The sequence below is a fragment of the Aythya marila genome (assembly GCF_965140915.1).
Source record: "Aythya marila genome assembly, contig: HAP1_HAP1_SCAFFOLD_179, whole genome shotgun sequence".
Lineage (NCBI taxonomy): Eukaryota > Metazoa > Chordata > Aves > Anseriformes > Anatidae > Aythya > Aythya marila.
Genome location: NW_028137479.1, coordinates 9,249 through 79,447, shown reverse-complemented (window position 1 = coordinate 79,447; position 70,199 = coordinate 9,249). Strand labels below are relative to the sequence as shown.

Here is a 70,199-nt window from a genome sequence, read left to right as displayed (position 1 = left end):
ACTTGGACTGCTTTCATACATCCCTACAAACTAATTTAAACGAAAACAAAGAACTGACGCCTCTTGGTTGAGTGCTGAAGCTCTTCTGACAGCCACTATCAGAACTCTGGCTCTAGGTGTGTGTTTATTTTCTACTTGTGCCTTGTCGAGGTTTTTAGCTGCTTCTGTGAACCGTTACGTACAATTAGAATAGAACCACTGCCAGGAGCAGGAATTTGAAATGCAGTCTGAAAAAGTAATAAAGTAAAGCAGCATTTCTGTGTAGCAGTTCTCTCTGGATAGGGCTGGTCTTCAAAATACAAGTGGCTCAGAGGAGGAGGAGAATGTTGTTCTAAGGATATTGTTCTAAGATGCATTATTGGGAACGCTCAAGATGAGTTTTCCTTAGTGCTCTGACAAATTTTGGAGACTTAAAATATTGCTGGACTCTCTTTAAATGTTGGTGCTTCTCCTCATTTCTTGATGATGACAGGGAAGGCTGCTAAGCCGATGGGAGAGATCCATGTGAAAACACTGGAGGAAATCCGTCGTGAGAAAGCTCTTCAGAGACGCGAAACTCAAGCCAAAGCCGAGGCTGAAGGGCACGGTAAAACTGAAGATTCCAGCGCAGGGGCAAGAGCTGCTCGTGCAGGTCGCATGCAAACTTTCTCTGAAGCCTTGTCTGAAAAAAAGAATAATCGCTTGGTAGAAGAGAAGAAAAAAGCAGGAGAATGCCATAGCAAGAGCAAAATTCAGGGTGAGTCCAAGAAGCAGCTCGCTCTGTCCGGGCCCAGCAAAGGGCAGGCGAAGGAGCCGGCAGGAAAAGTCAAGCCAGAAGGAGAAGTGCGTGTTAAAACCTTGGAAGAAATAAAGCGTGAGAAAGCTCTGCGGATGCAGCAGAGTGAAGGAGATGTGCCAGCTCCCTCAGCACAACCCGGACCTGCCCCAGCAGAGCAGAAATGTTTATGGAGCACAAAACTAACAGGTAATAAGATGCTTTAATGCCTGCCCCAGTGAGGTGCTTCCCATATTGAGCAAGTTCAGTTTGCTCAGGATCTGCTTCATGGATAAATGCTGAATGGCTTGCACATTGTAGCCTTTCTCTCTCTCTCTCATGGGACACAAGGAAATAAATGCACAAAGGAAACAAGTACCCAGCTTTCTTTATTTCTGCCGTTGACAACACTTTTTTTTTTGTCTTTTTTTAAAGCACCTGAAAAAGAAGAAAAGAAGGCAGTGGAATTGAACCGGCCTTTTCCTAAACTTTCCTCTGGACCTGATGTACAGGTGAGTCCTCTGTGAAGACACACATACATTCGTACAATTTCTGATAATTCTGACAAGTTTTGTTACTCACCGTGTGCCACCCTCTTGAGTGTGTTCTTACCCTTCAGCAGCTGGTAGGAGCTGCAGTGCAGTCTAAATCCTATCGCCAGCAGCATTTCCAGACAACTCTGTAATCCTCAAACTTGGAATCAGTCTGTTTATACCACAGCAAGAAAGAAACCCTGTTAGCACCAGCTGAAATCTACACAGTTAACGTGGAGGGAATTCTTTTTGTTCTTACTGACTTGATCTGTCAGACATGAAGGATTTAATACAGAAGGCCAGAGTTCTGTGTTCAAGGAAATCAATCTGTCAGTGGATACTGTATAGGGGAACTTGTATGACTTTCTGCTGCTTAAAAAGAATGTGATAAATAGATGTACAGCAGAACACCCTAGCTGTTTAAAGAAGCTTGCCATAGTGGATATTGCAGATATGTGAGACTGCGTCCATAGTAAAGCATGGCTCTTGTTACAGGCAGAATTTTATGGGAAAACAAACAAACAAACAAACAAACAAAAAAACCAACAGTAACCTGAACGAGATTAATATGCTGTTCCACATCAAGACCATTTTGGAGGGATTGCTGATCAGATTTTCTTAACGAAATCTCCACGGATTTTATTTATTTTTTTTGTCCTACTCATGCACTACTTTTCTTTCCTTCTAGCCCACTCAGCAGAGTGGAACTCGTAAATGTCCAGAGAAGAGCTTTGAAGAGAGACGGTGGGAGAAGTGGCAACAGAGAGAACAACAAGAGAAGCTTCGGCAGGAGGAAGCTGCTGTCAAATCTACTGCTGGCTTCTTTAATACTGAACCAGCAGGGAAAGTGGCAGCTCAATTTCAGGGCCAGGAAGCTAAAAGTAAGTGTTGAAGGTTAAGAGTTACTTAGGTTGTCTTCTGAAATACAGACAGAAGATGACAATTCTCATGCTGTAACTCTGGCTGGGTGCATTTTGCCACGCAGTGCTACGAAGCGAAGGGTGTACTTTCTTTTTCTTAGTTTGTTTCTTTTCCTGCCAGCCAGATGTTAGGTAAGGAACGGGAGACTAGAAAATGACACTACAAATGTGGACTTTGTAGAACAACTTAACTGTGGGACATCACTGCAAGGGAGAGGAAGCTGGTACAAGAGTTGCACACACTCTTGTCCTACTATAACTGCTGCTTTTTCCTTTCCTAGCGGGAGCGGGACTTTAAATATAAAAGCTGTCTATATTTGTGAACCTAGCTTGCACTTAGGATTGCTATGTGTCTGAGGTTTCCCTTGTCCTGGATTATTATTTACTGTAGCTCTTCGGTTTCTTTGTTCCTTTGTATGGCTTGTTGGTAGACAGAGTTTACTATGTGGAAAAGATTCCTGAGAATCCAGGCAATGGCGGTGTAATTGTGCTGGCCAAATGCATTTAAGTGTGTAGAAGGACTGTGGAAATGATTAAGAGAACCTGGATTTTTCCTGAGGCAGAGCAAGACTGTATCAGTTCTCTCTTCCTTTTACTCTAGCCAACTTTATGACATCTGCGAAGCCTTCGCGTGGGAAAGTCACTTTCCCCAAGAAGAAGGCACTGAAACGTAAGGCACCTGGGAGTTACCCGTCTGCCATAGCAGCTGTGGAACTACAGACTGCCTTTGATGCTGACATGATGGGACCTCCAGCCAGAAAAGCAGCCATGGTAAGGCCAGGGGCTAATGCAGCGATGGATCCCTTGTTAAATTTCTACCCTCCTCTATTTGAAAAGGTGGAAAACTCAAACGTTCTGCAGGCCTTCTGTTTCCTTTGAAATCCAGTAGCTGTCTCCAGGATGCTTGTAGAACCCTTCTGTATTTATGAGATGAATGGCACTCTTTAACCGGTACTCTGATGCTGTGATTTCTCTGGTGTGGGGGATTTTGTCCATTAATGCCATGTTCTTAAAAGACACCAGATCGTGAGTAACCTCCAGGTGAATGTGAACTTTCTTCAGGAGCACCTTGGTTTTGTATTTTGGCCACGGCTCCGCAATGCCAGAGGAGAAGCAGTGTGGAGGAAAAAGCTATTAAGGAATCTTTTACCCATGTGTCATAAATACTGTTTTGCTGCTTTCTAGGGTGTTTCAGACGTGCCGGAGCACGTCCCAGCCATCAGACTTGAAGAAAATCCCCAAAACAGGTGACAACCCCAACTTGTTCTTTTTCTTAATCAGTGTATATCCCCAGGGAAACATAAGTTCTGTCACATGTGGGAAAAAATGAGGGTTCTGAGATAATTGAAGCCAAAATCCATCAAAGGAATAAGTCACCTGAAACCACTTTCTAGCAGCTAGCAGGATTGCTTAATTAGGCTTTCTTGAAATGCTGCAAGTCAGCACAGCTTTCCGGTGACTTCTTGGGTTGTCTGAATACCTGAACGAGGATGAGGCGAAGTTCTACTTCCTCGTGAGGTGATAGATGATGAGTAGTGTCCTCTGCCTTTTGGTCCTCAAGAATGCCACCTCAACTCCAGGTGCCCTGGCTTCACAGATAAACCCCCAGACTGAAAAATGTACCTGGTAACACATCGGGCTCTAAATGTAGCCCTGGGTTGATTGATAACAATCCCTGTGTAGGATTGAAGCATAGGAGGGCTTGCCTACAGTTTTAAGAGCCGGTTTGCAGGAAAAGGATTTCCCGTTAAGAAATGGCATATCCTGATTGTTCTTTCTTGCTCTCCCAAGACCTGAAGTGCGTCTTGGAAGCCCGGAAAGATTTGAGGAGCAGATGGAGATGGATCTCGAGACCTCGACCTCAGCTTCTTCCCAGCCAGAAGAGGCACGGACACGCTGGCTGAGTTCCACAGGGAACGTGCCCTTATCTGCGGATGAAGATTTTGAGAAGCTACTTTGGGAAATCTCAGGAGGCAGACTGGAAGCCGAAATCGACTTAGACCCAGGGAAGGACGAGGATGACCTCCTCCTTGAACTCTCCGAGATGATTGACAGTTGAACTGCGTAGTCCTAGGGTATAATTAAAAAAAAAAAAAAAATTAAAACTGTTCTTCTTGTTGGATACCCCGAGGTGATCCTTTTTCTAACTGAGGCTTTGCAATGAGACGTAAAGCACAGTCCGAAGTGGTAGAAATTGGCAGGATCTGCGCTCAGTTGTCCTAAATTTCCCTGCTGGTCAGAGTTAAGGTCTTGTGCATCCATTCTGTAACTATAGGTGGTTACCTTCGATATCGAGAGGACAAAGCACTTCTTTTGGCACAGAAAGATCTCCATTGGCACGCCATGGTGGCTGCAAATCGATCTTCTGATGGAGCGATGCTCTGAAGGCTTAAATGTAAAGCTTCTTCCTTCCTCCGCCCTTGGCACAACTCGATGTTGGGCACATTGTGAAGCTTCGGTGTTCTGATTTCTCGGACAGTTGATAGCCAAATCCTGGAGTTACTATGTCAACTCTTGACTTTTACTCGTGTATGCCATTGTTTTGACTGTACCCGTGTCAGATGATGAAGCTGTAGGGGTGGGAGGGAGCAGAATCGTTGTTCCAGTGTGTTGTGGACCAAACTTGCTGCCAGGAATGGGGGTGGGGGTCAGCCCACCCAGCCTTCCTTTCAATTATCAGGGAGGATCAAATGGTGAAAAGCAGCAGCTCTGCCATGCGGCTCCACTACCCCCACTCCCTTCTCTTGTGCTATACCAAAGTTCCCCCAGGCTTTGGTTGGTGCTTTTTGCCTGTGTGAGGACTCCGGGGCGAGCAGTCGGGACTCTGCCGCAGTCACAGGGTCGATGAAGGGTTGTTTAAGTGCCTCTTGGTTTTAAAACTTGCTCCCCTGAGCTGCTGGCTCTGCTGCCTGCTACAGCAAATGTTCGGGTGCCATCAGCATCGCACTTGGGCGTGGGCACTGACCCTGCGGAGGACAGAGCTGAGATTCGGGTGTATTGTGTACCCTGCCACCAGCCATCGTTTTTTTTCCCCTAGCAGATCAATTTTGAATTATTTTCCGAACTTTTCGCGGCACGGTAGGCACTTCCCGCTATGATTTGTGAAGCTGTGGGGGCCCTCAGGCATTTGCTGCTGGCAGAGGAAAAGCGCTTGTCGAATTTGTTGTAAATACTTAATGTTTGGACAAAACCACGCGTCTCTGTGTGTGTGTGTGTGTGTGTGTGCTGTGACGCCCCGGCCCCACCAGGGAAAACCTCCGCCGACGAAACTGCTGCTGGAGCTCACGCAGGCCTTCATCGTGCCGAAGGACTTCACGGGGACTTCTGGCGGCTCAGAAATGGGGGAGAAAAAGCCAAATCAGGAGGAGGAGAGCTCAGAGACTGCGCCCACCTGCCCTCGCTTTCCCTTCACCCCAAGAAGCCCTGTTCTACCATCAGCCTTCGCCTCTTCTGCCTGCGGTGCTGGGAGCGGGAGCGGCGAGGCGGCAGCAGCCATGGCGTACCGCGGGCAGGGCCAGAAGGTGCAGAAGGTGATGGTGCAGCCCATCGTATCCTTCCTGCGGCTGGGGGGTGCCGGGGAGGTGGGTGGGGGGCGGCTCGGACCTCAGGGGGCTCGGCCCGGGCCTTGAGGCCTTGTCGCGGGGCCCTGAGGCCTCGCTGTGGGGTTTGGGGCCTTGTCCCGAGCCCGGAACTGTCGTCCCCGTGCTGAGCCCTTAACGCAGCGCCCCAGAACCTCATCTTCCGCTACCTGCAGAACGTGAGTACCGCGGGGAGGGGGCGGGGATGGGGATTTGGGGAGTGTGGGGGGAGTGGGGAGGGTCTGGGGATTCCCCTCGGTGAGTTTTCGGCTCCTGGCTGTGTCCCGGGACGGGTTTGTGGGGGATGGAGAGCTGTGCGGTGTGCTGGTGGGCACAAGGAGCCCGGCATTTCCCCCTCGTGTAGCCGGGCGTGCAGGGGTGTTCCCTTGTGACTGGAAACGTGTTCTTCACCAAACGTGTAGTATTCACCCGATGGTATAACGCTCAAATGTCAGATTGCACATTGGAACTGCCCCTGAGAGTTGCTCCTCGGAGCGTTTGGGAGCTGTCGTGGCTGTGGCTAGCAGGTATTTCTGAACACATGAGAGAACAAAAGTGCTCAGTGTTTGTGGCCCGACTTACTCTCCTCCTTCGTTCTGCAGAGGTCGAGGATCCAGGTGTGGCTCTATGAGCAGGTGAACATGCGGATAGAAGGCTGCATCATCGTGAGTATCCGCACGTCCCCATGTTACATCTTTCATTTTGCCTCATTCACAATCGTGTTTTTTGGTCAAGAAAAGTTATCACAAGGAAAAAGAGATTTGTACTTCTCTGCCTTTCCCCTCGCCCTGCCCTTCCCTCCCGCTCCTGAGCCCTTCGTCAGGCCTTGCTGGGCCCTCTGTCCGGCTGTCTGTCCGTCCATCCGAACCTCTGGCCATCTGTCCCACCACCCTGCCCCGTCCCTGCCCTCTCCCTAAGGAAGCAAAGAGTCCCCGGTCTGCCTTCATGGGGGGGTTGGGGGGGGGGGGGAGGGAGAGGGGAGGTTCTGCTGAGAAAAAAATGAAAGATTTCCCCCTTAACGGGCGCCTTGCGAGTTCTTTCGAGTTCCAACCTTCTGCCTTCCTTCCGTAGCAGTGCCTCTAAGGGGTGCGCTGTAAGGCAGCCCTCATCTGGCGCGTTGCTCCTCCGTTCCCCCAAGGAACTGCCTTCAGGATCTGACTAACTCTGGATGCACCCGGTTGTCGCCTTAATTTCTCCTTTAGCTTGCTGAAAACAAGCCGGTTGGGTGACCTTTTGCGTTTCTCGCTTAAAATTTGGATCGAGGAGGTCTGTGTTTCCTTACGCTGATGTCCACGCTGAAGGTGCAGAAGGGTTCCGTGCTGTTGCTTGGGTCAGCCTTGTTGCCAGGTTTGGAATGTTTAGCCTACCGGTGCTTCGGTGCTGTTGGGCTGCACTCAGAGTGTGAGCTCTGGGCGTTATTTCTCAAATACTGCGTTATTTGAGCGTACAGACCCGAGATATTCTGCGGAGAGGTGATTTAAGGCACGTCAGAACCACCGCTGCGGCGTGTGCCAGCGTCGGACGCCCGTTCGAGTGATCGGGCGGAGCAGGTGAGTTGAATTTGGTGCTGGGTGGCGAGGTGGTGTTGGGGGAAGAGCTAGGCTAAGGAGAGCTTCCTCTTGCTCTGCCCCTTCCCATCTCAAATGGCCGCTTCCTGGGGAGATGGGTTCGTTGGGAGGTTAACTACAACGTTACAGTGAGGATGAGGAATCACCTTTAGTCCCGTAGGTATTTGCTGCCAGGCCGCAGCGTTGATTTCAGAAATTGTATTTAAAAAAGGGAAAAGAAAGGAAAGATGTATTCTTTAACATACTCTCTTTTCTCAGAGAGTAGATGGAGGAGCTTCAGCCGTGCCCTTCCTCCGGAAACGATTCCCAGTGTCTGCTCAGACACTGAGGAGGAAAATGGAGGAGAGCCACCTGATAGAAATAAAGGAAAGAAGGGGTCATGGATTCAGGGAAAAGCACTACTTAAAAAATTGGTGCTCTCTAAAAACGGGTTAAGGGTTTGGGACCTGCAGGTGCTGCCTACACCTGTGTGCGTTGCAGTCGTGCCTGTTGCCACTGAGCAAAACGGGGAGAGCTGCTTTGTCGAACGCAGCGTGTTAAAGCACGTGCCACTGCCTGGAAGAAAAGCACGGACTTCCCTCGTGTGGGCCTTCTTCCCTAGCGATCTGTGGTTTACCTGATGGTTTCCCATAAGCTGAGAATGTTTAAAAGAAAAAAAGAAAAACAAAAATCAAAAACCAACACCAACGTTGAGAGTGGTGAAGCAGATCCTCACGTGGGGACTCAGAATCAGCGGTGACATCACCATGCGAAGCATTGTGTGTGCTTCGGGTTGGGGCTGCTGCGAGCCTCGCAGCGGGGAGGGAGAGCGGATCCGGGGTGCCTCTGTGTCAGCCCTCTGCCCTGGTGGCTTTGTGAGCACTGAGAGTTTGACTCCTGTGTTCCCAGCTTTCGCTTCCGCACCTGCGGTGTGGCAGAGCCAGCGAGCTGCTTGCTCAGCTGGAGGAGGAAGAGGAGTGACCTCAACATTGCCGAGGTAAAGCACAATTATTGAAAAGATTTGGCAAAGATGTGGGTTGTACCAGCGCGGCTGCTGCAGCTGCAGCAGATCCTGGAGCATTGGAGAAGATAGAGAGGGTTTTCTTCATGAAAAGAATGCTGTTAAAAGTGTTTTCATGCCAGAAATTAGGATAAACGCCTCTGTTGTTTGACATCCTCTATTGAGCTGGCACATTGGCATTACAGCGTACCTGGCACGCTGTTTGTATTAAAAAAAAAAGGTATTTTATTCAGGGCAGGCCAGAAACCTGCCTTGGCACTTGCACATCGCAGCAATGCTTACAGACCCTGCATCCTGGCTGCCAGGCCAGGATCTAAATCCGATGGTGCTGTTGGTAAACTGAAGCTCAGGAAGCGCTTCTGGGTTTTTTTGTCCTTCCATGTGAATTTTTACCCTGTGAAGATGGTGTATTAAGCTATTTTCGTAACAACAAATAGGTTTAAAAGCAGTTTCAGTTTAACATCTACACGCTTGGGTGTTATTAACAGAGCTTTGTATACTGAGCTGGTGCTTGGTAGGAGAAAAAACATCAATCTTACCTGGGAAACCTGGACCCCCTCAGCTACATACTGCTATGAGGAAACTCAGATGTAAGAACACACTTAAATAACACCTCACCAGAGCTGTTGTGCTCCTGACCACCAAAGGCACCTTTTTCCAACACCGTCGTACTGGAAGTTGATGCAGCTGGTTCCATCCGTAACGTGTGACTGTACAGTGCTGTAAAAGAACTATTTTTTCACAGCTTTGGAGAAAGTGAAGCAGAGAAAACCACGCATAACCACTGATACCTGGACCCCAAACTGCCACAGGCTGACGGTGATGCCCACTGGATATCTCCTGATACCCTGCTGCCTTCTGACTGCTCCAGCAGAAGTCCTGTTTTAATTAGCCAGCAGGTCCCTCTGAGGGAGGGACTTTGCTAAAACGCCTGCCGTAGGAAGTATCCTACGGGAGCCAAGTTGCTAAACGGATGTGTGGTTTTCCCTTAACCCCCTCACCCCTGACTTTCCAGCTCCTGACAGCACTGCCCACGTGTGCAGTGTCACCGTGTGCCATCTAGGTGCCAGCTGCCATGGTTTATATATTGTAAAATTAGTGATTTGGGACTCGTGAGCACTGAGGAGAGGCTAGCAATTGCTTAAGAGCTTTCCTTGTGTCGCTCTGGGGCAGGGAGATGGGTGAAACATCTTAGGCTTGAAAGTGATTCCCTGCAGAGTGACGTGCTCAGATCTGCACAACAGATCTGTCGTTTTGGTCACCTTATTAGATCCCTGCTTGAGAGGTTGCTTGCAAGAATCGATTCGTCTTCACCTTGATGTGTCAAGCTAAAGACAAATCTGTGCCGAAGCACTGTTTGATCAGACGAGTGCCTCAGTTCAGGATTGTTCTTTGACAGCTACAGAAACAGCAGGACGATCAGCGCCTTCAGGAACAGATGAATTTGATCTTGAGGCTGTCGTAAAACAGGTCCCTGAAGTCTGAAGACTCTTCAAATAGTTTGGGCCAGCAAGGAGCAGCTGTACGTGGCGGCTGCGGTAACTCGGGGCTCCGAGTCTCAGAGAGCGTGGTGAAAGGTGACCCCCAGCTGGCTGCTGGAGGAAGCTGAGGCAGCGTTCAGCTCTAACCTTTGCCTTCTTGGCTGGCATCTTTGCACTCCTGCTGTCAGTGGGTGTTGAGTGTCCTTCCCGGCAGCCTCAGAACGTGCCCTCAGATGTAGGCAGCATTTAGCAGCTAGAATTCCCTCAAATAGAAAGAGTACAAATGATGCGTTTTCTGCTTTTGCTTTGGAACTCTTAGCTTGAGGTTTTCCTGCAGGCCATGAGGTTTCTTGCAGCAGCAGGGATGAGTTGTGTTAGCAAGAGGCTGTTCTGTGCTTCGACTGTGGGAAGATGAATGGTTACGTGTGCACCGTTAAATATAACTTGACACCTAGCACACCGCACTTGCAGCCTGTGGGGTGCTTTAACAAGCAGGTAAATCAGCAGAGGCTGTTTTGCAGCCGGGGTGATGCTGGGTGATTAAAAAGCAGGGGCAGAACAAGGAGTTTCTAGTGTTTGTTCTTGCTTGTCATCCGACTCTCCACTTCCACCGTTCTTTAAAAAAAACAAAAACAAACAAACAAACAAATAAAAAAAAAAAACAAGCAAGGGGTAAGCATCTTAATATCTTTATTATAAATGGAAGGCACAAAAGAGGCCAGCAACAGAGACTGTCCAAGAGAAATGCTTTGTGCTTTATAAACAAACAAGGAAGTACCCTTAGGTGGGTGTGATAATCCTCCTCTAATGCGTTTTTGGGGTGCAAAAATAGATTTGTTCCTTTCTCGCTCTTCTCTGCAGGACAAAGGCAGAATAGGCACTGCAAAGTTAGACCAGGGAGGTCAGTTTGTTCCGTACTGAGAAAGACAAGCCTGTAAAACAAACTAGACAGATTTTCTTTGTAGTATTCATCTTCCTTCAGCAAAGGCAAAGCTTATGACACTTGTTGGTGTGTATTTCCAGACCCCCAGCTACTGGCACTGTAGCGCATCTCTAATTCTTTGGTACAAAAGGTTCAAAATCTCTTAATGCAAAAATTTTACCAGCACCCTGGAGCAAAAAAAAAGAAATCTAAAACCCTTACCAACTTCTATTACAGACCTGCTGAGTGCACCAGAGTTACTCATTTTTATTCAGGCTTTCAGGGGCAACTTCAGTTGGTTTAGCGCTTGGATTGCTATGTTGGCAGATGTCAGTTTAAAAAAAAAAAAAAGCTTTTGAGGTCCTTTTTAAAATGAGACTGCTTTTTTGGAATTTGGAATACTGCAAGGTATCGTTGGTTTTGCTTTCTTCCTATTCCTTAGACCAGATCCATTCAGATTCTGAACAGCGTTCCCGGTGTGTTCAGGAAAATGGAAGGCAACAAGCAAAATGATGAGCTCCTTGGGCAGTCAAAAGAGCTAAATCTGGAGAGTGTTTTGAGTCAAACTTCCATGCTAAGGAGCACCAGTAATTGTTAGAAGTAGCTGCAGAGGAACCTGCATGGCACTGGGTGTGTTTCTGAAGGTGCTAAAGGTCCGAAGTGACGATTCCTATCCATACTAAAGAAGAGAAGGAAACGTTGCACTTAACTACTGTTTTTATTCCCTTTGTCCAGCAGTCAAAAGCAGTAACTAATATGAGAACCCAACTTTTCCTCTCTTTATTTTAGATTTGGGAAAATTCCCTGCCAAAACAATATTTCCTGGAAAATTCACTAGTGTTTGTGTGAGTAAAAGCTTCCAACCTTTTATTATTAATTTGTAAGAACTATTTCATCCACTTTTGTCCAGAAGAGTCAGAAATAATTTGCACAGAAATGTGCAGCGTTTTAATGAAAGGATTCAGAATCACTCTAATTTGAACTGGTTGCAGGTTTTGTGACATTTAGTGTCTTAAAAAAAAAAAAAAATCAAAATTTCTGACTTCATATCAGAAAAAAAGAAAAAAAAATGCTTGTGGCGAAATAAAATCTGTTGCAGCTCTGCTCATCGAAAACTCATTGGCTGTTAAATTGGACCTAAGTCGTCTTCTCTAACCTTTCATGATCCTGCAGCAATGGCTGATGATGGATATATGGATTAGGGAACAGCACGTGATGGCAAACCTGTGGTATTTGCTACTGTACTGGGTCTGGCTGGAATGTTTACTTTCCCTGCAGCAGCCCATACAGTGCCGTACTCTGTACTTGTAGCTGGAACAGCAGTGTTATCACCCCAGTGTTGTGTGTACTGCTGAGCAGCAGTGGCACAGCATTGGGCCTTTCTCTAACCCTCCTAGGGGGTGGGCAAAAAGGTGAGGAGAGAAACATCACTAGGGCAGCTGACCTAAACCAATCAAAGGGATATTCCATACCATGTGATGTCCCACTCAGCAATAAAAGGTGGAAACAGGAAGAAGAGGGGAGGGGTGGGCTCTCGTTGGGAAAACGTCGGTCCTCCTCTCGAACACCGGCTGCGTGCGTTGAGGCCTTGCTTCAAGGACGTGGTCAATCATGGCTCATTTGTGGGAAGTAGAGAGTAATTTCTTTCCTCTGCACTTCCATATAGCCTTCATTTATTTTGTTTGTTTGTTTTCCTCCCTTCTTTTTATTTTTCCTTTTCCCCTTTCCCTTTTTATTTCCCCTTAGTTAAATTGTTTAGTTCATGGTAGTCTTTATTTAATTATTGTAATTTTTTCCCTTTAATTAAATTATCCTTATCTCAACCCGTGAGTTGTTCTTTGCTTTACTTCTCCCCCTCCTCATCTAAAGGAGGGGGAGTGAGAGAGCGGTTGTGGGGTTTAGCTGCCCAGCACGGTAAAACCACCACAGCTACAGCGCAGAAAGAAAAACCAAATTGCTTCCAAAAAATCAAAGTAATTCAAAATCCTTGGTATCATGCAGCCGTGCCACTGGCAAAGTGAGCATTCCCCTGCCTCTCAAAGCTTGCTGTACCCTTGATCTGCTGTCTTGCTGCTGTTAATTGATTGCAACTCTACATGTCTGATCAGGGCTACGAGTTGTTCTCGATATGGAGATCATACAACATCTACTGTGCACGCTTGGGTGTATAGATATGTTTATCCTGTATGCATGTACATCCGTATGCATATTTGTGTGCTGGCCCCCAGATCCCTCATGTTACAAAGCATCGGCCTCGAAGGCATACTCATCAAAATCTTTTGCAGAGCCTCCATTTTTTTCTAGTTCCCTCAAAATGAGAGAATTTTTACGCGCTCTCTGTGTCGAAAAGGCAAAAATTCTGATTTTCAGTGTCGCTCTCGCTAACTTTCTCTCACTCCCTCCTCGTGTGTGTATAAACACAGATGTGTGTATGCGTATGCACATCAGTGGATTTAGATGCACTGGTATGTTTTTTGCTGTACAGGTAATAAAGACGGGGAAAGGTTTTTGTGTTTTCTTAATAGGTGAAGAAATCTTGAAGACCAGAGATTGGAACATGCTGAATTTTAAATTAAAAAAAAAAAAAAGAAAAAAAAGTTAAATTGTCCGGCTGTGGAAGATGGAGCCTCATTTTTGCAGCCACTTTGAATCACGAGTTCATCTCTAAATGCGCTGGGTTTTTTTTGTTTTTGTTTTGTTTTGGTTTTTGTTTTTTATTTTTTTGAAGAGCTAACTAACCGTGGCTGCATCCAGTCTGAGAGAGCATTCAAATGGACTTGCTTCCTCTCTTAGTTATAAGCTGTTTAAAAGCGCATCCTATGTTTGAATTGTGGATGAGAGGTTCCCTTGGCAAAGTGAGGAGGAAAATTCTTCCTACCCCTTTATTATTAATTCACGGATTCAGTCTTGGTTCGGCCTACAGGAGCAGTTAACTGGAAGCCTTTGAAGATCGATAACTTTGCTGAGGTTGTCCAGGTAGGTGAAATCGAAGACCCACAGGGCCTGGAACGTGCTGTTTAATGCGTCCTAACTGTGTTCTAGAGAAGTTATTTGTAGCCATAGTTGATTATTGACTTGCATGTATCATCAGGTGGTTTTTTAAGGAGTGACTCCGTTTTCAGGCTTCCAGATGTGCTCCAGGTCATATTATTGAGGATGTGGAAGAGAACGCTTGCTGACAAAGCTCCTGGCAGCTTTACAGAACTTTAATATTTAGTTAGTTCATGTAACAGCTGATTTCAAGGCTTTGCTCTCTTTGAGAGACTGATAACTTGATTTGATTAACTGAAGAAAGCTGGAAAAATGTTTGTTCCTCATTATTTTTCACTTGTTACTTTCTTTCGGGTTACTTTTAAAAAGAAGATTTCACTGATCACAAGCCAGTAGAAGACTTTCAGCCCAAGCAAGGGTGAAGACAGCTCTCTCCAAGAGCAGAGGAAGTCCCTGTGGAGAGAACCCGAGCTTGTTAGCAGAACTCGTCGGCATGTCTAAACAAGGAGACGATTGCTACTTCTATTTCTATTCTACCTGTAGCAAGGTATGGCTGGCTTTCCTTTGCTTTGCTTTTTTTCCCCCTTTTTTTCAGGAAGGAGTAGATTAGGAGGAGGAAGCACACTGGTCTTTGGTTAACTTGAGAACCAGATAGATTGTGAATTCAGTTGTAGCACCATTAGGCAGCAGCATGGCCATTTTTGAGGCTGTACTCTATTTTCCTTGTTGGTTTCCTTTTGGTTCCAGGGAGACAAATGTGCCTACCGCCACTGCGAAGCTGCTCTGGGCAATGAGACGGTCTGCAAGCTGTGGCAGGAGGGTCGTTGTTTCAGGAATGTCTGCCGATTCAGACACATGGAAATTGACGTGAGTGCCTAACAATGTGTTCTCAAAATAAATCCACAAAAGCATTTTTCAGTGCCGTAGGTGTACTGATTGTGCTTTTGCAGGATAGATTTGTTTGCTTCAAAATCATACTGGTTTCTGTTACCAAGAGAGGGGGTGGGAGGAAGCAGAGGGAAATAAAATCAATGCCTTAGGTATGTCTTAGCAAGATATTTGTTTATTTTTTTTTATTAGATGCTGACAGTTTTCTCAAGAGATGCAGAATAGCTGTTAAATAGACTGCTAAAACGTGCTGGAGCAGGGGGGTAATAAACAGGCTGTTCTATCCTCATGGGAGCAGGCTTGATAATGAACTATCAGGTGTCTTCTGACCCACAGTCCTTCAGATAACGCTGTTGTAGCTGCCTGGGGTAGGAAGTGGGGAAAGTTAAAGGTGCAGCAGAACTAAGTCTCCAAGAAGTAGTTCTAGACAGGGTTAACCTAGGCAATTTCAGATGTTCTTTTTCCCTCTGAATAATCCTAGTATAATCCTAGGTGTATTAGTTTAAGCCACCCTCAAGTGATGTCTGAGAGTGCCTGTCTTCTCAAACTGAGTGATGACCAAACTAAATGTGCATAGTGGTTACAGCTTATGCAAACTTTGTGAATATGCCCAGAAATACTACACTTAACTGAGAAACTGACCTTTGGAATGCTGTTTCAGCACTGTGTTGTGACAGCTGTCACGATCTGGAGCTGTGCATCTCTTTGCAAGCCTCAGGTGCATGTTATCACGAGCTTTTCTTTCTTTCTGTCTTCAGAAAAAGCGCAGTGAGATTCCTTGCTACTGGGAGAACCAGCCGGGAGGCTGTCAGAAAGCCAACTGTGCTTTTCATCATGCAAAGGGACGTTACATCGATGGACAATTCTTACCACCAAGCAAGAGTGAGTTTAGGTCCTTTTTCTTTAAGCGCTGAAGAATTAATTTTGAGTATTACTTAGTGGGTGCCAATCCTGTAGGGGGCGTCAGGTAACTGTTCATTTGTGAGGGCAGGAAAAGGTCTGCAGTCATAGGTGTACTGCACCGAGTGTACTGCTGGTGTTTGTTTTCTGCTTTCGTGCTCAGCTTCTCTTTGCTTTGTGTGATGTTTGCCTTGCAGTTTGCTTCCTGTTGTTTCCTCTTTTGCTGGGTGGTAGGGAGATGTGTTGTTGTTGGAAGGGAAATCATTGTTCACGGTGTAAGCAGTGATGGGATGGGCAAAAGGAGATGCTGAATTCGTTGTCTGTGCGGGTTATCTGCCTTTGCTACCATCTCTTTGCATTGTGGTCAAAGTTTTAAACTGCCATATTACCGATGATCCTCCTCTTCCTCTAGCTACACTGCCAAGTCCGCCTGAGTGCGCGGACGATGATCTGAAAGTGGCTCAGATGTCACTGCAGCAAAACAAACTTTCTGTCCAGTCAAATCCCTCTCCACAGCTAAGGGGGTGACGAAAGTGGAAAACTCTGAAAATGTCCCAAGCCCTACACACCCTCCAGTTGTAATCAATGCTGCAGATGATGATGAAGATGATGATGGTGAGCATGTTTTGGTTCTTGGAAGGAATTTGTGCTGTAAATGATTGTGTAAATCTTTGTTTCTTGAAGGAATTTGTGCTGTAAATGAATGTGTTAAATCTTTGGTTCTTGAAGGAATTTGTGCTGTAAATGAATGTGTTAAATCTTTGGTTCTTGAAGGAATTTGTGCTGTAAATGAATGTGTTAAATCTTTGGTTCTTGAAGGAATTTGTGCTGTAAATGAATGTGTTAAATCTTTGGTTCTTGGAAGGAATCTGTGCTGTAAATGAGTGTATAAATCACAGATGACCTGAGGTCTGACTAGCGATAGGGCAGGCAGTCTGGCCAGGTCACTGGTGGCTTTGTCTGGCAGTCAGTGGACAGAAGCTGAAACGTTGGAGGAAAGCTTAGAACCACTCCTGGCTTTAGCTGGTCTTTTCTGTAAAATTCTATGTGAAACTAGGAAGGAAATTTCTTTTTTCTGTCTGAAGAGCAATGTGTTGTGTAGTAGTTAAAGCTGCAAAGAGAATCTAGAGTCCTAGATGTTTTGTCCTAGTGTATTCTACTTAGGAGTTCATCAGGTCAGTGTAGCTGTTTAAAAACAAACAAACAAACAAACAAACAAACAAACAAAACAAAACAGCAACAAAGTTTTTTATATGAACCATGGGCTGAAGTGTCACTGCATGAGCTACGTAATCATGACCAACCTGGTCTATGCATAACTGAATCGATTTTTCCCCTTCAGACCAACTTTCTGAGGAAGGAGAAGAAACTAAAACTCCCGTCCAGCATCCAGCTGCGGAAGGCAAAAATGGATTACGGGTGATTTCCACTCGGAAAGGCAGTTCTATTACTACTAAACAAGGTATGCCAGCACCTTAGTAGGATAAATCAGAAGAACTTGACAGTTAAGTCAAAAGCAGCGTGGTGTAAAAACACAACAAAATGTAGGGGTGCTGAATGGAGTCGGTTATTTCCATGATCTCATTTCTGCCATTAATACCATCATGTGCCCATTGGGTCAGAAAGGTGAACTCCTTTTCTTTACTTTTGGAGAACAAAACAGGGCCACAGCATGGAGTTTAAATGGCTGCACGTGCAGCCTTGCAACCACTGCTGATAAGCCATATCTAACGATAGAGGGATCTAATATTGTGTAAATGGATTAAAATTAAAACTACATTTTGAACCCTGAAGGATGAAAGGAGGGGCAAAATGCCATTGGTTCTATGGCTCTTTCACTTGTGAGGAGTGTTGACAGGCTTTATTCGAAATACTTCAGAAAGTTCCTGAGCGCTAAGAAGCCTGAGGACCTGTGGTCCTCAGTGAGTGCCTCTAAGCCTGTCTCATGAACTGTTTCCTGTTTTCAGAGGGCAATCTGAATTTTGGAATAAAAACACTTGAGGAAATCAAATGGCAGAAGATGAAGGAAAAAAAGAAGAGACACGGTGGTGAGTTAATATTGCCTACTTTCTTATCCTGTTCACGGCAGGTGATGGTGACTGGGAGCTGCTTGAGGGACAGACTTCCATTTTTAGCTGGGGGCATAAAGCAACCTGATTCTCAGCCAGCTGGTATTCTAAATGGGAGTCCAAAGGGCAACCAGAGGCAAATTAGTCACCTCTCTTCTTTACATGCTCTGCTTGCTGTATTTTTGACAGTAACAAATCATTTAAAGTTTTTTGTTCTTTGTGATAGTTTTTTATGTTGGGTAAACTTCCTTATGTTTTGGTTGCTCTGAACAGAAGGTTCTTCAAGATCTTCTCTTCGTCCCGTTGATTCTATGATTTTTCCTGCTCCAGAAGAGGAAAATGTCCGGACAGTGGTGAGAACTGTGACAGTGTCTTCCAAGAAAGGTAATAATGAATGCTTTTGTTTTGATTTCATTACTCCTAAACTGGAGGGTTAAGCAATAATTAAAACAATTCACCCATGTTAGCCTTCTGGTGCTGCCTTCTGTTCAAAACGTGCTTTTATGCTTAAAGTCCCTGGTTGTACTGGAAAGATTTGGTGCTCAGGTTAAGTGCAGTGGCAGGAGAAAAAAAAAAGTGTCAGTATGCCAATAGGGGGGTAACTGAAAAACAGAAGAGTAACGAGAAGAGCGAGCTGTAGAAGCCAGTGCTATATAAGAAGCAATTTCTGAAGCATTAAAGAGGCGTACAGTGGCAGGTGTGGACACAGTATGACAGGAGTTTGTGTATAAATTGTTTAGAGCTGTGCAAATGCCTTTTAAAGGGAAAAAAGTGTGGAAGTACTTTTACTTGTAGACATTCACCTTAGAAAGGAATATTTCTCAGCATTTGCACCTAAGAATATTCTGCTTGCTTATGCAGCTTTGTTCTGCACAAAGTATAGGTGTCAAGCAGACTCAGATTCACTCTCTACTATCTCAGCTGGAATTTGAAGCAAGCACTGAGACTATTAATATTTTTTTTCCATGTTAATTATAGTTAAAATATGAGTTTGTGTGGTCTAGCTGTCAAAACAGTGTCTGACTAGGGTTTTTTGGACATGGGCTAACAGGATAATATTTCTGTTGGCTACTGGTTTCTGTGAAATAGAAAAAAAAATTCCCTTTTGTTTTAGGGGAGGAACCTGTGGTTCGAGTAGATCTTGCTGATAGACAAGGAAAACGGAAAGCCTCCGCGGGTGAGAACTTTTTACGAGCTGTTACGTAGGTGCTGCCTTCTATATATGACTGCATTAAAGAGTATTTGTGATGTATGAAGGGAAAATACATTGCAGTGGAGATCTGTGTTGACGGCAGAAATGGAAAAAAAAAAAAAAAATCATTTAGCAGCTGAAAGGCAATTCTATGAAAATATTCTTGAAAAAGAGAAGCTTATTGTTGACTGTTCTCAAACCTTCCTGCAAAGAAAAGTTCTTACAATATTCCTTGTTTTCTCTGAAGATGATGTAGGCAGCCTTCCAGTGAAGCGCAGCCTTGCTGAAAGGCTGGGGAAGAAGGTAGAGGCTCCGGGAAATGCTGACAAAGCACCCAAGAGAGAGACAGGTACTAAACGGGCATCTGGATTGGATTCCTGGGTTTCGTATTTAGTCTTTCTGTTTGTCCTTTTCCAGTGATGTTTCTTTTTGCATGTTGGCTGAGGTCGTAATCACTGGGATTCAAAGTTACCTTTCCTGTCTTGTTTTGAAATGTGAACCTGAAGTTGACATTATGCAGCCTCCCTAATTCGTTCTTTTTCTGTTTTGCAGTTCGAGTTCCCAAGTCTCTGAAGGACAGGCTGGGATTACCTCCTAAACAGACCAGTACTGAGAGAGGTAACAGCTAGATCTTAAATATGCTTTCTCCTCCTTCCTTTCCACGAACTTGGACTGCTTTCATACATCCCTACAAACTAATTTAAACGAAAACAAAGAACTGACGCCTCTTGGTTGAGTGCTGAAGCTCTTCTGACAGCCACTATCAGAACTCTGGCTCTAGGTGTGTGTTTATTTTCTACTTGTGCCTTGTCGAGGTTTTTAGCTGCTTCTGTGAACCGTTACGTACAATTAGAATAGAACCACTGCCAGGAGCAGGAATTTGAAATGCAGTCTGAAAAAGTAATAAAGTAAAGCAGCATTTCTGTGTAGCAGTTCTCTCTGGATAGGGCTGGTCTTCAAAATACAAGTGGCTCAGAGGAGGAGGAGAATGTTGTTCTAAGGATATTGTTCTAAGATGCATTATTGGGAACGCTCAAGATGAGTTTTCCTTAGTGCTCTGACAAATTTTGGAGACTTAAAATATTGCTGGACTCTCTTTAAATGTTGGTGCTTCTCCTCATTTCTTGATGATGACAGGGAAGGCTGCTAAGCCGATGGGAGAGATCCATGTGAAAACACTGGAGGAAATCCGTCGTGAGAAAGCTCTTCAGAGACGCGAAACTCAAGCCAAAGCCGAGGCTGAAGGGCACGGTAAAACTGAAGATTCCAGCGCAGGGGCAAGAGCTGCTCGTGCAGGTCGCATGCAAACTTTCTCTGAAGCCTTGTCTGAAAAAAAGAATAATCGCTTGGTAGAAGAGAAGAAAAAAGCAGGAGAATGCCATAGCAAGAGCAAAATTCAGGGTGAGTCCAAGAAGCAGCTCGCTCTGTCCGGGCCCAGCAAAGGGCAGGCGAAGGAGCCGGCAGGAAAAGTCAAGCCAGAAGGAGAAGTGCGTGTTAAAACCTTGGAAGAAATAAAGCGTGAGAAAGCTCTGCGGATGCAGCAGAGTGAAGGAGATGTGCCAGCTCCCTCAGCACAACCCGGACCTGCCCCAGCAGAGCAGAAATGTTTATGGAGCACAAAACTAACAGGTAATAAGATGCTTTAATGCCTGCCCCAGTGAGGTGCTTCCCATATTGAGCAAGTTCAGTTTGCTCAGGATCTGCTTCATGGATAAATGCTGAATGGCTTGCACATTGTAGCCTTTCTCTCTCTCTCTCATGGGACACAAGGAAATAAATGCACAAAGGAAACAAGTACCCAGCTTTCTTTATTTCTGCCGTTGACAACACTTTTTTTTTTGTCTTTTTTTAAAGCACCTGAAAAAGAAGAAAAGAAGGCAGTGGAATTGAACCGGCCTTTTCCTAAACTTTCCTCTGGACCTGATGTACAGGTGAGTCCTCTGTGAAGACACACATACATTCGTACAATTTCTGATAATTCTGACAAGTTTTGTTACTCACCGTGTGCCACCCTCTTGAGTGTGTTCTTACCCTTCAGCAGCTGGTAGGAGCTGCAGTGCAGTCTAAATCCTATCGCCAGCAGCATTTCCAGACAACTCTGTAATCCTCAAACTTGGAATCAGTCTGTTTATACCACAGCAAGAAAGAAACCCTGTTAGCACCAGCTGAAATCTACACAGTTAACGTGGAGGGAATTCTTTTTGTTCTTACTGACTTGATCTGTCAGACATGAAGGATTTAATACAGAAGGCCAGAGTTCTGTGTTCAAGGAAATCAATCTGTCAGTGGATACTGTATAGGGGAACTTGTATGACTTTCTGCTGCTTAAAAAGAATGTGATAAATAGATGTACAGCAGAACACCCTAGCTGTTTAAAGAAGCTTGCCATAGTGGATATTGCAGATATGTGAGACTGCGTCCATAGTAAAGCATGGCTCTTGTTACAGGCAGAATTTTATGGGAAAACAAACAAACAAACAAACAAACAAAAAAACCAACAGTAACCTGAACGAGATTAATATGCTGTTCCACATCAAGACCATTTTGGAGGGATTGCTGATCAGATTTTCTTAACGAAATCTCCACGGATTTTATTTATTTTTTTTGTCCTACTCATGCACTACTTTTCTTTCCTTCTAGCCCACTCAGCAGAGTGGAACTCGTAAATGTCCAGAGAAGAGCTTTGAAGAGAGACGGTGGGAGAAGTGGCAACAGAGAGAACAACAAGAGAAGCTTCGGCAGGAGGAAGCTGCTGTCAAATCTACTGCTGGCTTCTTTAATACTGAACCAGCAGGGAAAGTGGCAGCTCAATTTCAGGGCCAGGAAGCTAAAAGTAAGTGTTGAAGGTTAAGAGTTACTTAGGTTGTCTTCTGAAATACAGACAGAAGATGACAATTCTCATGCTGTAACTCTGGCTGGGTGCATTTTGCCACGCAGTGCTACGAAGCGAAGGGTGTACTTTCTTTTTCTTAGTTTGTTTCTTTTCCTGCCAGCCAGATGTTAGGTAAGGAACGGGAGACTAGAAAATGACACTACAAATGTGGACTTTGTAGAACAACTTAACTGTGGGACATCACTGCAAGGGAGAGGAAGCTGGTACAAGAGTTGCATACACTCTTGTCCTACTATAACTGCTGCTTTTTCCTTTCCTAGCGGGAGCGGGACTTTAAATATAAAAGCTGTCTATATTTGTGAACCTAGCTTGCACTTAGGATTGCTATGTGTCTGAGGTTTCCCTTGTCCTGGATTATTATTTACTGTAGCTCTTCGGTTTCTTTGTTCCTTTGTATGGCTTGTTGGTAGACAGAGTTTACTATGTGGAAAAGATTCCTGAGAATCCAGGCAATGGCGGTGTAATTGTGCTGGCCAAATGCATTTAAGTGTGTAGAAGGACTGTGGAAATGATTAAGAGAACCTGGATTTTTCCTGAGGCAGAGCAAGACTGTATCAGTTCTCTCTTCCTTTTACTCTAGCCAACTTTATGACATCTGCGAAGCCTTCGCGTGGGAAAGTCACTTTCCCCAAGAAGAAGGCACTGAAACGTAAGGCACCTGGGAGTTACCCGTCTGCCATAGCAGCTGTGGAACTACAGACTGCCTTTGATGCTGACATGATGGGACCTCCAGCCAGAAAAGCAGCCATGGTAAGGCCAGGGGCTAATGCAGCGATGGATCCCTTGTTAAATTTCTACCCTCCTCTATTTGAAAAGGTGGAAAACTCAAACGTTCTGCAGGCCTTCTGTTTCCTTAGAAATCCAGTAGCTGTCTCCAGGATGCTTGTAGAACCCTTCTGTATTTATGAGATGAATGGCACTCTTTAACCGGTACTCTGATGCTGTGATTTCTCTGGTGTGGGGGATTTTGTCCATTAATGCCATGTTCTTAAAAGACACCAGATCGTGAGTAACCTCCAGGTGAATGTGAACTTTCTTCAGGAGCACCTTGGTTTTGTATTTTGGCCACGGCTCCGCAATGCCAGAGGAGAAGCAGTGTGGAGGAAAAAGCTATTAAGGAATCTTTTACCCATGTGTCATAAATACTGTTTTGCTGCTTTCTAGGGTGTTTCAGACGTGCCGGAGCACGTCCCAGCCATCAGACTTGAAGAAAATCCCCAAAACAGGTGACAACCCCAACTTGTTCTTTTTCTTAATCAGTGTATATCCCCAGGGAAACATAAGTTCTGTCACATGTGGGAAAAAATGAGGGTTCTGAGATAATTGAAGCCAAAATCCATCAAAGGAATAAGTCACCTGAAACCACTTTCTAGCAGCTAGCAGGATTGCTTAATTAGGCTTTCTTGAAATGCTGCAAGTCAGCACAGCTTTCCGGTGACTTCTTGGGTTGTCTGAATACCTGAACGAGGATGAGGCGAAGTTCTACTTCCTCGTGAGGTGATAGATGATGAGTAGTGTCCTCTGCCTTTTGGTCCTCAAGAATGCCACCTCAACTCCAGGTGCCCTGGCTTCACAGATAAACCCCCAGACTGAAAAATGTACCTGGTAACACATCGGGCTCTAAATGTAGCCCTGGGTTGATTGATAACAATCCCTGTGTAGGATTGAAGCATAGGAGGGCTTGCCTACAGTTTTAAGAGCCGGTTTGCAGGAAAAGGATTTCCCGTTAAGAAATGGCATATCCTGATTGTTCTTTCTTGCTCTCCCAAGACCTGAAGTGCGTCTTGGAAGCCCGGAAAGATTTGAGGAGCAGATGGAGATGGATCTCGAGACCTCGACCTCAGCTTCTTCCCAGCCAGAAGAGGCACGGACACGCTGGCTGAGTTCCACAGGGAACGTGCCCTTATCTGCGGATGAAGATTTTGAGAAGCTACTTTGGGAAATCTCAGGAGGCAGACTGGAAGCCGAAATCGACTTAGACCCAGGGAAGGACGAGGATGACCTCCTCCTTGAACTCTCCGAGATGATTGACAGTTGAACTGCGTAGTCCTAGGGTATAATTAAAAAAAAAAAAAAAATTAAAACTGTTCTTCTTGTTGGATACCCCGAGGTGATCCTTTTTCTAACTGAGGCTTTGCAATGAGACTTAAAGCACAGTCCGAAGTGGTAGAAATTGGCAGGATCTGCGCTCAGTTGTCCTAAATTTCCCTGCTGGTCAGAGTTAAGGTCTTGTGCATCCATTCTGTAACTATAGGTGGTTACCTTCGATATCGAGAGGACAAAGCACTTCTTTTGGCACAGAAAGATCTCCATTGGCACGCCATGGTGGCTGCAAATCGATCTTCTGATGGAGCGATGCTCTGAAGGCTTAAATGTAAAGCTTCTTCCTTCCTCCGCCCTTGGCACAACTCGATGTTGGGCACATTGTGAAGCTTCGGTGTTCTGATTTCTCGGACAGTTGATAGCCAAATCCTGGAGTTACTATGTCAACTCTTGACTTTTACTCGTGTATGCCATTGTTTTGACTGTACCCGTGTCAGATGATGAAGCTGTAGGGGTGGGAGGGAGCAGAATCGTTGTTCCAGTGTGTTGTGGACCAAACTTGCTGCCAGGAATGGGGGTGGGGGTCAGCCCACCCAGCCTTCCTTTCAATTATCAGGGAGGATCAAATGGTGAAAAGCAGCAGCTCTGCCATGCGGCTCCACTACCCCCACTCCCTTCTCTTGTGCTATACCAAAGTTCCCCCAGGCTTTGGTTGGTGCTTTTTGCCTGTGTGAGGACTCCGGGGCGAGCAGTCGGGACTCTGCCGCAGTCACAGGGTCGATGAAGGGTTGTTTAAGTGCCTCTTGGTTTTAAAACTTGCTCCCCTGAGCTGCTGGCTCTGCTGCCTGCTACAGCAAATGTTCGGGTGCCATCAGCATCGCACTTGGGCGTGGGCACTGACCCTGCGGAGGACAGAGCTGAGATTCGGGTGTATTGTGTACCCTGCCACCAGCCATCGTTTTTTTTCCCCTAGCAGATCAATTTTGAATTATTTTCCGAACTTTTCGCGGCACGGTAGGCACTTCCCGCTATGATTTGTGAAGCTGTGGGGGCCCTCAGGCATTTGCTGCTGGCAGAGGAAAAGCGCTTGTCGAATTTGTTGTAAATACTTAATGTTTGGACAAAACCACGCGTCTGTGTGTGTGTGTGTGTGTGTGTGCTGTGACGCCCCGGCCCCACCAGGGAAAACCTCCGCCGACGAAACTGCTGCTGGAGCTCACGCAGGCCTTCATCGTGCCGAAGGACTTCACGGGGACTTCTGCCGGCTCAGAAATGGGGGAGAAAAAGCCAAATCAGGAGGAGGAGAGCTCAGAGACTGCACCCACCTGCCCTCGCTTTCCCTTCACCCCAAGAAGCCCTGTTCTACCATCAGCCTTCGCCTCTTCTGCCTGCGGTGCTGGGAGCGGGAGCGGCGAGGCGGCAGCAGCCATGGCGTACCGCGGGCAGGGCCAGAAGGTGCAGAAGGTGATGGTGCAGCCCATCGTATCCTTCCTGCGGCTGGGGGGTGCCGGGGAGGTGGGTGGGGGGCGGCTCGGACCTCAGGGGGCTCGGCCCGGGCCTTGAGGCCTTGTCGCGGGGCCCTGAGGCCTCGCTGTGGGGTTTGGGGCCTTGTCCCGAGCCCGGAACTGTCGTCCCCGTGCTGAGCCCTTAACGCAGCGCCCCAGAACCTCATCTTCCGCTACCTGCAGAACGTGAGTACCGCGGGGAGGGGGCGGGGATGGGGATTTGGGGAGTGTGGGGGGAGTGGGGAGGGTCTGGGGATTCCCCTCGGTGAGTTTTCGGCTCCTGGCTGTGTCCCGGGACGGGTTTGTGGGGGATGGAGAGCTGTGCGGTGTGCTGGTGGGCACAAGGAGCCCGGCATTTCCCCCTCGTGTAGCCGGGCGTGCAGGGGTGTTCCCTTGTGACTGGAAACGTGTTCTTCACCAAACGTGTAGTATTCACCCGATGGTATAACGCTCAAATGTCAGATTGCACATTGGAACTGCCCCTGAGAGTTGCTCCTCGGAGCGTTTGGGAGCTGTCGTGGCTGTGGCTAGCAGGTATTTCTGAACACATGAGAGAACAAAAGTGCTCAGTGTTTGTGGCCCGACTTACTCTCCTCCTTCGTTCTGCAGAGGTCGAGGATCCAGGTGTGGCTCTATGAGCAGGTGAACATGCGGATAGAAGGCTGCATCATCGTGAGTATCCGCACGTCCCCATGTTACATCTTTCATTTTGCCTCATTCACAATCGTGTTTTTTGGTCAAGAAAAGTTATCACAAGGAAAAAGAGATTTGTACTTCTCTGCCTTTCCCCTCGCCCTGCCCTTCCCTCCCGCTCCTGAGCCCTTCGTCAGGCCTTGCTGGGCCCTCTGTCCGGCTGTCTGTCCGTCCATCCGAACCTCTGGCCATCTGTCCCACCACCCTGCCCCGTCCCTGCCCTCTCCCTAAGGAAGCAAAGAGTCCCCGGTCTGCCTTCATGGGGGGGTTGGGGGGGGGGGGGAGGGAGAGGGGAGGTTCTGCTGAGAAAAAAATGAAAGATTTCCCCCTTAACGGGCGCCTTGCGAGTTCTTTCGAGTTCCAACCTTCTGCCTTCCTTCCGTAGCAGTGCCTCTAAGGGGTGCGCTGTAAGGCAGCCCTCATCTGGCGCGTTGCTCCTCCGTTCCCCCAAGGAACTGCCTTCAGGATCTGACTAACTCTGGATGCACCCGGTTGTCGCCTTAATTTCTCCTTTAGCTTGCTGAAAACAAGCCGGTTGGGTGACCTTTTGCGTTTCTCGCTTAAAATTTGGATCGAGGAGGTCTGTGTTTCCTTACGCTGATGTCCACGCTGAAGGTGCAGAAGGGTTCCGTGCTGTTGCTTGGGTCAGCCTTGTTGCCAGGTTTGGAATGTTTAGCCTACCGGTGCTTCGGTGCTGTTGGGCTGCACTCAGAGTGTGAGCTCTGGGCGTTATTTCTCAAATACTGCGTTATTTGAGCGTACAGACCCGAGATATTCTGCGGAGAGGTGATTTAAGGCACGTCAGAACCACCGCTGCGGCGTGTGCCAGCGTCGGACGCCCGTTCGAGTGATCGGGCGGAGCAGGTGAGTTGAATTTGGTGCTGGGTGGCGAGGTGGTGTTGGGGGAAGAGCTAGGCTAAGGAGAGCTTCCTCTTGCTCTGCCCCTTCCCATCTCAAATGGCCGCTTCCTGGGGAGATGGGTTCGTTGGGAGGTTAACTACAACGTTACAGTGAGGATGAGGAATCACCTTTAGTCCCGTAGGTATTTGCTGCCAGGCCGCAGCGTTGATTTCAGAAATTGTATTTAAAAAAGGGAAAAGAAAGGAAAGATGTATTCTTTAACATACTCTCTTTTCTCAGAGAGTAGATGGAGGAGCTTCAGCCGTGCCCTTCCTCCGGAAACGATTCCCAGTGTCTGCTCAGACACTGAGGAGGAAAATGGAGGAGAGCCACCCGATAGAAATAAAGGAAAGAAGGGGTCATGGATTCAGGGAAAAGCACTACTTAAAAAATTGGTGCTCTCTAAAAACGGGTTAAGGGTTTGGGACCTGCAGGTGCTGCCTACACCTGTGTGCGTTGCAGTCGTGCCTGTTGCCACTGAGCAAAACGGGGAGAGCTGCTTTGTCGAACGCAGCGTGTTAAAGCACGTGCCACTGCCTGGAAGAAAAGCACGGACTTCCCTCGTGTGGGCCTTCTTCCCTAGCGATCTGTGGTTTACCTGATGGTTTCCCATAAGCTGAGAATGTTTAAAAGAAAAAAAGAAAAACAAAAATCAAAAACCAACACCAACGTTGAGAGTGGTGAAGCAGATCCTCACGTGGGGACTCAGAATCAGCGGTGACATCACCATGCGAAGCATTGTGTGTGCTTCGGGTTGGGGCTGCTGCGAGCCTCGCAGCGGGGAGGGAGAGCGGATCCGGGGTGCCTCTGTGTCAGCCCTCTGCCCTGGTGGCTTTGTGAGCACTGAGAGTTTGACTCCTGTGTTCCCAGCTTTCGCTTCCGCACCTGCGGTGTGGCAGAGCCAGCGAGCTGCTTGCTCAGCTGGAGGAGGAAGAGGAGTGACCTCAACATTGCCGAGGTAAAGCACAATTATTGAAAAGATTTGGCAAAGATGTGGGTTGTACCAGCGCGGCTGCTGCAGCTGCAGCAGATCCTGGAGCATTGGAGAAGATAGAGAGGGTTTTCTTCATGAAAAGAATGCTGTTAAAAGTGTTTTCATGCCAGAAATTAGGATAAACGCCTCTGTTGTTTGACATCCTCTATTGAGCTGGCACATTGGCATTACAGCGTACCTGGCACGCTGTTTGTATTAAAAAAAAAAGGTATTTTATTCAGGGCAGGCCAGAAACCTGCCTTGGCACTTGCACATCGCAGCAATGCTTACAGACCCTGCATCCTGGCTGCCAGGCCAGGATCTAAATCCGATGGTGCTGTTGGTAAACTGAAGCTCAGGAAGCGCTTCTGGGTTTTTTTGTCCTTCCATGTGAATTTTTACCCTGTGAAGATGGTGTATTAAGCTATTTTCGTAACAACAAATAGGTTTAAAAGCAGTTTCAGTTTAACATCTACACGCTTGGGTGTTATTAACAGAGCTTTGTATACTGAGCTGGTGCTTGGTAGGAGAAAAAACATCAATCTTACCTGGGAAACCTGGACCCCCTCAGCTACATACTGCTATGAGGAAACTCAGATGTAAGAACACACTTAAATAACACCTCACCAGAGCTGTTGTGCTCCTGACCACCAAAGGCACCTTTTTCCAACACCGTCGTACTGGAAGTTGATGCAGCTGGTTCCATCCGTAACGTGTGACTGTACAGTGCTGTAAAAGAACTATTTTTTCACAGCTTTGGAGAAAGTGAAGCAGAGAAAACCACGCATAACCACTGATACCTGGACCCCAAACTGCCACAGGCTGACGGTGATGCCCACTGGATATCTCCTGATACCCTGCTGCCTTCTGACTGCTCCAGCAGAAGTCCTGTTTTAATTAGCCAGCAGGTCCCTCTGAGGGAGGGACTTTGCTAAAACTCCTGCCGTAGGAAGTATCCTACGGGAGCCAAGTTGCTAAACGGATGTGTGGTTTTCCCTTAACCCCCTCACCCCTGACTTTCCAGCTCCTGACAGCACTGCCCACGTGTGCAGTGTCACCGTGTGCCATCTAGGTGCCAGCTGCCATGGTTTATATATTGTAAAATTAGTGATTTGGGACTCGTGAGCACTGAGGAGAGGCTAGCAATTGCTTAAGAGCTTTCCTTGTGTCGCTCTGGGGCAGGGAGATGGGTGAAACATCTTAGGCTTGAAAGTGATTCCCTGCAGAGTGACGTGCTCAGATCTGCACAACAGATCTGTCGTTTTGGTCACCTTATTAGATCCCTGCTTGAGAGGTTGCTTGCAAGAATCGATTCGTCTTCACCTTGATGTGTCAAGCTAAAGAGAAATCTGTGCCGAAGCACTGTTTGATCAGACGAGTGCCTCAGTTCAGGATTGTTCTTTGACAGCTACAGAAACAGCAGGACGATCAGCGCCTTCAGGAACAGATGAATTTGATCTTGAGGCTGTCGTAAAACAGGTCCCTGAAGTCTGAAGACTCTTCAAATAGTTTGGGCCAGCAAGGAGCAGCTGTACGTGGCGGCTGCGGTAACTCGGGGCTCCGAGTCTCAGAGAGCGTGGTGAAAGGTGACCCCCAGCTGGCTGCTGGAGGAAGCTGAGGCAGCGTTCAGCTCTAACCTTTGCCTTCTTGGCTGGCATCTTTGCACTCCTGCTGTCAGTGGGTGTTGAGTGTCCTTCCCGGCAGCCTCAGAACGTGCCCTCAGATGTAGGCAGCATTTAGCAGCTAGAATTCCCTCAAATAGAAAGAGTACAAATGATGCGTTTTCTGCTTTTGCTTTGGAACTCTTAGCTTGAGGTTTTCCTGCAGGCCATGAGGTTTCTTGCAGCAGCAGGGATGAGTTGTGTTAGCAAGAGGCTGTTCTGTGCTTCGACTGTGGGAAGATGAATGGTTACGTGTGCACCGTTAAATATAACTTGACACCTAGCACACCGCACTTGCAGCCTGTGGGGTGCTTTAACAAGCAGGTAAATCAGCAGAGGCTGTTTTGCAGCCGGGGTGATGCTGGGTGATTAAAAAGCAGGGGCAGAACAAGGAGTTTCTAGTGTTTGTTCTTGCTTGTCATCCGACTCTCCACTTCCACCGTTCTTTAAAAAAAACAAAAACAAACAAACAAACAAATAAAAAAAAAAACAAGCAAGGGGTAAGCATCTTAATATCTTTATTATAAATGGAAGGCACAAAAGAGGCCAGCAACAGAGACTGTCCAAGAGAAATGCTTTGTGCTTTATAAACAAACAAGGAAGTACCCTTAGGTGGGTGTGATAATCCTCCTCTAATGCGTTTTTGGGGTGCAAAAATAGATTTGTTCCTTTCTCGCTCTTCTCTGCAGGACAAAGGCAGAATAGGCACTGCAAAGTTAGACCAGGGAGGTCAGTTTGTTCCGTACTGAGAAAGACAAGCCTGTAAAACAAACTAGACAGATTTTCTTTGTAGTATTCATCTTCCTTCAGCAAAGGCAAAGCTTATGACACTTGTTGGTGTGTATTTCCAGACCCCCAGCTACTGGCACTGTAGCGCATCTCTAATTCTTTGGTACAAAAGGTTCAAAATCTCTTAATGCAAAAATTTTACCAGCACCCTGGAGCAAAAAAAAAGAAATCTAAAACCCTTACCAACTTCTATTACAGACCTGCTGAGTGCACCAGAGTTACTCATTTTTATTCAGGCTTTCAGGGGCAACTTCAGTTGGTTTAGCGCTTGGATTGCTATGTTGGCAGATATCAGTTTAAAAAAAAAAAAAAAGCTTTTGAGGTCCTTTTTAAAATGAGACTGCTTTTTTGGAATTTGGAATACTGCAAGGTATCGTTGGTTTTGCTTTCTTCCTATTCCTTAGACCAGATCCATTCAGATTCTGAACAGCGTTCCCGGTGTGTTCAGGAAAATGGAAGGCAACAAGCAAAATGATGAGCTCCTTGGGCAGTCAAAAGAGCTAAATCTGGAGAGTGTTTTGAGTCAAACTTCCATGCTAAGGAGCACCAGTAATTGTTAGAAGTAGCTGCAGAGGAACCTGCATGGCACTGGGTGTGTTTCTGAAGGTGCTAAAGGTCCGAAGTGACGATTCCTATCCATACTAAAGAAGAGAAGGAAACGTTGCACTTAACTACTGTTTTTATTCCCTTTGTCCAGCAGTCAAAAGCAGTAACTAATATGAGAACCCAACTTTTCCTCTCTTTATTTTAGATTTGGGAAAATTCCCTGCCAAAACAATATTTCCTGGAAAATTCACTAGTGTTTGTGTGAGTAAAAGCTTCCAACCTTTTATTATTAATTTGTAAGAACTATTTCATCCACTTTTGTCCAGAAGAGTCAGAAATAATTTGCACAGAAATGTGCAGCGTTTTAATGAAAGGATTCAGAATCACTCTAATTTGAACTGGTTGCAGGTTTTGTGACATTTAGTGTCTTAAAAAAAAAAATAAATCAAAATTTCTGACTTCATATCAGAAAAAAAGAAAAAAAAATGCTTGTGGCGAAATAAAATCTGTTGCAGCTCTGCTCATCGAAAACTCATTGGCTGTTAAATTGGACCTAAGTCGTCTTCTCTAACCTTTCATGATCCTGCAGCAATGGCTGATGATGGATATATGGATTAGGGAACAGCACGTGATGGCAAACCTGTGGTATTTGCTACTGTACTGGGTCTGGCTGGAATGTTTACTTTCCCTGCAGCAGCCCATACAGTGCCGTACTCTGTACTTGTAGCTGGAACAGCAGTGTTATCACCCCAGTGTTGTGTGTACTGCTGAGCAGCAGTGGCACAGCATTGGGCCTTTCTCTAACCCTCCTAGGGGGTGGGCAAAAAGGTGAGGAGAGAAACATCACTAGGGCAGCTGACCTAAACCAATCAAAGGGATATTCCATACCATGTGATGTCCCACTCAGCAATAAAAGGTGGAAACAGGAAGAAGAGGGGAGGGGTGGGCTCTCGTTGGGAAAACGTCGGTCCTCCTCTCGAACACCGGCTGCGTGCGTTGAGGCCTTGCTTCAAGGACGTGGTCAATCATGGCTCATTTGTGGGAAGTAGAGAGTAATTTCTTTCCTCTGCACTTCCATATAGCCTTCATTTATTTTGTTTGTTTGTTTTCCTCCCTTCTTTTTATTTTTCCTTTTCCCCTCCCTTTTCCCCTTTCCCTTTTTATTTCCCCTTAGTTAAATTGTTTAGTTCATGGTAGTCTTTATTTAATTATTATATTTTTTTCCCTTTAATTAAATTATCCTTATCTCAACCCGTGAGTTGTTCTTTGCTTTACTTCTCCCCCTCCTCATCTAAAGGAGGGGGAGTGAGAGAGCGGTTGTGGGGTTTAGCTGCCCAGCACGGTAAAACCACCACAGCTACAGCGCAGAAAGAAAAACCAAATTGCTTCCAAAAAATCAAAGTAATTCAAAATCCTTGGTATCATGCAGCCGTGCCACTGGCAAAGTGAGCATTCCCCTGCCTCTCAAAGCTTGCTGTACCCTTGATCTGCTGTCTTGCTGCTGTTAATTGATTGCAACTCTACATGTCTGATCAGGGCTACGAGTTGTTCTCGATATGGAGATCATACAACATCTACTGTGCACGCTTGGGTGTATAGATATGTTTATCCTGTATGCATGTACATCCGTATGCATATTTGTGTGCTGGCCCCCAGATCCCTCATGTTACAAAGCATCGGCCTCGAAGGCATACTCATCAAAATCTTTTGCAGAGCCTCCATTTTTTTCTAGTTCCCTCAAAATGAGAGAATTTTTACGCGCTCTCTGTGTCGAAAAGGCAAAAATTCTGATTTTCACTGTCGCTCTCGCTAACTTTCTCTCACTCCCTCCTCGTGTGTGTATAAACACAGATGTGTGTATGCGTATGCACATCAGTGGATTTAGATGCACTGGTATGTTTTTTGCTGTACAGGTAATAAAGACGGGGAAAGGTTTTTGTGTTTTCTTAATAGGTGAAGAAATCTTGAAGACCAGAGATTGGAACATGCTGAATTTTAAATTAAAAAAAAAAAAAAGAAAAAAAAGTTAAATTGTCCGGCTGTGGAAGATGGAGCCTCATTTTTGCAGCCACTTTGAATCACGAGTTCATCTCTAAATGCGCTGGGTTTTTTTTGTTTTTGTTTTGTTTTGGTTTTTGTTTTTTATTTTTTTGAAGAGCTAACTAACCGTGGCTGCATCCAGTCTGAGAGAGCATTCAAATGGACTTGCTTCCTCTCTTAGTTATAAGCTGTTTAAAAGCGCATCCTATGTTTGAATTGTGGATGAGAGGTTCCCTTGGCAAAGTGAGGAGGAAAATTCTTCCTACCCCTTTATTATTAATTCACGGATTCAGTCTTGGTTCGGCCTACAGGAGCAGTTAACTGGAAGCCTTTGAAGATCGATAACTTTGCTGAGGTTGTCCAGGTAGGTGAAATCGAAGACCCACAGGGCCTGGAACGTGCTGTTTAATGCGTCCTAACTGTGTTCTAGAGAAGTTATTTGTAGCCATAGTTGATTATTGACTTGCATGTATCATCAGGTGGTTTTTTAAGGAGTGACTCCGTTTTCAGGCTTCCAGATGTGCTCCAGGTCATATTATTGAGGATGTGGAAGAGAACGCTTGCTGACAAAGCTCCTGGCAGCTTTACAGAACTTTAATATTTAGTTAGTTCATGTAACAGCTGATTTCAAGGCTTTGCTCTCTTTGAGAGACTGATAACTTGATTTGATTAACTGAAGAAAGCTGGAAAAATGTTTGTTCCTCATTATTTTTCACTTGTTACTTTCTTTCGGGTTACTTTTAAAAAGAAGATTTCACTGATCACAAGCCAGTAGAAGACTTTCAGCCCAAGCAAGGGTGAAGACAGCTCTCTCCAAGAGCAGAGGAAGTCCCTGTGGAGAGAACCCGAGCTTGTTAGCAGAACTCGTCGGCATGTCTAAACAAGGAGACGATTGCTACTTCTATTTCTATTCTACCTGTAGCAAGGTATGGCTGGCTTTCCTTTGCTTTGCTTTTTTTCCCCCTTTTTTTCAGGAAGGAGTAGATTAGGAGGAGGAAGCACACTGGTCTTTGGTTAACTTGAGAACCAGATAGATTGTGAATTCAGTTGTAGCACCATTAGGCAGCAGCATGGCCATTTTTGAGGCTGTACTCTATTTTCCTTGTTGGTTTCCTTTTGGTTCCAGGGAGACAAATGTGCCTACCGCCACTGCGAAGCTGCTCTGGGCAATGAGACGGTCTGCAAGCTGTGGCAGGAGGGTCGTTGTTTCAGGAATGTCTGCCGATTCAGACACATGGAAATTGACGTGAGTGCCTAACAATGTGTTCTCAAAATAAATCCACAAAAGCATTTTTCAGTGCCGTAGGTGTACTGATTGTGCTTTTGGAGGATAGATTTGTTTGCTTCAAAATCATACTGGTTTCTGTTACCAAGAGAGGGGGTGGGAGGAAGCAGAGGGAAATAAAATCAATGCCTTAGGTATGTCTTAGCAAGATATTTGTTTATTTTTTTTTATTAGATGCTGACAGTTTTCTCAAGAGATGCAGAATAGCTGTTAAATAGACTGCTAAAACGTGCTGGAGCAGGGGGGTAATAAACAGGCTGTTCTATCCTCATGGGAGCAGGCTTGATAATGAACTATCAGGTGTCTTCTGACCCACAGTCCTTCAGATAACGCTGTTGTAGCTGCCTGGGGTAGGAAGTGGGGAAAGTTAAAGGTGCAGCAGAACTAAGTCTCCAAGAAGTAGTTCTAGACAGGGTTAACCTAGGCAATTTCAGATGTTCTTTTTCCCTCTGAATAATCCTAGTATAATCCTAGGTGTATTAGTTTAAGCCACCCTCAAGTGATGTCTGAGAGTGCCTGTCTTCTCAAACTGAGTGATGACCAAACTAAATGTGCATAGTGGTTACAGCTTATGCAAACTTTGTGAATATGCCCAGAAATACTACACTTAACTGAGAAACTGACCTTTGGAATGCTGTTTCAGCACTGTGTTGTGACAGCTGTCACGATCTGGAGCTGTGCATCTCTTTGCAAGCCTCAGGTGCATGTTATCACGAGCTTTTCTTTCTTTCTGTCTTCAGAAAAAGCGCAGTGAGATTCCTTGCTACTGGGAGAACCAGCCGGGAGGCTGTCAGAAAGCCAACTGTGCTTTTCATCATGCAAAGGGACGTTACATCGATGGACAATTCTTACCACCAAGCAAGAGTGAGTTTAGGTCCTTTTTCTTTAAGCGCTGAAGAATTAATTTTGAGTATTACTTAGTGGGTGCCAATCCTGTAGGGGGCGTCAGGTAACTGTTCATTTGTGAGGGCAGGAAAAGGTCTGCAGTCATAGGTGTACTGCACCGAGTGTACTGCTGGTGTTTGTTTTCTGCTTTCGTGCTCAGCTTCTCTTTGCTTTGTGTGATGTTTGCCTTGCAGTTTGCTTCCTGTTGTTTCCTCTTTTGCTGGGTGGTAGGGAGATGTGTTGTTGTTGGAAGGGAAATCATTGTTCACGGTGTAAGCAGTGATGGGATGGGCAAAAGGAGATGCTGAATTCGTTGTCTGTGCGGGTTATCTGCCTTTGCTACCATCTCTTTGCATTGTGGTCAAAGTTTTAAACTGCCATATTACCGATGATCCTCCTCTTCCTCTAGCTACACTGCCAAGTCCGCCTGAGTGCGCGGACGATGATCTGAAAGTGGCTCAGATGTCACTGCAGCAAAACAAACTTTCTGTCCAGTCAAATCCCTCTCCACAGCTAAGGGGGTGACGAAAGTGGAAAACTCTGAAAATGTCCCAAGCCCTACACACCCTCCAGTTGTAATCAATGCTGCAGATGATGATGAAGATGATGATGGTGAGCATGTTTTGGTTCTTGGAAGGAATTTGTGCTGTAAATGATTGTGTAAATCTTTGTTTCTTGAAGGAATTTGTGCTGTAAATGAATGTGTTAAATCTTTGGTTCTTGAAGGAATTTGTGCTGTAAATGAATGTGTTAAATCTTTGGTTCTTGAAGGAATTTGTGCTGTAAATGAATGTGTTAAATCTTTGGTTCTTGAAGGAATTTGTGCTGTAAATGAATGTGTTAAATCTTTGGTTCTTGGAAGGAATCTGTGCTGTAAATGAGTGTATAAATCACAGATGACCTGAGGTCTGACTAGCGATAGGGCAGGCAGTCTGGCCAGGTCACTGGTGGCTTTGTCTGGCAGTCAGTGGACAGAAGCTGAAACGTTGGAGGAAAGCTTAGAACCACTCCTGGCTTTAGCTGGTCTTTTGTGTAAAGTTCTATGTGAAACTAGGAAGGAAATTTCTTTTTTCTGTCTGAAGAGCAATGTGTTGTGTAGTAGTTAAAGCTGCAAAGAGAATCTAGAGTCCTAGATGTTTTGTCCTAGTGTATTCTACTTAGGAGTTCATCAGGTCAGTGTAGCTGTTTAAAAACAAACAAACAAACAAACAAACAAACAAACAAACAAAACAAAACAGCAACAAAGTTTTTTATATGAACCATGGGCTGAAGTGTCACTGCATGAGCTACGTAATCATGACCAACCTGGTCTATGCATAACTGAATCGATTTTTCCCCTTCAGACCAACTTTCTGAGGAAGGAGAAGAAACTAAAACTCCCGTCCAGCATCCAGCTGCGGAAGGCAAAAATGGATTACGGGTGATTTCCACTCGGAAAGGCAGTTCTATTACTACTAAACAAGGTATGCCAGCACCTTAGTAGGATAAATCAGAAGAACTTGACAGTTAAGTCAAAAGCAGCGTGGTGTAAAAACACAACAAAATGTAGGGGTGCTGAATGGAGTCGGTTATTTCCATGATCTCATTTCTGCCATTAATACCATCATGTGCCCATTGGGTCAGAAAGGTGAACTCCTTTTCTTTACTTTTGGAGAACAAAACAGGGCCACAGCATGGAGTTTAAATGGCTGCACGTGCAGCCTTGCAACCACTGCTGATAAGCCATATCTAACGATAGAGGGATCTAATATTGTGTAAATGGATTAAAATTAAAACTACATTTTGAACCCTGAAGGATGAAAGGAGGGGCAAAATGCCATTGGTTCTATGGCTCTTTCACTTGTGAGGAGTGTTGACAGGCTTTATTCGAAATACTTCAGAAAGTTCCTGAGCGCTAAGAAGCCTGAGGACCTGTGGTCCTCAGTGAGTGCCTCTAAGCCTGTCTCATGAACTGTTTCCTGTTTTCAGAGGGCAATCTGAATTTTGGAATAAAAACACTTGAGGAAATCAAATGGCAGAAGATGAAGGAAAAAAAGAAGAGACACGGTGGTGAGTTAATATTGCCTACTTTCTTATCCTGTTCACGGCAGGTGATGGTGACTGGGAGCTGCTTGAGGGACAGACTTCCATTTTTAGCTGGGGGCATAAAGCAACCTGATTCTCAGCCAGCTGGTATTCTAAATGGGAGTCCAAAGGGCAACCAGAGGCAAATTAGTCACCTCTCTTCTTTACATGCTCTGCTTGCTGTATTTTTGACAGTAACAAATCATTTAAAGTTTTTTGTTCTTTGTGATAGTTTTTTATGTTGGGTAAACTTCCTTATGTTTTGGTTGCTCTGAACAGAAGGTTCTTCAAGATCTTCTCTTCGTCCCGTTGATTCTATGATTTTTCCTGCTCCAGAAGAGGAAAATGTCCGGACAGTGGTGAGAACTGTGACAGTGTCTTCCAAGAAAGGTAATAATGAATGCTTTTGTTTTGATTTCATTACTCCTAAACTGGAGGGTTAAGCAATAATTAAAACAATTCACCCATGTTAGCCTTCTGGTGCTGCCTTCTGTTCAAAACGTGCTTTTATGCTTAAAGTCCCTGGTTGTACTGGAAAGATTTGGTGCTCAGGTTAAGTGCAGTGGCAGGAGAAAAAAAAAAGTGTCAGTATGCCAATAGGGGGGTAACTGAAAAACAGAAGAGTAACGAGAAGAGCGAGCTGTAGAAGCCAGTGCTATATAAGAAGCAATTTCTGAAGCATTAAAGAGGCGTACAGTGGCAGGTGTGGACACAGTATGACAGGAGTTTGTGTATAAATTGTTTAGAGCTGTGCAAATGCCTTTTAAAGGGAAAAAAGTGTGGAAGTACTTTTACTTGTAGACATTCACCTTAGAAAGGAATATTTCTCAGCATTTGCACCTAAGAATATTCTGCTTGCTTATGCAGCTTTGTTCTGCACAAAGTATAGGTGTCAAGCAGACTCAGATTCACTCTCTACTATCTCAGCTGGAATTTGAAGCAAGCACTGAGACTATTAATATTTTTTTTCCATGTTAATTATAGTTAAAATATGAGTTTGTGTGGTCTAGCTGTCAAAACAGTGTCTGACTAGGGTTTTTTGGACATGGGCTAACAGGATAATATTTCTGTTGGCTACTGGTTTCTGTGAAATAGAAAAAAAAATTCCCTTTTGTTTTAGGGGAGGAACCTGTGGTTCGAGTAGATCTTGCTGATAGACAAGGAAAACGGAAAGCCTCCGCGGGTGAGAACTTTTTACGAGCTGTTACGTAGGTGCTGCCTTCTATATATGACTGCATTAAAGAGTATTTGTGATGTATGAAGGGAAAATACATTGCAGTGGAGATCTGTGTTGACGGCAGAAATGGAAAAAAAAAAAAAAAATCATTTAGCAGCTGAAAGGCAATTCTATGAAAATATTCTTGAAAAAGAGAAGCTTATTGTTGACTGTTCTCAAACCTTCCTGCAAAGAAAAGTTCTTACAATATTCCTTGTTTTCTCTGAAGATGATGTAGGCAGCCTTCCAGTGAAGCGCAGCCTTGCTGAAAGGCTGGGGAAGAAGGTAGAGGCTCCGGGAAATGCTGACAAAGCACCCAAGAGAGAGACAGGTACTAAACGGGCATCTGGATTGGATTCCTGGGTTTCGTATTTAGTCTTTCTGTTTGTCCTTTTCCAGTGATGTTTCTTTTTGCATGTTGGCTGAGGTCGTAATCACTGGGATTCAAAGTTACCTTTCCTGTCTTGTTTTGAAATGTGAACCTGAAGTTGACATTATGCAGCCTCCCTAATTCGTTCTTTTTCTGTTTTGCAGTTCGAGTTCCCAAGTCTCTGAAGGACAGGCTGGGATTACCTCCTAAACAGACCAGTACTGAGAGAGGTAACAGCTAGATCTTAAATATGCTTTCTCCTCCTTCCTTTCCACGAACTTGGACTGCTTTCATACATCCCTACAAACTAATTTAAACGAAAACAAAGAACTGACGCCTCTTGGTTGAGTGCTGAAGCTCTTCTGACAGCCACTATCAGAACTCTGGCTCTAGGTGTGTGTTTATTTTCTACTTGTGCCTTGTCGAGGTTTTTAGCTGCTTCTGTGAACCGTTACGTACAATTAGAATAGAACCACTGCCAGGAGCAGGAATTTGAAATGCAGTCTGAAAAAGTAATAAAGTAAAGCAGCATTTCTGTGTAGCAGTTCTCTCTGGATAGGGCTGGTCTTCAAAATACAAGTGGCTCAGAGGAGGAGGAGAATGTTGTTCTAAGGATATTGTTCTAAGATGCATTATTGGGAACGCTCAAGATGAGTTTTCCTTAGTGCTCTGACAAATTTTGGAGACTTAAAATATTGCTGGACTCTCTTTAAATGTTGGTGCTTCTCCTCATTTCTTGATGATGACAGGGAAGGCTGCTAAGCCGATGGGAGAGATCCATGTGAAAACACTGGAGGAAATCCGTCGTGAGAAAGCTCTTCAGAGACGCGAACCTCAAGCCAAAGCCGAGGCTGAAGGGCACGGTAAAACTGAAGATTCCAGCGCAGGGGCAAGAGCTGCTCGTGCAGGTCGCATGCAAACTTTCTCTGAAGCCTTGTCTGAAAAAAAGAATAATCGCTTGGTAGAAGAGAAGAAAAAAGCAGGAGAATGCCATAGCAAGAGCAAAATTCAGGGTGAGTCCAAGAAGCAGCTCGCTCTGTCCGGGCCCAGCAAAGGGCAGGCGAAGGAGCCGGCAGGAAAAGTCAAGCCAGAAGGAGAAGTGCGTGTTAAAACCTTGGAAGAAATAAAGCGTGAGAAAGCTCTGCGGATGCAGCAGAGTGAAGGAGATGTGCCAGCTCCCTCAGCACAACCCGGACCTGCCCCAGCAGAGCAGAAATGTTTATGGAGCACAAAACTAACAGGTAATAAGATGCTTTAATGCCTGCCCCAGTGAGGTGCTTCCCATATTGAGCAAGTTCAGTTTGCTCAGGATCTGCTTCATGGATAAATGCTGAATGGCTTGCACATTGTAGCCTTTCTCTCTCTCTCTCATGGGACACAAGGAAATAAATGCACAAAGGAAACAAGTACCCAGCTTTCTTTATTTCTGCCGTTGACAACACTTTTTTTTGTCTTTTTTTAAAGCACCTGAAAAAGAAGAAAAGAAGGCAGTGGAATTGAACCGGCCTTTTCCTAAACTTTCCTCTGGACCTGATGTACAGGTGAGTCCTCTGTGAAGACACACATACATTCGTACAATTTCTGATAATTCTGACAAGTTTTGTTACTCACCGTGTGCCACCCTCTTGAGTGTGTTCTTACCCTTCAGCAGCTGGTAGGAGCTGCAGTGCAGTCTAAATCCTATCGCCAGCAGCATTTCCAGACAACTCTGTAATCCTCAAACTTGGAATCAGTCTGTTTATACCACAGCAAGAAAGAAACCCTGTTAGCACCAGCTGAAATCTACACAGTTAACGTGGAGGGAATTCTTTTTGTTCTTACTGACTTGATCTGTCAGACATGAAGGATTTAATACAGAAGGCCAGAGTTCTGTGTTCAAGGAAATCAATCTGTCAGTGGATACTGTATAGGGGAACTTGTATGACTTTCTGCTGCTTAAAAAGAATGTGATAAATAGATGTACAGCAGAACACCCTAGCTGTTTAAAGAAGCTTGCCATAGTGGATATTGCAGATATGTGAGACTGCGTCCATAGTAAAGCATGGCTCTTGTTACAGGCAGAATTTTATGGGGAAAAAAAAAAAAAAAACAACAACAACAAAAAAAAAACCAACAGTAACCTGAACGAGATTAATATGCTGTTCCACATCAAGACCATTTTGGAGGGATTGCTGATCAGATTTTCTTAACGAAATCTCCACGGATTTTATTTATTTTTTTTGTCCTACTCATGCACTACTTTTCTTTCCTTCTAGCCCACTCAGCAGAGTGGAACTCGTAAATGTCCAGAGAAGAGCTTTGAAGAGAGACGGTGGGAGAAGTGGCAACAGAGAGAACAACAAGAGAAGCTTCGGCAGGAGGAAGCTGCTGTCAAATCTACTGCTGGCTTCTTTAATACTGAACCAGCAGGGAAAGTGGCAGCTCAATTTCAGGGCCAGGAAGCTAAAAGTAAGTGTTGAAGGTTAAGAGTTACTTAGGTTGTCTTCTGAAATACAGACAGAAGATGACAATTCTCATGCTGTAACTCTGGCTGGGTGCATTTTGCCACGCAGTGCTACGAAGCGAAGGGTGTACTTTCTTTTTCTTAGTTTGTTTCTTTTCCTGCCAGCCAGATGTTAGGTAAGGAACGGGAGACTAGAAAATGACACTACAAATGTGGACTTTGTAGAACAACTTAACTGTGGGACATCACTGCAAGGGAGAGGAAGCTGGTACAAGAGTTGCATACACTCTTGTCCTACTATAACTGCTGCTTTTTCCTTTCCTAGCGGGAGCGGGACTTTAAATATAAAAGCTGTCTATATTTGTGAACCTAGCTTGCACTTAGGATTGCTATGTGTCTGAGGTTTCCCTTGTCCTGGATTATTATTTACTGTAGCTCTTCGGTTTCTTTGTTCCTTTGTATGGCTTGTTGGTAGACAGAGTTTACTATGTGGAAAAGATTCCTGAGAATCCAGGCAATGGCGGTGTAATTGTGCTGGCCAAATGCATTTAAGTGTGTAGAAGGACTGTGGAAATGATTAAGAGAACCTGGATTTTTCCTGAGGCAGAGCAAGACTGTATCAGTTCTCTCTTCCTTTTACTCTAGCCAACTTTATGACATCTGCGAAGCCTTCGCGTGGGAAAGTCACTTTCCCCAAGAAGAAGGCACTGAAACGTAAGGCACCTGGGAGTTACCCGTCTGCCATAGCAGCTGTGGAACTACAGACTGCCTTTGATGCTGACATGATGGGACCTCCAGCCAGAAAAGCAGCCATGGTAAGGCCAGGGGCTAATGCAGCGATGGATCCCTTGTTAAATTTCTACCCTCCTCTATTTGAAAAGGTGGAAAACTCAAACGTTCTGCAGGCCTTCTGTTTCCTTTGAAATCCAGTAGCTGTCTCCAGGATGCTTGTAGAACCCTTCTGTATTTATGAGATGAATGGCACTCTTTAACCGGTACTCTGATGCTGTGATTTCTCTGGTGTGGGGGATTTTGTCCATTAATGCCATGTTCTTAAAAGACACCAGATCGTGAGTAACCTCCAGGTGAATGTGAACTTTCTTCAGGAGCACCTTGGTTTTGTATTTTGGCCACGGCTCCGCAATGCCAGAGGAGAAGCAGTGTGGAGGAAAAAGCTATTAAGGAATCTTTTACCCATGTGTCATAAATACTGTTTTGCTGCTTTCTAGGGTGTTTCAGACGTGCCGGAGCACGTCCCAGCCATCAGACTTGAAGAAAATCCCCAAAACAGGTGACAACCCCAACTTGTTCTTTTTCTTAATCAGTGTATATCCCCAGGGAAACATAAGTTCTGTCACATGTGGGAAAAAATGAGGGTTCTGAGATAATTGAAGCCAAAATCCATCAAAGGAATAAGTCACCTGAAACCACTTTCTAGCAGCTAGCAGGATTGCTTAATTAGGCTTTCTTGAAATGCTGCAAGTCAGCACAGCTTTCCGGTGACTTCTTGGGTTGTCTGAATACCTGAACGAGGATGAGGCGAAGTTCTACTTCCTCGTGAGGTGATAGATGATGAGTAGTGTCCTCTGCCTTTTGGTCCTCAAGAATGCCACCTCAACTCCAGGTGCCCTGGCTTCACAGATAAACCCCCAGACTGAAAAATGTACCTGGTAACACATCGGGCTCTAAATGTAGCCCTGGGTTGATTGATAACAATCCCTGTGTAAGATTGAAGCATAGGAGGGCTTGCCTACAGTTTTAAGAGCCGGTTTGCAGGAAAAGGATTTCCCGTTAAGAAATGGCATATCCTGATTGTTCTTTCTTGCTCTCCCAAGACCTGAAGTGCGTCTTGGAAGCCCGGAAAGATTTGAGGAGCAGATGGAGATGGATCTCGAGACCTCGACCTCAGCTTCTTCCCAGCCAGAAGAGGCACGGACACGCTGGCTGAGTTCCACAGGGAACGTGCCCTTATCTGCGGATGAAGATTTTGAGAAGCTACTTTGGGAAATCTCAGGAGGCAGACTGGAAGCCGAAATCGACTTAGACCCAGGGAAGGACGAGGATGACCTCCTCCTTGAACTCTCCGAGATGATTGACAGTTGAACTGCGTAGTCCTAGGGTATAATTAAAAAAAAAAAAAAAATTAAAACTGTTCTTCTTGTTGGATACCCCGAGGTGATCCTTTTTCTAACTGAGGCTTTGCAATGAGACTTAAAGCACAGTCCGAAGTGGTAGAAATTGGCAGGATCTGCGCTCAGTTGTCCTAAATTTCCCTGCTGGTCAGAGTTAAGGTCTTGTGCATCCATTCTGTAACTATAGGTGGTTACCTTCGATATCGAGAGGACAAAGCACTTCTTTTGGCACAGAAAGATCTCCATTGGCACGCCATGGTGGCTGCAAATCGATCTTCTGATGGAGCGATGCTCTGAAGGCTTAAATGTAAAGCTTCTTCCTTCCTCCGCCCTTGGCACAACTCGATGTTGGGCACATTGTGAAGCTTCGGTGTTCTGATTTCTCGGACAGTTGATAGCCAAATCCTGGAGTTACTATGTCAACTCTTGACTTTTACTCGTGTATGCCATTGTTTTGACTGTACCCGTGTCAGATGATGAAGCTGTAGGGGTGGGAGGGAGCAGAATCGTTGTTCCAGTGTGTTGTGGACCAAACTTGCTGCCAGGAATGGGGGTGGGGGTCAGCCCACCCAGCCTTCCTTTCAATTATCAGGGAGGATCAAATGGTGAAAAGCAGCAGCTCTGCCATGCGGCTCCACTACCCCCACTCCCTTCTCTTGTGCTATACCAAAGTTCCCCCAGGCTTTGGTTGGTGCTTTTTGCCTGTGTGAGGACTCCGGGGCGAGCAGTCGGGACTCTGCCGCAGTCACAGGGTCGATGAAGGGTTGTTTAAGTGCCTCTTGGTTTTAAAACTTGCTCCCCTGAGCTGCTGGCTCTGCTGCCTGCTACAGCAAATGTTCGGGTGCCATCAGCATCGCACTTGGGCGTGGGCACTGACCCTGCGGAGGACAGAGCTGAGATTCGGGTGTATTGTGTACCCTGCCACCAGCCATCGTTTTTTTTCCCCTAGCAGATCAATTTTGAATTATTTTCCGAACTTTTCGCGGCACGGTAGGCACTTCCCGCTATGATTTGTGAAGCTGTGGGGGCCCTCAGGCATTTGCTGCTGGCAGAGGAAAAGCGCTTGTCGAATTTGTTGTAAATACTTAATGTTTGGACAAAACCACGCGTCTCTGTGTGTGTGTGTGTGTGTGTGTGCTGTGACGCCCCGGCCCCACCAGGGAAAACCTCCGCCGACGAAACTGCTGCTGGAGCTCACGCAGGCCTTCATCGTGCCGAAGGACTTCACGGGGACTTCTGGCGGCTCAGAAATGGGGGAGAAAAAGCCAAATCAGGAGGAGGAGAGCTCAGAGACTGCGCCCACCTGCCCTCGCTTTCCCTTCACCCCAAGAAGCCCTGTTCTACCATCAGCCTTCGCCTCTTCTGCCTGCGGTGCTGGGAGCGGGAGCGGCGAGGCGGCAGCAGCCATGGCGTACCGCGGGCAGGGCCAGAAGGTGCAGAAGGTGATGGTGCAGCCCATCGTATCCTTCCTGCGGCTGGGGGGTGCCGGGGAGGTGGGTGGGGGGCGGCTCGGACCTCAGGGGGCTCGGCCCGGGCCTTGAGGCCTTGTCGCGGGGCCCTGAGGCCTCGCTGTGGGGTTTGGGGCCTTGTCCCGAGCCCGGAACTGTCGTCCCCGTGCTGAGCCCTTAACGCAGCGCCCCAGAACCTCATCTTCCGCTACCTGCAGAACGTGAGTACCGCGGGGAGGGGGCGGGGATGGGGATTTGGGGAGTGTGGGGGGAGTGGGGAGGGTCTGGGGATTCCCCTCGGTGAGTTTTCGGCTCCTGGCTGTGTCCCGGGACGGGTTTGTGGGGGATGGAGAGCTGTGCGGTGTGCTGGTGGGCACAAGGAGCCCGGCATTTCCCCCTCGTGTAGCCGGGCGTGCAGGGGTGTTCCCTTGTGACTGGAAACGTGTTCTTCACCAAACGTGTAGTATTCACCCGATGGTATAACGCTCAAATGTCAGATTGCACATTGGAACTGCCCCTGAGAGTTGCTCCTCGGAGCGTTTGGGAGCTGTCGTGGCTGTGGCTAGCAGGTATTTCTGAACACATGAGAGAACAAAAGTGCTCAGTGTTTGTGGCCCGACTTACTCTCCTCCTTCGTTCTGCAGAGGTCGAGGATCCAGGTGTGGCTCTATGAGCAGGTGAACATGCGGATAGAAGGCTGCATCATCGTGAGTATCCGCACGTCCCCATGTTACATCTTTCATTTTGCCTCATTCACAATCGTGTTTTTTGGTCAAGAAAAGTTATCACAAGGAAAAAGAGATTTGTACTTCTCTGCCTTTCCCCTCGCCCTGCCCTTCCCTCCCGCTCCTGAGCCCTTCGTCAGGCCTTGCTGGGCCCTCTGTCCGGCTGTCTGTCCGTCCATCCGAACCTCTGGCCATCTGTCCCACCACCCTGCCCCGTCCCTGCCCTCTCCCTAAGGAAGCAAAGAGTCCCCGGTCTGCCTTCATGGGGGGGTTGGGGGGGGGGGGGAGGGAGAGGGGAGGTTCTGCTGAGAAAAAAATGAAAGATTTCCCCCTTAACGGGCGCCTTGCGAGTTCTTTCGAGTTCCAACCTTCTGCCTTCCTTCCGTAGCAGTGCCTCTAAGGGGTGCGCTGTAAGGCAGCCCTCATCTGGCGCGTTGCTCCTCCGTTCCCCCAAGGAACTGCCTTCAGGATCTGACTAACTCTGGATGCACCCGGTTGTCGCCTTAATTTCTCCTTTAGCTTGCTGAAAACAAGCCGGTTGGGTGACCTTTTGCGTTTCTCGCTTAAAATTTGGATCGAGGAGGTCTGTGTTTCCTTACGCTGATGTCCACGCTGAAGGTGCAGAAGGGTTCCGTGCTGTTGCTTGGGTCAGCCTTGTTGCCAGGTTTGGAATGTTTAGCCTACCGGTGCTTCGGTGCTGTTGGGCTGCACTCAGAGTGTGAGCTCTGGGCGTTATTTCTCAAATACTGCGTTATTTGAGCGTACAGACCCGAGATATTCTGCGGAGAGGTGATTTAAGGCACGTCAGAACCACCGCTGCGGCGTGTGCCAGCGTCGGACGCCCGTTCGAGTGATCGGGCGGAGCAGGTGAGTTGAATTTGGTGCTGGGTGGCGAGGTGGTGTTGGGGGAAGAGCTAGGCTAAGGAGAGCTTCCTCTTGCTCTGCCCCTTCCCATCTCAAATGGCCGCTTCCTGGGGAGATGGGTTCGTTGGGAGGTTAACTACAACGTTACAGTGAGGATGAGGAATCACCTTTAGTCCCGTAGGTATTTGCTGCCAGGCCGCAGCGTTGATTTCAGAAATTGTATTTAAAAAAGGGAAAAGAAAGGAAAGATGTATTCTTTAACATACTCTCTTTTCTCGGAGAGTAGATGGAGGAGCTTCAGCCGTGCCCTTCCTCCGGAAACGATTCCCAGTGTCTGCTCAGACACTGAGGAGGAAAATGGAGGAGAGCCACCCGATAGAAATAAAGGAAAGAAGGGGTCATGGATTAAGGGAAAAGCACTACTTAAAAAATTGGTGCTCTCTAAAAACGGGTTAAGGGTTTGGGACCTGCAGGTGCTGCCTACACCTGTGTGCGTTGCAGTCGTGCCTGTTGCCACTGAGCAAAACGGGGAGAGCTGCTTTGTCGAACGCAGCGTGTTAAAGCACGTGCCACTGCCTGGAAGAAAAGCACGGACTTCCCTCGTGTGGGCCTTCTTCCCTAGCGATCTGTGGTTTACCTGATGGTTTCCCATAAGCTGAGAATGTTTAAAAGAAAAAAAGAAAAACAAAAATCAAAAACCAACACCAACGTTGAGAGTGGTGAAGCAGATCCTCACGTGGGGACTCAGAATCAGCGGTGACATCACCATGCGAAGCATTGTGTGTGCTTCGGGTTGGGGCTGCTGCGAGCCTCGCAGCGGGGAGGGAGAGCGGATCCGGGGTGCCTCTGTGTCAGCCCTCTGCCCTGGTGGCTTTGTGAGCACTGAGAGTTTGACTCCTGTGTTCCCAGCTTTCGCTTCCGCACCTGCGGTGTGGCAGAGCCAGCGAGCTGCTTGCTCAGCTGGAGGAGGAAGAGGAGTGACCTCAACATTGCCGAGGTAAAGCACAATTATTGAAAAGATTTGGCAAAGATGTGGGTTGTACCAGCGCGGCTGCTGCAGCTGCAGCAGATCCTGGAGCATTGGAGAAGATAGAGAGGGTTTTCTTCATGAAAAGAATGCTGTTAAAAGTGTTTTCATGCCAGAAATTAGGATAAACGCCTCTGTTGTTTGACATCCTCTATTGAGCTGGCACATTGGCATTACAGCGTACCTGGCACGCTGTTTGTATTAAAAAAAAAAGGTATTTTATTCAGGGCAGGCCAGAAACCTGCCTTGGCACTTGCACATCGCAGCAATGCTTACAGACCCTGCATCCTGGCTGCCAGGCCAGGATCTAAATCCGATGGTGCTGTTGGTAAACTGAAGCTCAGGAAGCGCTTCTGGGTTTTTTTGTCCTTCCATGTGAATTTTTACCCTGTGAAGATGGTGTATTAAGCTATTTTCGTAACAACAAATAGGTTTAAAAGCAGTTTCAGTTTAACATCTACACGCTTGGGTGTTATTAACAGAGCTTTGTATACTGAGCTGGTGCTTGGTAGGAGAAAAAACATCAATCTTACCTGGGAAACCTGGACCCCCTCAGCTACATACTGCTATGAGGAAACTCAGATGTAAGAACACACTTAAATAACACCTCACCAGAGCTGTTGTGCTCCTGACCACCAAAGGCACCTTTTTCCAACACCGTCGTACTGGAAGTTGATGCAGCTGGTTCCATCCGTAACGTGTGACTGTACAGTGCTGTAAAAGAACTATTTTTTCACAGCTTTGGAGAAAGTGAAGCAGAGAAAACCACGCATAACCACTGATACCTGGACCCCAAACTGCCACAGGCTGACGGTGATGCCCACTGGATATCTCCTGATACCCTGCTGCCTTCTGACTGCTCCAGCAGAAGTCCTGTTTTAATTAGCCAGCAGGTCCCTCTGAGGGAGGGACTTTGCTAAAACTCCTGCCGTAGGAAGTATCCTACGGGAGCCAAGTTGCTAAACGGATGTGTGGTTTTCCCTTAACCCCCTCACCCCTGACTTTCCAGCTCCTGACAGCACTGCCCACGTGTGCAGTGTCACCGTGTGCCATCTAGGTGCCAGCTGCCATGGTTTATATATTGTAAAATTAGTGATTTGGGACTCGTGAGCACTGAGGAGAGGCTAGCAATTGCTTAAGAGCTTTCCTTGTGTCGCTCTGGGGCAGGGAGATGGGTGAAACATCTTAGGCTTGAAAGTGATTCCCTGCAGAGTGACGTGCTCAGATCTGCACAACAGATCTGTCGTTTTGGTCACCTTATTAGATCCCTGCTTGAGAGGTTGCTTGCAAGAATCGATTCGTCTTCACCTTGATGTGTCAAGCTAAAGAGAAATCTGTGCCGAAGCACTGTTTGATCAGACGAGTGCCTCAGTTCAGGATTGTTCTTTGACAGCTACAGAAACAGCAGGACGATCAGCGCCTTCAGGAACAGATGAATTTGATCTTGAGGCTGTCGTAAAACAGGTCCCTGAAGTCTGAAGACTCTTCAAATAGTTTGGGCCAGCAAGGAGCAGCTGTACGTGGCGGCTGCGGTAACTCGGGGCTCCGAGTCTCAGAGAGCGTGGTGAAAGGTGACCCCCAGCTGGCTGCTGGAGGAAGCTGAGGCAGCGTTCAGCTCTAACCTTTGCCTTCTTGGCTGGCATCTTTGCACTCCTGCTGTCAGTGGGTGTTGAGTGTCCTTCCCGGCAGCCTCAGAACGTGCCCTCAGATGTAGGCAGCATTTAGCAGCTAGAATTCCCTCAAATAGAAAGAGTACAAATGATGCGTTTTCTGCTTTTGCTTTGGAACTCTTAGCTTGAGGTTTTCCTGCAGGCCATGAGGTTTCTTGCAGCAGCAGGGATGAGTTGTGTTAGCAAGAGGCTGTTCTGTGCTTCGACTGTGGGAAGATGAATGGTTACGTGTGCACCGTTAAATATAACTTGACACCTAGCACACCACACTTGCAGCCTGTGGGGTGCTTTAACAAGCAGGTAAATCAGCAGAGGCTGTTTTGCAGCCGGGGTGATGCTGGGTGATTAAAAAGCAGGGGCAGAACAAGGAGTTTCTAGTGTTTGTTCTTGCTTGTCATCCGACTCTCCACTTCCACCGTTCTTTAAAAAAAACAAAAACAAACAAACAAACAAATAAAAAAAAAAAACAAGCAAGGGGTAAGCATCTTAATATCTTTATTATAAATGGAAGGCACAAAAGAGGCCAGCAACAGAGACTGTCCAAGAGAAATGCTTTGTGCTTTATAAACAAACAAGGAAGTACCCTTAGGTGGGTGTGATAATCCTCCTCTAATGCGTTTTTGGGGTGCAAAAATAGATTTGTTCCTTTCTCGCTCTTCTCTGCAGGACAAAGGCAGAATAGGCACTGCAAAGTTAGACCAGGGAGGTCAGTTTGTTCCGTACTGAGAAAGACAAGCCTGTAAAACAAACTAGACAGATTTTCTTTGTAGTATTCATCTTCCTTCAGCAAAGGCAAAGCTTATGACACTTGTTGGTGTGTATTTCCAGACCCCCAGCTACTGGCACTGTAGCGCATCTCTAATTCTTTGGTACAAAAGGTTCAAAATCTCTTAATGCAAAAATTTTACCAGCACCCTGGAGCAAAAAAAAAGAAATCTAAAACCCTTACCAACTTCTATTACAGACCTGCTGAGTGCACCAGAGTTACTCATTTTTATTCAGGCTTTCAGGGGCAACTTCAGTTGGTTTAGCGCTTGGATTGCTATGTTGGCAGATGTCAGTTTAAAAAAAAAAAAAAGCTTTTGAGGTCCTTTTTAAAATGAGACTGCTTTTTTGGAATTTGGAATACTGCAAGGTATCGTTGGTTTTGCTTTCTTCCTATTCCTTAGACCAGATCCATTCAGATTCTGAACAGCGTTCCCGGTGTGTTCAGGAAAATGGAAGGCAACAAGCAAAATGATGAGCTCCTTGGGCAGTCAAAAGAGCTAAATCTGGAGAGTGTTTTGAGTCAAACTTCCATGCTAAGGAGCACCAGTAATTGTTAGAAGTAGCTGCAGAGGAACCTGCATGGCACTGGGTGTGTTTCTGAAGGTGCTAAAGGTCCGAAGTGACGATTCCTATCCATACTAAAGAAGAGAAGGAAACGTTGCACTTAACTACTGTTTTTATTCCCTTTGTCCAGCAGTCAAAAGCAGTAACTAATATGAGAACCCAACTTTTCCTCTCTTTATTTTAGATTTGGGAAAATTCCCTGCCAAAACAATATTTCCTGGAAAATTCACTAGTGTTTGTGTGAGTAAAAGCTTCCAACCTTTTATTATTAATTTGTAAGAACTATTTCATCCACTTTTGTCCAGAAGAGTCAGAAATAATTTGCACAGAAATGTGCAGCGTTTTAATGAAAGGATTCAGAATCACTCTGAATTGAACTTTATCTGGTCTGGTTGCAGGTTTTGTGACATTTAGTGTCTTTAAAAAAAAAAAAAATCAAAATTTCTGACTTCATATCAGAAAAAAAGAAAAAAAAATGCTTGTGGCGAAATAAAATCTGTTGCAGCTCTGCTCATCGAAAACTCATTGGCTGTTAAATTGGACCTAAATCGTCTTCTCTAACCTTTCATGATCCTGCAGCAATGGCTGATGATGGATATATGGATTAGGGAACAGCACGTGATGGCAAACCTGTGGTATTTGCTACTGTACTGGGTCTGGCTGGAACGTTTACTTTCCCTGCAGCAGCCCATACAGTGCCGTACTCTGTACTTGTAGCTGGAACAGCAGTGTTATCACCCCAGTGTTGTGTGTACTGCTGAGCAGCAGTGGCACAGCATTGGGCCTTTCTCTAACCCTCCTAGGGGGTGGGCAAAAAGGTGAGGAGAGAAACATCACTAGGGCAGCTGACCTAAACCAATCAAAGGGATATTCCATACCATGTGATGTCCCACTCAGCAATAAAAGGTGGAAACAGGAAGAAGAGGGGAGGGGTGGGCTCTCGTTGGGAAAACGTCGGTCCTCCTCTCGAACACCGGCTGCGTGCGTTGAGGCCTTGCTTCAAGGACGTGGTCAATCATGGCTCATTTGTGGGAAGTAGAGAGTAATTTCTTTCCTCTGCACTTCCATATAGCCTTCATTTATTTTGTTTGTTTGTTTTCCTCCCTTCTTTTTATTTTTCCTTTTCCCCTCCCCTTTCCCTTTTTATTTCCCCTTAGTTAAATTGTTTAGTTCATGGTAGTCTTTATTTAATTATTATAATTTTTTCCCTTTAATTAAATTATCCTTATCTCAACCCGTGAGTTGTTCTTTGCTTTACTTCTCCCCCTCCTCATCTAAAGGAGGGGGAGTGAGAGAGCGGTTGTGGGGTTTAGCTGCCCAGCACGGTAAAACCACCACAGCTACAGCGCAGAAAGAAAAACCAAATTGCTTCCAAAAAATCAAAGTAATTCAAAATCCTTGGTATCATGCAGCCGTGCCACTGGCAAAGTGAGCATTCCCCTGCCTCTCAAAGCTTGCTGTACCCTTGATCTGCTGTCTTGCTGCTGTTAATTGATTGCAACTCTACATGTCTGATCAGGGCTACGAGTTGTTCTCGATATGGAGATCATACAACATCTACTGTGCACGCTTGTGTGTATAGATATGTTTATCCTGTATGCATGTACATCCGTATGCATATTTGTGTGCTGGCCCCCAGATCCCTCATGTTACAAAGCATCGGCCTCGAAGGCATACTCATCAAAATCTTTTGCAGAGCCTCCATTTTTTTCTAGTTCCCTCAAAATGAGAGAATTTTTACGCGCTCTCTGTGTCGAAAAGGCAAAAATTCTGATTTTCACTGTCGCTCTCGCTAACTTTCTCTCACTCCCTCCTCGTGTGTGTATAAACACAGATGTGTGTATGCGTATGCACATCAGTGGATTTAGATGCACTGGTATGTTTTTTGCTGTACAGGTAATAAAGACGGGGAAAGGTTTTTGTGTTTTCTTAATAGGTGAAGAAATCTTGAAGACCAGAGATTGGAACATGCTGAATTTTAAATTAAAAAAAAAAAAAAGAAAAAAAAGTTAAATTGTCCGGCTGTGGAAGATGGAGCCTCATTTTTGCAGCCACTTTGAATCACGAGTTCATCTCTAAATGCGCTGGTTTTTTTTTGTTTTTGTTTTGTTTTGGTTTTTGTTTTTTATTTTTTTGAAGAGCTAACTAACCGTGGCTGCATCCAGTCTGAGAGAGCATTCAAATGGACTTGCTTCCTCTCTTAGTTATAAGCTGTTTAAAAGCGCATCCTATGTTTGAATTGTGGATGAGAGGTTCCCTTGGCAAAGTGAGGAGGAAAATTCTTCCTACCCCTTTATTATTAATTCACGGATTCAGTCTTGGTTCGGCCTACAGGAGCAGTTAACTGGAAGCCTTTGAAGATCGATAACTTTGCTGAGGTTGTCCAGGTAGGTGAAATCGAAGACCCACAGGGCCTGGAACGTGCTGTTTAATGCGTCCTAACTGTGTTCTAGAGAAGTTATTTGTAGCCATAGTTGATTATTGACTTGCATGTATCATCAGGTGGTTTTTTAAGGAGTGACTCCGTTTTCAGGCTTCCAGATGTGCTCCAGGTCATATTATTGAGGATGTGGAAGAGAATGCTTGCTGACAAAGCTCCTGGCAGCTTTACAGAACTTTAATATTTAGTTAGTTCATGTAACAGCTGATTTCAAGGCTTTGCTCTCTTTGAGAGACTGATAACTTGATTTGATTAACTGAAGAAAGCTGGAAAAATGTTTGTTCCTCATTATTTTTCACTTGTTACTTTCTTTCGGGTTACTTTTAAAAAGAAGATTTCACTGATCACAAGCCAGTAGAAGACTTTCAGCCCAGGCAAGGGTGAAGACAGCTCTCTCCAAGAGCAGAGGAAGTCCCTGTGGAGAGAACCCGAGCTTGTTAGCAGAACTCGTCGGCATGTCTAAACAAGGAGACGATTGCTACTTCTATTTCTATTCTACCTGTAGCAAGGTATGGCTGGCTTTCCTTTGCTTTGCTTTTTTTCCCCCTTTTTTTCAGGAAGGAGTAGATTAGGAGGAGGAAGCACACTGGTCTTTGGTTAACTTGAGAACCAGATAGATTGTGAATTCAGTTGTAGCACCATTAGGCAGCAGCATGGCCATTTTTGAGGCTGTACTCTATTTTCCTTGTTGGTTTCCTTTTGGTTCCAGGGAGACAAATGTGCCTACCGCCACTGCGAAGCTGCTCTGGGCAATGAGACGGTCTGCAAGCTGTGGCAGGAGGGTCATTGTTTCAGGAATGTCTGCCGATTCAGACACATGGAAATTGACGTGAGTGCCTAACAATGTGTTCTCAAAATAAATCCACAAAAGCATTTTTCAGTGCCGTAGGTGTACTGATTGTGCTTTTGCAGGATAGATTTGTTTGCTTCAAAATCATACTGGTTTCTGTTACCAAGAGAGGGGGTGGGAGGAAGCAGAGGGAAATAAAATCAATGCCTTAGGTATGTCTTAGCAAGATATTTGTTTATTTTTTTTTATTAGATGCTGACAGTTTTCTCAAGAGATGCAGAATAGCTGTTAAATAGACTGCTAAAACGTGCTGGAGCAGGGGGGTAATAAACAGGCTGTTCTATCCTCATGGGAGCAGGCTTGATAATGAACTATCAGGTGTCTTCTGACCCACAGTCCTTCAGATAACGCTGTTGTAGCTGCCTGGGGTAGGAAGTGGGGAAAGTTAAAGGTGCAGCAGAACTAAGTCTCCAAGAAGTAGTTCTAGACAGGGTTAACCTAGGCAATTTCAGATGTTCTTTTTCCCTCTGAATAATCCTAGTATAATCCTAGGTGTATTAGTTTAAGCCACCCTCAAGTGATGTCTGAGAGTGCCTGTCTTCTCAAACTGAGTGATGACCAAACTAAATGTGCATAGTGGTTACAGCTTATGCAAACTTTGTGAATATGCCCAGAAATACTACACTTAACTGAGAAACTGACCTTTGGAATGCTGTTTCAGCACTGTGTTGTGACAGCTGTCACGATCTGGAGCTGTGCATCTCTTTGCAAGCCTCAGGTGCATGTTATCACGAGCTTTTCTTTCTTTCTGTCTTCAGAAAAAGCGCAGTGAGATTCCTTGCTACTGGGAGAACCAGCCGGGAGGCTGTCAGAAAGCCAACTGTGCTTTTCATCATGCAAAGGGACGTTACATCGATGGACAATTCTTACCACCAAGCAAGAGTGAGTTTAGGTCCTTTTTCTTTAAGCGCTGAAGAATTAATTTTGAGTATTACTTAGTGGGTGCCAATCCTGTAGGGGGCGTCAGGTAACTGTTCATTTGTGAGGGCAGGAAAAGGTCTGCAGTCATAGGTGTACTGCACCGAGTGTACTGCTGGTGTTTGTTTTCTGCTTTCGTGCTCAGCTTCTCTTTGCTTTGTGTGATGTTTGCCTTGCAGTTTGCTTCCTGTTGTTTCCTCTTTTGCTGGGTGGTAGGGAGATGTGTTGTTGTTGGAAGGGAAATCATTGTTCACGGTGTAAGCAGTGATGGGATGGGCAAAAGGAGATGCTGAATTCGTTGTCTGTGCGGGTTATCTGCCTTTGCTACCATCTCTTTGCATTGTGGTCAAAGTTTTAAACTGCCATATTACCGATGATCCTCCTCTTCCTCTAGCTACACTGCCAAGTCCGCCTGAGTGCGCGGACGATGATCTGAAAGTGGCTCAGATGTCACTGCAGCAAAACAAACTTTCTGTCCAGTCAAATCCCTCTCCACAGCTAAGGGGGTGACGAAAGTGGAAAACTCTGAAAATGTCCCAAGCCGTACACACCCTCCAGTTGTAATCAATGCTGCAGATGATGATGAAGATGATGATGGTGAGCATGTTTTGGTTCTTGGAAGGAATTTGTGCTGTAAATGATTGTGTAAATCTTTGTTTCTTGAAGGAATTTGTGCTGTAAATGAATGTGTTAAATCTTTGGTTCTTGAAGGAATTTGTGCTGTAAATGAATGTGTTAAATCTTTGGTTCTTGAAGGAATTTGTGCTGTAAATGAATGTGTTAAATCTTTGGTTCTTGAAGGAATTTGTGCTGTAAATGAATGTGTTAAATCTTTGGTTCTTGGAAGGAATCTGTGCTGTAAATGAGTGTATAAATCACAGATGACCTGAGGTCTGACTAGCGATAGGGCAGGCAGTCTGGCCAGGTCACTGGTGGCTTTGTCTGGCAGTCAGTGGACAGAAGCTGAAACGTTGGAGGAAAGCTTAGAACCACTCCTGGCTTTAGCTGGTCTTTTCTGTAAAATTCTATGTGAAACTAGGAAGGAAATTTCTTTTTTCTGTCTGAAGAGCAATGTGTTGTGTAGTAGTTAAAGCTGCAAAGAGAATCTAGAGTCCTAGATGTTTTGTCCTAGTGTATTCTACTTAGGAGTTCATCAGGTCAGTGTAGCTGTTTAAAAACAAACAAACAAACAAACAAACAAACAAACAAAACAAAACAGCAACAAAGTTTTTTATATGAACCATGGGCTGAAGTGTCACTGCATGAGCTACGTAATCATGACCAACCTGGTCTATGCATAACTGAATCGATTTTTCCCCTTCAGACCAACTTTCTGAGGAAGGAGAAGAAACTAAAACTCCCATCCAGCATCCAGCTGCGGAAGGCAAAAATGGATTACGGGTGATTTCCACTCGGAAAGGCAGTTCTATTACTACTAAACAAGGTATGCCAGCACCTTAGTAGGATAAATCAGAAGAACTTGACAGTTAAGTCAAAAGCAGCGTGGTGTAAAAACACAACAAAATGTAGGGGTGCTGAATGGAGTCGGTTATTTCCATGATCTCATTTCTGCCATTAATACCATCATGTGCCCATTGGGTCAGAAAGGTGAACTCCTTTTCTTTACTTTTGGAGAACAAAACAGGGCCACAGCATGGAGTTTAAATGGCTGCACGTGCAGCCTTGCAACCACTGCTGATAAGCCATATCTAACGATAGAGGGATCTAATATTGTGTAAATGGATTAAAATTAAAACTACATTTTGAACCCTGAAGGATGAAAGGAGGGGCAAAATGCCATTGGTTCTATGGCTCTTTCACTTGTGAGGAGTGTTGACAGGCTTTATTCGAAATACTTCAGAAAGTTCCTGAGCGCTAAGAAGCCTGAGGACCTGTGGTCCTCAGTGAGTGCCTCTAAGCCTGTCTCATGAACTGTTTCCTGTTTTCAGAGGGCAATCTGAATTTTGGAATAAAAACACTTGAGGAAATCAAATGGCAGAAGATGAAGGAAAAAAAGAAGAGACACGGTGGTGAGTTAATATTGCCTACTTTCTTATCCTGTTCACGGCAGGTGATGGTGACTGGGAGCTGCTTGAGGGACAGACTTCCATTTTTAGCTGGGGGCATAAAGCAACCTGATTCTCAGCCAGCTGGTATTCTAAATGGGAGTCCAAAGGGCAACCAGAGGCAAATTAGTCACCTCTCTTCTTTACATGCTCTGCTTGCTGTATTTTTGACAGTAACAAATCATTTAAAGTTTTTTGTTCTTTGTGATAGTTTTTTATGTTGGGTAAACTTCCTTATGTTTTGGTTGCTCTGAACAGAAGGTTCTTCAAGATCTTCTCTTCGTCCCGTTGATTCTATGATTTTTCCTGCTCCAGAAGAGGAAAATGTCCGGACAGTGGTGAGAACTGTGACAGTGTCTTCCAAGAAAGGTAATAATGAATGCTTTTGTTTTGATTTCATTACTCCTAAACTGGAGGGTTAAGCAATAATTAAAACAATTCACCCATGTTAGCCTTCTGGTGCTGCCTTCTGTTCAAAACGTGCTTTTATGCTTAAAGTCCCTGGTTGTACTGGAAAGATTTGGTGCTCAGGTTAAGTGCAGTGGCAGGAGAAAAAAAAAAGTGTCAGTATGCCAATAGGGGGGTAACTGAAAAACAGAAGAGTAACGAGAAGAGCGAGCTGTAGAAGCCAGTGCTATATAAGAAGCAATTTCTGAAGCATTAAAGAGGCGTACAGTGGCAGGTGTGGACACAGTATGACAGGAGTTTGTGTATAAATTGTTTAGAGCTGTGCAAATGCCTTTTAAAGGGAAAAAAGTGTGGAAGTACTTTTACTTGTAGACATTCACCTTAGAAAGGAATATTTCTCAGCATTTGCACCTAAGAATATTCTGCTTGCTTATGCAGCTTTGTTCTGCACAAAGTATAGGTGTCAAGCAGACTCAGATTCACTCTCTACTATCTCAGCTGGAATTTGAAGCAAGCACTGAGACTATTAATATTTTTTTTCCATGTTAATTATAGTTAAAATATGAGTTTGTGTGGTCTAGCTGTCAAAACAGTGTCTGACTAGGGTTTTTTGGACATGGGCTAACAGGATAATATTTCTGTTGGCTACTGGTTTCTGTGAAATAGAAAAAAAAATTCCCTTTTGTTTTAGGGGAGGAACCTGTGGTTCGAGTAGATCTTGCTGATAGACAAGGAAAACGGAAAGCCTCTGCGGGTGAGAACTTTTTACGAGCTGTTACGTAGGTGCTGCCTTCTATATATGACTGCATTAAAGAGTATTTGTGATGTATGAAGGGAAAATACATTGCAGTGGAGATCTGTGTTGACGGCAGAAATGGAAAAAAAAAAAAAAAATCATTTAGCAGCTGAAAGGCAATTCTATGAAAATATGCTTGAAAAAGAGAAGCTTATTGTTGACTGTTCTCAAACCTTCCTGCAAAGAAAAGTTCTTACAATATTCCTTGTTTTCTCTGAAGATGATGTAGGCAGCCTTCCAGTGAAGCGCAGCCTTGCTGAAAGGCTGGGGAAGAAGGTAGAGGCTCCGGGAAATGCTGACAAAGCACCCAAGAGAGAGACAGGTACTAAACGGGCATCTGGATTGGATTCCTGGGTTTCGTATTTAGTCTTTCTGTTTGTCCTTTTCCAGTGATGTTTCTTTTTGCATGTTGGCTGAGGTCGTAATCACTGGGATTCAAAGTTACCTTTCCTGTCTTGTTTTGAAATGTGAACCTGAAGTTGACATTATGCAGCCTCCCTAATTCGTTCTTTTTCTGTTTTGCAGTTCGAGTTCCCAAGTCTCTGAAGGACAGGCTGGGATTACCTCCTAAACAGACCAGTACTGAGAGAGGTAACAGCTAGATCTTAAATATGCTTTCTCCTCCGTCCTTTCCACGAACTTGGACTGCTTTCATACATCCCTACAAACTAATTTAAACGAAAACAAAGAACTGACGCCTCTTGGTTGAGTGCTGAAGCTCTTCTGACAGCCACTATCAGAACTCTGGCTCTAGGTGTGTGTTTATTTTCTACTTGTGCCTTGTCGAGGTTTTTAGCTGCTTCTGTGAACCGTTACGTACAATTAGAATAGAACCACTGCCAGGAGCAGGAATTTGAAATGCAGTCTGAAAAAGTAATAAAGTAAAGCAGCATTTCTGTGTAGCAGTTCTCTCTGGATAGGGCTGGTCTTCAAAATACAAGTGGCTCAGAGGAGGAGGAGAATGTTGTTCTAAGGATATTGTTCTAAGATGCATTATTGGGAACGCTCAAGATGAGTTTTCCTTAGTGCTCTGACAAATTTTGGAGACTTAAAATATTGCTGGACTCTCTTTAAATGTTGGTGCTTCTCCTCATTTCTTGATGATGACAGGGAAGGCTGCTAAGCCGATGGGAGAGATCCATGTGAAAACACTGGAGGAAATCCGTCGTGAGAAAGCTCTTCAGAGACGCGAACCTCAAGCCAAAGCCGAGGCTGAAGGGCACGGTAAAACTGAAGATTCCAGCGCAGGGGCAAGAGCTGCTCGTGCAGGTCGCATGCAAACTTTCTCTGAAGCCTTGTCTGAAAAAAAGAATAATCGCTTGGTAGAAGAGAAGAAAAAAGCAGGAGAATGCCATAGCAAGAGCAAAATTCAGGGTGAGTCCAAGAAGCAGCTCGCTCTGTCCGGGCCCAGCAAAGGGCAGGCGAAGGAGCCGGCAGGAAAAGTCAAGCCAGAAGGAGAAGTGCGTGTTAAAACCTTGGAAGAAATAAAGCGTGAGAAAGCTCTGCGGATGCAGCAGAGTGAAGGAGATGTGCCAGCTCCCTCGGCACAACCCGGACCTGCCCCAGCAGAGCAGAAATGTTTATGGAGCACAAAACTAACAGGTAATAAGATGCTTTAATGCCTGCCCCAGTGAGGTGCTTCCCATATTGAGCAAGTTCAGTTTGCTCAGGATCTGCTTCATGGATAAATGCTGAATGGCTTGCACATTGTAGCCTTTCTCTCTCTCTCTCATGGGACACAAGGAAATAAATGCACAAAGGAAACAAGTACCCAGCTTTCTTTATTTCTGCCGTTGACAACACTTTTTTTTGTCTTTTTTTAAAGCACCTGAAAAAGAAGAAAAGAAGGCAGTGGAATTGAACCGGCCTTTTCCTAAACTTTCCTCTGGACCTGATGTACAGGTGAGTCCTCTGTGAAGACACACATACATTCGTACAATTTCTGATAATTCTGACAAGTTTTGTTACTCACCGTGTGCCACCCTCTTGAGTGTGTTCTTACCCTTCAGCAGCTGGTAGGAGCTGCAGTGCAGTCTAAATCCTATCGCCAGCAGCATTTCCAGACAACTCTGTAATCCTCAAACTTGGAATCAGTCTGTTTATACCACAGCAAGAAAGAAACCCTGTTAGCACCAGCTGAAATCTACACAGTTAACGTGGAGGGAATTCTTTTTGTTCTTACTGACTTGATCTGTCAGACATGAAGGATTTAATACAGAAGGCCAGAGTTCTGTGTTCAAGGAAATCAATCTGTCAGTGGATACTGTATAGGGGAACTTGTATGACTTTCTGCTGCTTAAAAAGAATGTGATAAATAGATGTACAGCAGAACACCCTAGCTGTTTAAAGAAGCTTGCCATAGTGGATATTGCAGATATGTGAGACTGCGTCCATAGTAAAGCATGGCTCTTGTTACAGGCAGAATTTTATGGGAAAAAAAAAAAAACAAACAAACAAACAAAAAAACCAACAGTAACCTGAACGAGATTAATATGCTGTTCCACATCAAGACCATTTTGGAGGGATTGCTGATCAGATTTTCTTAACGAAATCTCCACGGATTTTATTTATTTTTTTTGTCCTACTCATGCACTACTTTTCTTTCCTTCTAGCCCACTCAGCAGAGTGGAACTCGTAAATGTCCAGAGAAGAGCTTTGAAGAGAGACGGTGGGAGAAGTGGCAACAGAGAGAACAACAAGAGAAGCTTCGGCAGGAGGAAGCTGCTGTCAAATCTACTGCTGGCTTCTTTAATACTGAACCAGCAGGGAAAGTGGCAGCTCAATTTCAGGGCCAGGAAGCTAAAAGTAAGTGTTGAAGGTTAAGAGTTACTTAGGTTGTCTTCTGAAATACAGACAGAAGATGACAATTCTCATGCTGTAACTCTGGCTGGGTGCATTTTGCCACGCAGTGCTACGAAGCGAAGGGTGTACTTTCTTTTTCTTAGTTTGTTTCTTTTCCTGCCAGCCAGATGTTAGGTAAGGAACGGGAGACTAGAAAATGACACTACAAATGTGGACTTTGTAGAACAACTTAACTGTGGGACATCACTGCAAGGGAGAGGAAGCTGGTACAAGAGTTGCACACACTCTTGTCCTACTATAACTGCTGCTTTTTCCTTTCCTAGCGGGAGCGGGACTTTAAATATAAAAGCTGTCTATATTTGTGAACCTAGCTTGCACTTAGGATTGCTATGTGTCTGAGGTTTCCCTTGTCCTGGATTATTATTTACTGTAGCTCTTCGGTTTCTTTGTTCCTTTGTATGGCTTGTTGGTAGACAGAGTTTACTATGTGGAAAAGATTCCTGAGAATCCAGGCAATGGCGGTGTAATTGTGCTGGCCAAATGCATTTAAGTGTGTAGAAGGACTGTGGAAATGATTAAGAGAACCTGGATTTTTCCTGAGGCAGAGCAAGACTGTATCAGTTCTCTCTTCCTTTTACTCTAGCCAACTTTATGACATCTGCGAAGCCTTCGCGTGGGAAAGTCACTTTCCCCAAGAAGAAGGCACTGAAACGTAAGGCACCTGGGAGTTACCCGTCTGCCATAGCAGCTGTGGAACTACAGACTGCCTTTGATGCTGACATGATGGGACCTCCAGCCAGAAAAGCAGCCATGGTAAGGCCAGGGGCTAATGCAGCGATGGATCCCTTGTTAAATTTCTACCCTCCTCTATTTGAAAAGGTGGAAAACTCAAACGTTCTGCAGGCCTTCTGTTTCCTTAGAAATCCAGTAGCTGTCTCCAGGATGCTTGTAGAACCCTTCTGTATTTATGAGATGAATGGCACTCTTTAACCGGTACTCTGATGCTGTGATTTCTCTGGTGTGGGGGATTTTGTCCATTAATGCCATGTTCTTAAAAGACACCAGATCGTGAGTAACCTCCAGGTGAATGTGAACTTTCTTCAGGAGCACCTTGGTTTTGTATTTTGGCCACGGCTCCGCAATGCCAGAGGAGAAGCAGTGTGGAGGAAAAAGCTATTAAGGAATCTTTTACCCATGTGTCATAAATACTGTTTTGCTGCTTTCTAGGGTGTTTCAGACGTGCCGGAGCACGTCCCAGCCATCAGACTTGAAGAAAATCCCCAAAACAGGTGACAACCCCAACTTGTTCTTTTTCTTAATCAGTGTATATCCCCAGGGAAACATAAGTTCTGTCACATGTGGGAAAAAATGAGGGTTCTGAGATAATTGAAGCCAAAATCCATCAAAGGAATAAGTCACCTGAAACCACTTTCTAGCAGCTAGCAGGATTGCTTAATTAGGCTTTCTTGAAATGCTGCAAGTCAGCACAGCTTTCCGGTGACTTCTTGGGTTGTCTGAATACCTGAACGAGGATGAGGCGAAGTTCTACTTCCTCGTGAGGTGATAGATGATGAGTAGTGTCCTCTGCCTTTTGGTCCTCAAGAATGCCACCTCAACTCCAGGTGCCCTGGCTTCACAGATAAACCCCCAGACTGAAAAATGTACCTGGTAACACATCGGGCTCTAAATGTAGCCCTGGGTTGATTGATAACAATCCCTGTGTAAGATTGAAGCATAGGAGGGCTTGCCTACAGTTTTAAGAGCCGGTTTGCAGGAAAAGGATTTCCCGTTAAGAAATGGCATATCCTGATTGTTCTTTCTTGCTCTCCCAAGACCTGAAGTGCGTCTTGGAAGCCCGGAAAGATTTGAGGAGCAGATGGAGATGGATCTCGAGACCTCGACCTCAGCTTCTTCCCAGCCAGAAGAGGCACGGACACGCTGGCTGAGTTCCACAGGGAACGTGCCCTTATCTGCGGATGAAGATTTTGAGAAGCTACTTTGGGAAATCTCAGGAGGCAGACTGGAAGCCGAAATCGACTTAGACCCAGGGAAGGACGAGGATGACCTCCTCCTTGAACTCTCCGAGATGATTGACAGTTGAACTGCGTAGTCCTAGGGTATAATTAAAAAAAAAAAAAAAATTAAAACTGTTCTTCTTGTTGGATACCCCGAGGTGATCCTTTTTCTAACTGAGGCTTTGCAATGAGACTTAAAGCACAGTCCGAAGTGGTAGAAATTGGCAGGATCTGCGCTCAGTTGTCCTAAATTTCCCTGCTGGTCAGAGTTAAGGTCTTGTGCATCCATTCTGTAACTATAGGTGGTTACCTTCGATATCGAGAGGACAAAGCACTTCTTTTGGCACAGAAAGATCTCCATTGGCACGCCATGGTGGCTGCAAATCGATCTTCTGATGGAGCGATGCTCTGAAGGCTTAAATGTAAAGCTTCTTCCTTCCTCCGCCCTTGGCACAACTCGATGTTGGGCACATTGTGAAGCTTCGGTGTTCTGATTTCTCGGACAGTTGATAGCCAAATCCTGGAGTTACTATGTCAACTCTTGACTTTTACTCGTGTATGCCATTGTTTTGACTGTACCCGTGTCAGATGATGAAGCTGTAGGGGTGGGAGGGAGCAGAATCGTTGTTCCAGTGTGTTGTGGACCAAACTTGCTGCCAGGAATGGGGGTGGGGGTCAGCCCACCCAGCCTTCCTTTCAATTATCAGGGAGGATCAAATGGTGAAAAGCAGCAGCTCTGCCATGCGGCTCCACTACCCCCACTCCCTTCTCTTGTGCTATACCAAAGTTCCCCCAGGCTTTGGTTGGTGCTTTTTGCCTGTGTGAGGACTCCGGGGCGAGCAGTCGGGACTCTGCCGCAGTCACAGGGTCGATGAAGGGTTGTTTAAGTGCCTCTTGGTTTTAAAACTTGCTCCCCTGAGCTGCTGGCTCTGCTGCCTGCTACAGCAAATGTTCGGGTGCCATCAGCATCGCACTTGGGCGTGGGCACTGACCCTGCGGAGGACAGAGCTGAGATTCGGGTGTATTGTGTACCCTGCCACCAGCCATCGTTTTTTTTCCCCTAGCAGATCAATTTTGAATTATTTTCCGAACTTTTCGCGGCACGGTAGGCACTTCCCGCTATGATTTGTGAAGCTGTGGGGGCCCTCAGGCATTTGCTGCTGGCAGAGGAAAAGCGCTTGTCGAATTTGTTGTAAATACTTAATGTTTGGACAAAACCACGCGTCTGTGTGTGTGTGTGTGTGTGTGTGCTGTGACGCCCCGGCCCCACCAGGGAAAACCTCCGCCGACGAAACTGCTGCTGGAGCTCACGCAGGCCTTCATCGTGCCGAAGGACTTCACGGGGACTTCTGCCGGCTCAGAAATGGGGGAGAAAAAGCCAAATCAGGAGGAGGAGAGCTCAGAGACTGCACCCACCTGCCCTCGCTTTCCCTTCACCCCAAGAAGCCCTGTTCTACCATCAGCCTTCGCCTCTTCTGCCTGCGGTGCTGGGAGCGGGAGCGGCGAGGCGGCAGCAGCCATGGCGTACCGCGGGCAGGGCCAGAAGGTGCAGAAGGTGATGGTGCAGCCCATCGTATCCTTCCTGCGGCTGGGGGGTGCCGGGGAGGTGGGTGGGGGGCGGCTCGGACCTCAGGGGGCTCGGCCCGGGCCTTGAGGCCTTGTCGCGGGGCCCTGAGGCCTCGCTGTGGGGTTTGGGGCCTTGTCCCGAGCCCGGAACTGTCGTCCCCGTGCTGAGCCCTTAACGCAGCGCCCCAGAACCTCATCTTCCGCTACCTGCAGAACGTGAGTACCGCGGGGAGGGGGCGGGGATGGGGATTTGGGGAGTGTGGGGGGAGTGGGGAGGGTCTGGGGATTCCCCTCGGTGAGTTTTCGGCTCCTGGCTGTGTCCCGGGACGGGTTTGTGGGGGATGGAGAGCTGTGCGGTGTGCTGGTGGGCACAAGGAGCCCAGCATTTCCCCCTCGTGTAGCCGGGCGTGCAGGGGTGTTCCCTTGTGACTGGAAACGTGTTCTTCACCAAACGTGTAGTATTCACCCGATGGTATAACGCTCAAATGTCAGATTGCACATTGGAACTGCCCCTGAGAGTTGCTCCTCGGAGCGTTTGGGAGCTGTCGTGGCTGTGGCTAGCAGGTATTTCTGAACACATGAGAGAACAAAAGTGCTCAGTGTTTGTGGCCCGACTTACTCTCCTCCTTCGTTCTGCAGAGGTCGAGGATCCAGGTGTGGCTCTATGAGCAGGTGAACATGCGGATAGAAGGCTGCATCATCGTGAGTATCCGCACGTCCCCATGTTACATCTTTCATTTTGCCTCATTCACAATCGTGTTTTTTGGTCAAGAAAAGTTATCACAAGGAAAAAGAGATTTGTACTTCTCTGCCTTTCCCCTCGCCCTGCCCTTCCCTCCCGCTCCTGAGCCCTTCGTCAGGCCTTGCTGGGCCCTCTGTCCGGCTGTCTGTCCGTCCATCCGAACCTCTGGCCATCTGTCCCACCACCCTGCCCCGTCCCTGCCCTCTCCCTAAGGAAGCAAAGAGTCCCCGGTCTGCCTTCATGGGGGGGTTGGGGGGGGGGGGAGGGAGAGGGGAGGTTCTGCTGAGAAAAAAATGAAAGATTTCCCCCTTAACGGGTGCCTTGCGAGTTCTTTCGAGTTCCAACCTTCTGCCTTCCTTCCGTAGCAGTGCCTCTAAGGGGTGCGCTGTAAGGCAGCCCTCATCTGGCGCGTTGCTCCTCCGTTCCCCCAAGGAACTGCCTTCAGGATCTGACTAACTCTGGATGCACCCGGTTGTCGCCTTAATTTCTCCTTTAGCTTGCTGAAAACAAGCCGGTTGGGTGACCTTTTGCGTTTCTCGCTTAAAATTTGGATCGAGGAGGTCTGTGTTTCCTTACGCTGATGTCCACGCTGAAGGTGCAGAAGGGTTTCGTGCTGTTGCTTGGGTCAGCCTTGTTGCCAGGTTTGGAATGTTTAGCCTACCGGTGCTTCGGTGCTGTTGGGCTGCACTCAGAGTGTGAGCTCTGGGCGTTATTTCTCAAATACTGCGTTATTTGAGCGTACAGACCCGAGATATTCTGCGGAGAGGTGATTTAAGGCACGTCAGAACCACCGCTGCGGCGTGTGCCAGCGTCGGACGCCCGTTCGAGTGATCGGGCGGAGCAGGTGAGTTGAATTTGGTGCTGGGTGGCGAGGTGGTGTTGGGGGAAGAGCTAGGCTAAGGAGAGCTTCCTCTTGCTCTGCCCCTTCCCATCTCAAATGGCCGCTTCCTGGGGAGATGGGTTCGTTGGGAGGTTAACTACAACGTTACAGTGAGGATGAGGAATCACCTTTAGTCCCGTAGGTATTTGCTGCCAGGCCGCAGCGTTGATTTCAGAAATTGTATTTAAAAAAGGGAAAAGAAAGGAAAGATGTATTCTTTAACATACTCTCTTTTCTCGGAGAGTAGATGGAGGAGCTTCAGCCGTGCCCTTCCTCCGGAAACGATTCCCAGTGTCTGCTCAGACACTGAGGAGGAAAATGGAGGAGAGCCACCCGATAGAAATAAAGGAAAGAAGGGGTCATGGATTCAGGGAAAAGCACTACTTAAAAAATTGGTGCTCTCTAAAAACGGGTTAAGGGTTTGGGACCTGCAGGTGCTGCCTACACCTGTGTGCGTTGCAGTCGTGCCTGTTGCCACTGAGCAAAACGGGGAGAGCTGCTTTGTCGAACGCGGCGTGTTAAAGCACGTGCCACTGCCTGGAAGAAAAGCACGGACTTCCCTCGTGTGGGCCTTCTTCCCTAGCGATCTGTGGTTTACCTGATGGTTTCCCATAAGCTGAGAATGTTTAAAAGAAAAAAAAAAAAACAAAAATCAAAAACCAACACCAACGTTGAGAGTGGTGAAGCAGATCCTCACGTGGGGACTCAGAATCAGCGGTGACATCACCATGCGAAGCATTGTGTGTGCTTCGGGTTGGGGCTGCTGCGAGCCTCGCAGCGGGGAGGGAGAGCGGATCCGGGGTGCCTCTGTGTCAGCCCTCTGCCCTGGTGGCTTTGTGAGCACTGAGAGTTTGACTCCTGTGTTCCCAGCTTTCGCTTCCGCACCTGCGGTGTGGCAGAGCCAGTGAGCTGCTTGCTCAGCTGGAGGAGGAAGAGGAGTGACCTCAACATTGCCGAGGTAAAGCACAATTATTGAAAAGATTTGGCAAAGATGTGGGTTGTACCAGCGCGGCTGCTGCAGCTGCAGCAGATCCTGGAGCATTGGAGAAGATAGAGAGGGTTTTCTTCATGAAAAGAATGCTGTTAAAAGTGTTTTCATGCCAGAAATTAGGATAAACGCCTCTGTTGTTTGACATCCTCTATTGAGCTGGCACATTGGCATTACAGCGTACCTGGCACGCTGTTTGTATTAAAAAAAAAAGGTATTTTATTCAGGGCAGGCCAGAAACCTGCCTTGGCACTTGCACATCGCAGCAATGCTTACAGACCCTGCATCCTGGCTGCCAGGCCAGGATCTAAATCCGATGGTGCTGTTGGTAAACTGAAGCTCAGGAAGCGCTTCTGGGTTTTTTTGTCCTTCCATGTGAATTTTTACCCTGTGAAGATGGTGTATTAAGCTATTTTCGTAACAACAAATAGGTTTAAAAGCAGTTTCAGTTTAACATCTACACGCTTGGGTGTTACTAACAGAGCTTTGTATACTGAGCTGGTGCTTGGTAGGAGAAAAAACATCAATCTTACCTGGGAAACCTGGACCCCCTCAGCTACATACTGCTATGAGGAAACTCAGATGTAAGAACACACTTAAATAACACCTCACCAGAGCTGTTGTGCTCCTGACCACCAAAGGCACCTTTTTCCAACACCGTCGTACTGGAAGTTGATGCAGCTGGTTCCATCCGTAACGTGTGACTGTACAGTGCTGTAAAAGAACTATTTTTTCACAGCTTTGGAGAAAGTGAAGCAGAGAAAACCACGCATAACCACTGATACCTGGACCCCAAACTGCCACAGGCTGACGGTGATGCCCACTGGATATCTCCTGATACCCTGCTGCCTTCTGACTGCTCCAGCAGAAGTCCCGTTTTAATTAGCCAGCAGGTCCCTCTGAGGGAGGGACTTTGCTAAAACTCCTGCCGTAGGAAGTATCCTACGGGAGCCAAGTTGCTAAACTGATGTGTGGTTTTCCCTTAACCCCCTCACCCCTGACTTTCCAGCTCCTGACAGCACTGCCCACGTGTGCAGTGTCACCGTGTGCCAACTAGGTGCCAGCTGCCATGGTTTATATATTGTAAAATTAGTGATTTGGGACTCGTGAGCACTGAGGAGAGGCTAGCAATTGCTTAAGAGCTTTCCTTGTGTCGCTCTGGGGCAGGGAGATGGGTGAAACATCTTAGGCTTGAAAGTGATTCCCTGCAGAGTGACGTGCTCAGATCTGCACAACAGATCTGTCGTTTTGGTCACCTTATTAGATCCCTGCTTGAGAGGTTGCTTGCAAGAATCGATTCGTCTTCACCTTGATGTGTCAAGCTAAAGAGAAATCTGTGCCGAAGCACTGTTTGATCAGACGAGTGCCTCAGTTCAGGATTGTTCTTTGACAGCTACAGAAACAGCAGGACGATCAGCGCCTTCAGGAACAGATGAATTTGATCTTGAGGCTGTCGTAAAACAGGTCCCTGAAGTCTGAAGACTCTTCAAATAGTTTGGGCCAGCAAGGAGCAGCTGTACGTGGCGGCTGCGGTAACTCGGGGCTCCGAGTCTCAGAGAGCGTGGTGAAAGGTGACCCCCAGCTGGCTGCTGGAGGAAGCTGAGGCAGCGTTCAGCTCTAACCTTTGCCTTCTTGGCTGGCATCTTTGCACTCCTGCTGTCAGTGGGTGTTGAGTGTCCTTCCCGGCAGCCTCAGAACGTGCCCTCAGATGTAGGCAGCATTTAGCAGCTAGAATTCCCTCAAATAGAAAGAGTACAAATGATGCGTTTTCTGCTTTTGCTTTGGAACTCTTAGCTTGAGGTTTTCCTGCAGGCCATGAGGTTTCTTGCAGCAGCAGGGATGAGTTGTGTTAGCAAGAGGCTGTTCTGTGCTTCGACTGTGGGAAGATGAATGGTTACGTGTGCACCGTTAAATATAACTTGACACCTAGCACACCGCACTTGCAGCCTGTGGGGTGCTTTAACAAGCAGGTAAATCAGCAGAGGCTGTTTTGCAGCCGGGGTGATGCTGGGTGATTAAAAAGCAGGGGCAGAACAAGGAGTTTCTAGTGTTTGTTCTTGCTTGTCATCCGACTCTCCACTTCCACTGTTCTTTAAAAAAAACAAAAACAAACAAACAAACAAATAAAAAAAAAAACAAGCAAGGGGTAAGCATCTTAATATCTTTATTATAAATGGAAGGCACAAAAGAGGCCAGCAACAGAGACTGTCCAAGAGAAATGCTTTGTGCTTTATAAACAAACAAGGAAGTACCCTTAGGTGGGTGTGATAATCCTCCTCTAATGCGTTTTTGGGGTGCAAAAATAGATTTGTTCCTTTCTTGCTCTTCTCTGCAGGACAAAGGCAGAATAGGCAACTGCAAAGTTAGACCAGGGAGGTCAGTTTGTTCCATACTGAGAAAGACAAGTCTGTAAAACAAACTAGACAGACTTTCTTTGTACTATTTATCTTCCGTCAGCAAAGGCAAAGCTTATGACACTTGTTGGTGTGTGTATATATATTTATCCAGTGCTCTCAGAACAAAATTTTGATTTGAAGAGGGCACACAGATCTGATTTTCTTATTCTTTTCCAGTAAATAGTATAATAAGCACTGGTATATTTGTATAAAATCAGAGAAATACAAAACAAAAGACTGAATATTATGTGGTATGCATGACATTAAAAAAAAATGGTGGTTTCAAAGCAATATGTACCCTGGTGTGTTTGCCATATACTAGAGTCCAGCTTAAAGTGCACGTGATGTGTATTGCATTTTGATATTAATCTCTATGTACAATGTTTTGCATGTAATTTATATGGTTCTTGGGAGAAAAAAAAAAAAAAAAAAAAAAAACAACAAAAAAAGAAAACCCCCAGAAACCATAGATCCACCCAAAAACCACCGTAAACCTACCTGATGTTCTCCAAATTCCACAATTTACCCTTTTCCATCACGATGACCACGGAAAACCCAACGAAACCCAATGGAGACCCCAAAACACGTCAAAAACACCCCTAAGAAAAACGACATCACCCCCAAAACTGGAAGAAAATCCCCAAAAAGCACGGATCCAATCCGAAAACCACCCTAAACTTACGTGATGTTCTCCAAATCCCAAAGTCCACTCCCAACCATCATAAAATCCATTAGGATCTCAACGAAACGCAACGGAAACCCCAAAACACGTCAAAAACACCCCAAAAGTAAACTGGATCAGAAGAAAAAACGTGATTTAACCCCCCAAAACCCTTAAACCTACCTGATTTTCTCCTAAATGTACAATCCACTCCCAACCACGAGAAAATCCAATGGACACCCAACAAAACCCAACGGAGACCCCAAAACACGTCAATAACAGCACAAAAATAAACAGGATCACACCAAAAAGGAAAGAAAACCAAAAAAGCCATAGATCCACCCCAAAAGGCCCCCTAAGCTACCTGATGT

General features: G+C 45.9%; 2 long non-coding RNA genes and 2 pseudogenes across 4 annotated transcripts in view; all 4 read left to right on the top strand.

Annotated features, from left to right (window-relative positions):
• The window catches only part of LOC309890787 (zinc finger CCCH domain-containing protein 11A-like), a 6,201-nt pseudogene extending 5,220 nt beyond the window's left edge, over positions 1-981 (top strand). The window contains exon 11 of the transcript in view: positions 473-981. The product of the transcript in view is annotated as a zinc finger CCCH domain-containing protein 11A-like (transcript). The remainder of the gene's footprint in view (positions 1-472) is intronic.
• Positions 982-14,240: 13,259 nt separating this feature from the next.
• On the top strand, positions 14,241-20,442 carry LOC309890785 (zinc finger CCCH domain-containing protein 11A-like; annotated as a pseudogene). The gene is made up of 11 exons: positions 14,241-14,294; positions 14,495-14,614; positions 15,394-15,517; positions 15,948-16,150; positions 16,878-16,997; positions 17,503-17,583; positions 17,878-17,988; positions 18,719-18,759; positions 18,968-19,145; positions 19,349-19,414; positions 19,934-20,442. The product of its transcript is annotated as a zinc finger CCCH domain-containing protein 11A-like (transcript).
• Positions 20,443-35,493: 15,051 nt separating this feature from the next.
• LOC309890784 lies at positions 35,494-38,581 on the top strand. The gene is made up of 5 exons (XR_014319450.1): positions 35,494-35,621; positions 36,353-36,472; positions 36,978-37,058; positions 37,353-37,463; positions 38,194-38,581. It is a non-coding gene; the product is annotated as an uncharacterized lncRNA (long non-coding RNA).
• A 16,408-nt stretch (positions 38,582-54,989) lies between these two features.
• LOC309890783 lies at positions 54,990-56,898 on the top strand. The gene is made up of 4 exons (XR_014319449.1): positions 54,990-55,105; positions 55,833-55,952; positions 56,458-56,538; positions 56,833-56,898. It is a non-coding gene; the product is annotated as an uncharacterized lncRNA (long non-coding RNA).
• Positions 56,899-70,199: the final 13,301 nt, after the last annotated feature.